Source organism: Dendropsophus ebraccatus, chromosome 3 (genome assembly GCF_027789765.1).
Source record: "Dendropsophus ebraccatus isolate aDenEbr1 chromosome 3, aDenEbr1.pat, whole genome shotgun sequence".
NCBI lineage: Eukaryota > Metazoa > Chordata > Amphibia > Anura > Hylidae > Dendropsophus > Dendropsophus ebraccatus.
Genome location: NC_091456.1, coordinates 139,044,668 through 139,116,756, shown reverse-complemented (window position 1 = coordinate 139,116,756; position 72,089 = coordinate 139,044,668). Strand labels below are relative to the sequence as shown.

The 72,089-nt window shown below is 42.3% G+C and overlaps 1 protein-coding gene and 1 long non-coding RNA gene across 2 annotated transcripts in view; one reads left to right on the top strand and one right to left on the bottom strand.

Moving 5' to 3' along the window:
• LOC138787354 (uncharacterized) overlaps positions 1–8,532 on the top strand; it is a 17,808-nt gene extending 9,276 nt beyond the window's left edge. Inside the window, exon 3 of the long non-coding RNA XR_011362349.1 lies at positions 8,327–8,532. This is a non-coding gene — a long non-coding RNA (uncharacterized lncRNA). The remainder of the gene's footprint in view (positions 1–8,326) is intronic.
• Positions 8,533–20,897: 12,365 nt separating this feature from the next.
• Positions 20,898–54,219, bottom strand: CRHBP (corticotropin releasing hormone binding protein). The gene is made up of 8 exons (XM_069964624.1): positions 54,184–54,219; positions 39,235–39,491; positions 39,015–39,105; positions 38,470–38,627; positions 28,582–28,792; positions 25,649–25,797; positions 23,201–23,321; positions 20,898–22,169 (listed from the first exon to the last, which is right to left on the bottom strand). Exons 2-8 carry the CDS (start codon positions 39,313–39,315, stop codon positions 22,015–22,017), a joined length of 966 nt encoding a protein of 321 aa, XP_069820725.1. The 5' UTR covers positions 39,316–39,491; positions 54,184–54,219; the 3' UTR covers positions 20,898–22,014.
• Between the last annotated feature and the right edge of the window lie 17,870 nt (positions 54,220–72,089).

Sequence of the window (72,089 nt, the reverse complement as noted above, 5' to 3'; positions counted from 1 at the left end):
CCTGACAGGAATAGTAGACTAAATGAGGCTTAAAACATAACTTTTAATAGCTCGCTAAAATCTTATCACTACTTATAACCAAAAATATTAAGAAAAAGTCGTGGCAAAACACTGTGACAACTTACTCCCACGTACAAACAGAGTATGGTGGATAGAGGAACCTGAAAACAAAATAGAACCAAAGTGTGGGTGGGGAAAGTGCACTCTGCACTAAAAGGAATGTACCGACGGGCACCTTTAAATGTGGCAGGTGTAAGGCCTGTAACTATATCAAAGTTACGAAGTCCTTTTCCACTAAAAATGGTGCCAAAGTTTTTCTCAATAGGGAATTTGCTAATTGCAGTAGTACCCATGTGGTCTATCTAGCCACTTGTCCTTGTGGCCTATCTTATGTAGGCAAGACCAAAAGAGAGTTCCGCCGTCGAATTTTAGAACACATTGGAGACATTACTCACTCCAGGGATAAACCTATAGCTCTTCACATGTGTCTCCAACATCCTTTAACCCCTTTTTGTATTGTTTTCCAGGCCATTGAGGTGGTACAAGTTTCCCCACGAGGTGGGAATGTAGATAGGGTATTATTACAAAAGGAGGCCAGATGGATATACCGCCTCAAAACGGTGTCTCCCTCTGGCCTTAATGAGGCATTATCATTTGCCTCTTTCATATAAACAGCATCATCATCGCCCCTTAACATATGCAAGGCACCAACATTTGCCTTGCTCATAGAAATTCCTCCTTCCGCGTGCCATCATCTATAGGTGTTTATAGGACACCTTACACTATTAGGTATAAGCTTAGCTTGTTGGAAATTACCACGAGATGTTTGAGTGGCAAATGTTATATACATCCAAAAATGCACCGCATCAAGGTTGGTACACAATGGCACGTAAATGCCCTTCGCTTAAGAAGTTCATAACGGCTACTTATGTCTTGAACCATCTTTTCCCCTCTACAATGTTTCACCTTTAATATGTTTAATTCTTACGGGGTCATTGCCTCTTTCCAATGCCGTCTGTATTCATAATATCCTGTGAGTTCTGGTGATCCCTCCTAACGGTATCACTAAAAAGTTCTTGTTTAGTTGCTTAATGTTTAAATTGTTTTTATGTAGCCACATAGATCCATAAGCACTGGACATCATAATTCGTGCAATAAGCTGTACGAAGCGAGGGACCGTAGTTATCATAATTCATTACACTAAGTTACGGTCATGTGACGATTGATGTCACACATCAAGTGCGGCTTGCGCTCCAGCTCTAGGCAACAGTCCATTGATCTATCTTACGGTCATGTTACGGTCATGTGACGACTGATGTCACGCCCGGGGGGCGTAACCACATCAAGTGCAGCTTGCGCTCCAGCTTTAGGCAACAGTCCATTGATCTACCTCATGTGCGTTCCAGCGGGCGGAAGCGCATGGCTACGTTACATCAGATCCTGTAAAGGAGGGACAGGATGGAACGCACGCCTGCGTTCCACAAGGCGGAAGTAGGTGTTTGCGCACCGGTGTCGGCTTACATCGTGGATGGGCATTTACCAACTATTTAAGGTAGGGCAAACAGCTAGACCCAGCAGCTTCTCAACACACCCCACATCGGGAACGTTGATTGGGGGTGTCTATCTGTCACCCCACTGAGGCCATCCATCGCTGTATGCATGCGGGGCATGTCTATCCTTGGACCTTGAATTGGCCATCTGTCTAGATGAGTATATCGCTCCTCTATATCCATATCCATATGTATTTGTATTTTTATCTAGGTCCAAATATATACTGCAGTGTTTTCCTTATCTGTTAAACATTTGTGGGTTGAACTCTATTGGTTGAGCAATATACTGCTGTGGTCTCTACATATGTGATTCTGACATTGTAGGTGTGGTTCTACCATTACAACCACATGGGAGAGACAATCACACTACATGTTATTGTGTAGCAGAAGCCATTGTGTGTTTTTTATCTTGTAGTGGTGCAGATTGTAATATCTGTTTATATCTTTTAAGATTAAATGATCATTGTTTGTTGATTCCCTGATGAACCCGTAGTAAATAGACGGGGGAAACGCGTAGGAATATTTATATTCAACTGGATCTGTTGATCATTATTGTACATATTTTATGGAGTGTACACGGTTCATTTCATTTCATTAGTTTTGGGGGAATTATTTTGTAGGGACACATGGTGTTTATTGTTTTCTCCCGCGCACTTATTTGAGAGTAGGGACCGCCATCGTGGTTGGGGCCACCCTGCTAAGGAGGTGACCACCCCAAAAGGCAGGGATAGACTATCTCCTTTTAGTGCAGAGTGCACTTTCCCCACCCACACTTTGGTTCTATTTTGTTTTCAGGTTCCTCTATCCACCATACTCTGTTTGTACGTGGGAGTAAGTTGTCACAGTGTTTTGCCACGACTTTTTCTTAATATTTTTGGTTATAAGTAGTGATAAGATTTTAGCGAGCTATTAAAAGTTATGTTTTAAGCCTCATTTAGTCTACTATTCCTGTCAGGCTTTAAATTTTTCTAGTGACTATAGGGCTATCCTATCTGGTGGTTAGCAGAGACCCGTATATTGTGTCAGCATGTTTTGGAATCGGTCTCCAAATTGTGTACTGTATGTTCACTGAGAAGGAACGTAAGTTAGGTGGGAGATTAAAGGGTAATTACAACTTGTGTTATTGCTTTAGGAAGAAGATGACACATTTTTTAATAGACAGACATTAAATGTCTAACTTCTACCTTTGGCTCTCGTTCTCACTAATAGACTTCTTTATCCTTTATCATGTTTTCAAAAATCCTTCATCTGTAATCCACTGTTTATTAGCTTCAGGGTCTCAGTGCCATTTAACAACCGGATTAAACTATTGCTTATAGGGGAAAAAAAACAGAAAACAATTTTTGATGTGAAATCCAAATAGCATTTTTTTTTGTCATGGCCTGATATAGAGCAGCCAACAAATCCCAGGCCTTTATCTGATCAGATATAATACCAGCCTCTGTGCAATTACATCTTTGAGACTTTATCGTTCTGACTATCATAGAGTGCAGTGTAGCGTGAGATAAATATAATGAAGACTGCTGGGAATAACTTGGATGACGTTAAGCCTATTGTCTGCATTGATCAGGAGCGCATCTGTATAAAAGACTAAAAATAGTTGCCACTATCAGTAGAGACTTAAAGGAAGTTAAGGGCTCTTTGGGAACAAGACTGAGAGAAGGAGTGCTCCAAAATGAGGTAACATTGGTGTAATGTGTTACAGGTTATTAGCAGTCATAACAGCAGATTTATACATAGATCATCTCTTAATACAAGTAGCAGCTGTAACATTAAAGGGAACCAATCAGCCCGTCTGAGCTGATATGGTTCCCTTGAGCATTGTATACAGCACCTGGAGCGGCCCCGGCACGTACCGTCCGCGGCCGCAGCAGGTGCTTTATAACGGAGAAAATGACTTTTATTCCCCGGCTCGTGACTAGATACGAGCGGGGAAGTAGTCATGGTGGGCGGCTCCCCGCTCGTATATAGTCACTGCGCTCTGCCTGTCAGCGCGCTTGGCGGGATGATTGACAGGCAGAGAGGCCAGTAACAGACCTCTCTGCCTGTCAATCATCCCCTCTGAGCGCGCTGACAGGCAGAGCGCAGTGACTATATACGAGCGGGGAGACGCCCACCATGACTACTTCCCCGCTCGTATCTAGTCACGAGCCGGGGAATAAAAGTCATTTTCTCCGTTATAAAGCACCTGCTGCGGACGGTACGTGCCGGGGCCGCTCCAGGTGCTTTATACAATGCTCAAGGGAACCATATCAGCCCAAACAGGTTGCTTGGTTCCCTTTAAAGGGGTATTTTATACAAGTAAAAAACATGTTAAATCATCCCCCCTCCTGGAGACTAACAGTTTATTGCATACATGTCATTACCTTATCAGTCTCCTTCCCCCAATTCTGAGCTGCTGCTTTGTGCTAAATACACAGAAAATGGTGTCTAAGCTATTCCCCCCTCCTCCCCCTCCCTTCCGAGACGGCTCATGTAAACTGGCCGGCTTTCTCTGCACTGTGTAATGCAGGACAGTTACTTGTGACCTCATTGTGATTAATTCTCCCAGATTTAAATAAAAAGTGATCAAAATGTCCCATCTCTACCAAAATGGCATCAATAAAATTGCTCATCATGGTGCAAAAAATGAGCCCCCAAATAGCTATGTCGATGCAAAAGGGTCAGAACATGGCACTTTAAAGTTTGGGGTTTTTTTTAATCACAGAAAATATAAAAAAATATACAAATTGACCTGAAGAATATTGATAACATGTCAATTTTACCATATGCAGAATGAAGCAAAAACAAACAAACAAAAAATACATTTCCTAATTTGCAGAGTTTTTTTCACATTCACCTTACAAATAATTTTTTTTTTGTTTTTTTACAGTATACTTTATAGTAAATTGCAGGGTGTCATTATAAAGTGAAATTGGTACTGGGCAAAACAAACCCTAAAATACCTTTGAAGATGGCTTGAAAATGGTATAGTCCTTAAAGTGTCGTTGTCGTTACAAAAAACTTTTGATTCTAATAGAGAACATGTCAAAAGTTTTATCGGTCAGAGTGTTCAGACCTGCACCATTCTGGAGCACTAGAGGGGAGAAGATGCGCTGCAGCAAATCCACTCTCTGTTCTGAGTTAGAAAAAAGAACCAGACTTATAATGAAGCTCTATGGAACCCGACTCTTTTTTTCTAACTCAGAGCGACTCCTTCTCCCGATCCAGATCCTGCTCGTCCTGAACCCTCAGACCTGGACCGACCAAAACTTTTGTCATGTCTCTATCACATACAGGCAAAAAGACAAATTTGGTCAGCTCTCACCATGGTGGCCTTATGTACCTACACTGTACTTTGTCCTCTCCATGGCATATAATAAGCCTATGCTCAGAGCATGCAGGATTTTTAGTGTTTTTGTATGTCTCTATGACATGTCAAAAGTTTTCTGTAATGTCACTGTAAAGGGTTATGGAATATTCATGGAGCCTTTAAAGAGGATGTACCATCAGGTACATCCTCTTTAATCTGACCCACGGATTGAACGGCCCTGTTACGGGGAAGCCGGTGCCGAGGTCCGTTTTTAGAACCACGGCCCGGTTCCCGCGTACGGCGCCATTCTATCCACGGGTCCCGGGCCGGTGCTGAAGTACGCGGCTTCTTTAGAATCAATGGAGCTGCGTCATAGAGGGGAGGGAATTCCCTACCACTGGGGGCAGGCCGGACCTGTGGATAGAAAGGCCCCGTACACGGGAACCGGGCCGCGGTTCCAAATACGGACCGCGGCACCGGCTTCCCCATGACTCCGCTGTTCGATCCGTGGGTCAGATTAAAGAGGAACATAATAGGGGGAACATAATAAAGAATTTATAGTTACTGTTACCATGCCTTTGCAATGCCGATTCAACAGGCTCTCGAACCCCACAGGATATAATTTTCTCCCTGCTTCCTGGTATGTCACAACTTGGGTGAAAGTACCCGAGTCGGCTGATTGATAGTCAGCTCAGCCAGTCAATGACAGCAGTCACTAAGTGGGCAATCCATCAGCAGGGTCATGATGTTGCAGGAGGATGCTGGTGGGGTCCAGGAGTGGGGGCGCGGTGCTGCTGGGGCATGGGTACTGGTAAGTATACATTCTTTATTATGCCCCCACCCCCTGTTTGCACTGTTTTTTTTCTTTCCCTGCAGGACTTGTAATGTTCAGCTGTTGTTTTATACCATAGGGGTAGAAACACACACACTGGATCCGCAGCAAATATCAGGCTGAATTTACTGCGAAATCTGCTTCGGATCCCTTGACGGTCATTTTCAATGAGATTACTTACTTGCAGCGGGATTGACATCCCGCTGCAATATGTAAGCGATAGCCTTAACCCCCTGCCAGCTGGTACATACATTACCTGCTCTGCGCTCCAGGTTGCTTCAGGGGCTCCTGCCGTCTTGAGGTCCCACTCAGCCAATCAGTGGGCTGCCCTACCAGGAACCCCCCGTAGCAAGCTGGAGCGTGGAGCATGTAATGTATGTACCGGCTGGCAGGGGGTTAAGCGGGCTGTCCCTTATGTCAATCCCGTTGCGAGTATGTAATCTCATTGAAAATGACCGGCAAAGGATCCAAAGCAGATTTTGCTGTGAATTTGCATCGTGAAATCTGCTGCGGATCCGGTGTGTGTTTCTACCCTAAGGCTATGTTCACACTATGTAAAAAACACAGCTGTATTTCATAATAACGGCAGTTATTTGGCAAATAACGGCCGGCCGTTGTTATGAAATACGGCCGTGTTTTTTTACGTAGTGTGAACCCAGTCTAAATCTGAATTGTGTATTTGCTTAAATGGAAAAAAAACTGTGTGGGGGAATCTTTTTTCCATAGTTGTATAAAAGTAGTACAGACAGTCAACAGTAGAAATAAAGGAATGCTTATTATATTTTTAGTTATGTTTTGTAGACATATTGGGAGAAGAACATAATTTGCAAATGCAATGTAACTATAACCTAAGTTTCAATGTAATAGCCGGCTGCAGGCACTATACAACATCTGCAATACTGCCTGGTGTGAACCTACCCTTAGTCAGAGTACAGAATATGACTTTGCTAATAAAGTAATCATGGGCTGCAGGGAAACACGTGCACAGTCAATCCCCGTAAATGAAATATAAATAGGAAGCGGAGTGATTATTATTACACTGTGAAATTACTCACATTTACCGCTATTAAAAGAGAAAAACAGAGTGATTACATAATAACAAGACATAGAGTGCCAAATATCTGTAATGCACGTTATTTATTCTGTTATTACCACAACAAGGCACAGGGACCGTATAATGTAATTTAGTGGCTTTTAATCTACTGCTTTCTGCTTGACAGGTACGGTTAACCATTCTCCCTCTTGTCCGGGGATTTATGGTATTTGTCTTTCTGTCCTTGAGCAGACACGTCAGATCAATACTGTGATATATAAATGCAGCATATTGATAATATCTGTTAGCATGGAGTGGACGTCATGTGCCTATAGAGACAGATTCTGGATCTATATAGAAAATACTGGTTGTATTAAAGGAGCCCTACATTCTTATTAAATATTACACCATCAGCTGGAATCGAGATGAAATCCTACTTTCAAAGTGGCCATCTAAATTCTTCTGCATTGTGCCAAACAGGCAGGGAACTGCCTAACAACACCAGGAATGCTCTACTATATGCAGTGCCTATTATGCCATATATAATAAGGGATCACTTCTGCATCTTCTGCAATTAATCTTCAGAGTCAGAATCACAATGCTTTTTTTACACAGACATGTCAAAAGTTTTCATGAGTTAGGGCCGTTACACGGCCTGATGCACTGTGTAACTGAACGCTGATTGCTTACCGAGCCTATTACACAGCTCAATGACCAAGCAGTCCTTGCAGATAAAAGTGTATAAGTGTAAAATAATAAAAGCATTATACTTACCTCTCTAGGTTCCCTTAGTGTCCTCCTGCTTGTTCCGAGCATTCCCTGCTCATTCCAGTCAACGCTGGCTCTTCTGAAGCCATCTCTGAAGTGACAGGCCACTCAGCCAACACTGACTGAGACAGGACAGTGCTGCTGCCAGTGAATGGCTGAGCAGCCTTTTACTTCACAAATGGCTTTAGAAGCTTCAGCTACAGCTATGGTCAGCTGGGAAAAAACAGGAAGACACTGGGGATCTTGGATAGGTAAGTGTAATTCCCCCCCCCCTTTTAAATCTTTGTATTTAACATTAACATTAACAATCATTTATAAAACCAAAAATATACTAAGCAGAGGACAAGGAAGACGCAAATTCCCCCACCCTCATAGCAACCTTAGAACAAATACTACTAAACTTTAGACAAATCAAACCCCCTAAGCGAACCCCTCAAGCCGAAGCCACTAACTTCAGAAGAGGCACGAATGCAGGCTGCCAGAGGCTCTATATAAAAAATAAAAAGAAGGGAGACAGGGGACATCCCTGATGGGTGCCCCTCGAAAGGGAGAACCAGTTGGTAACATCATCATTAACTACAACTCTAGCAAAGGGGGACGAGTTTAACAATTTAATCCATAAAATAACATTTTCTCCCAGATCGAATTTCTCCAAAACTTTCCATCTTTCTCAACAGCAAAATTAGTGAATAATAATAGTTAATTGTAATGTGAGTTAGTGAGTAATAATAGTTAATAATAATAATAGTTCACTAATTTTGCTGTTGAGAAAGGTGCCAAGAGGGCATTGAAACGCGTCCACATGTGTTTAAACTAATGTAATAGCACCAATATCTACTATTCTAATATAGAATCTAACTCAAAGTCTCACCACTGGCCATACAAGATTTTCAAATATGGCGCCATCAAGTCCACGAGGTCCCGCAGGCAACATCAACAGCACTGCAGCGCTCAACATCCCCTTTGACGTGCAGGGAAACACTAGAGATATCTGCATTGCCACTCCGGAACCTGGGACATCTGACTCCGGCATACCTCGCTATTCATCAAACCCTCAGACTGGTGAGAGGTGTACAATACACCACAACTACAATATATATTATTTGTATCCACTTGGTGCTACTATTGCTAATGTTGCGAATACAGCAAAAATAACTGTCTTTGACAGTACATCGGCAAGTACATTTGTAGATCTCTCCAGCACTAGAGCTCTCACACGATTCTACATTTACACAGAGAACACAACTCTGCCAGGACCCAGCAGAACAAACTAACTCCTCCTCAAATACAAGAGGGCCTTTTTCAAGCTCTTTTTCGAGGTTGAAAAAGGCCCTCTTGTATTTGAGGGCAAATTGTATTGCGACCATTAGCTAGATTTGAAATCATGGCCGACACAACCCTTAAAGTGACTGTACCACCAGGCCCAGGCTGAAGCACTAGAGGCGGGCCGACCCACCCTTAGTGGGAGGAAACCCCCGCCCCTCTATGCTAGGGTTCCATTGGTTCTAATGGAGTCACGTCATGGAGGGGCTGGAGTTTCTGCCTACTAAGGGTGGGTCGGCCCGCCTCCAGTGCTTCAGCCTGGGCCTGGTGGTACAGTCACTTTAAAATGTCAGATGGCTCCTGAAAATGAATCTACTGAGGCCATTAACTTCACTAGATCCCTAATCCATGAGTCACATACCCAACAGTTCTCTATATACAAGTCACTCCATCTCCAGACAGAACAGCAGAGCCCCCCATGCCCATTTATCTGTGGTGTCTGAAACCTAAATAAAATAAAGCTGTAAGTGTCAGACGTCTCAGAACCTTTCTCGATATCGAGATGATTTCCTTGATCCCCATGAGTAGTCCTGGAGTCTAGCTGTAGATCTGGACAATTGTATTGATTCCTTGTAACCTGACATCGGCCAATAAATCCAGCGCTGACCGCACCCACTGATCAGTGTTTGTGACTGGTTACAGTTTATCCTATATCCTTCTGTTTTTTTCTTTGCAGTGCCACATCTATCCAGAGGCCGTATCTGGTATTACAGCTCAGCCACATTCATGTGAATCAGCCAATCAAAATCAGAAATCTGCTATCTGGACATGATTGATGACATAGGAATGCTAAAAGTAGCTTATTTCATATGCTAAATAGGTGTTTTGGTGCACTGAGGGCGGGGCTACAACCCACTGTCACAGCTAGCCCACTTTTCCTAAAGAATATTGGGGAAGTGCTCTGCTAATATTGGTTAGGAGGGGCATGCTGGTGGCCCTGCCCCTAGTGCACCATAAAGCCTCATAAGCATATGAAGGGGATGTAGAGGATTATAAGACATGGTGGCTTTCTTCCAGAAATAATATCGACCTTTCTATGGTTTCTGAGCAGTCAATGAAGCCAAGACAGGTGCAGTGTCATTTTTGGGAGAAAGCTGCCGTTTTTTTTTAATCGTGTTCTGCCCCTTTAATAATTCCCATATCTCTATAGGAAACATGTCAGTGTGTGGAAACTAAAACATAAAAAAAAAAAAAGAGACAACACATAAGATATGATTGTATTATGTTATTATAGTGGGATCCCTAAGCTGTTGATCCAAAAGAAGGCAAAAACCTCTGGACACTGGGGTCAATTTGTGTCTCGGGGAAAATTCCTTCTTGACTCCAAAATAAGGTGATCGGTCCGAGAACCCTGGTTCAAAGCTGCTGATGTGCATAACTAGCTGTGGGGTAATAGTAGTGTAGGGACAGGTTTTGTGTAGTGTAGGGGCAGGTGTAATGTAGTGTAGGGGCTGGTGTCATGAAGTGTAGGGGAAGGTATCATGTAGTGTAGGGGCAGGCTTTGTGAAGTGTAGGGGCAGGTATCATGTATCATGAGTGTAGGGGCAGATGTCACGTATCATGTAGTGTAGGGACAGGTGTCATGTATTGTAGGGGCAGGTGTAATGTGGTGCAGGTCTGTGGCTGATGGTCTTCTATGGTCTACTCTTGTTGCTGGTGGTGGTCTTGATCTGAAACCTTTTCTTGCCGTGAGGTGGATAAGGGAAGATGATTTCTTCATCCAGGCAATCGCAGAGGACTCTGGCTCTTTCGGATCGCCTTGGCAGGATCTTCTCTGCAGTCTTTGGTGTTGTTTGGTATTTCTGCTGGGCGTCCTCGTTGGTCATCATGAAACGCTAAAACAGGAAAAAGTCAGTGACAGAGTCAGAAATTCTCATGGAACTTTCTAGAAGTGTGGAGATGAGATATATTAGTAACAGGGATCATAGAAGCCAATGTGGCGACTTACGTCCGTCTTGAAGATGGCAGAAACTTGGAGACGGCAGAAACTTCACGCAGTAGGCAAGCAGCTGGAGGGTCCTCATATCCGTTGTCCTGGGATGTTGGGTCCGTAGAATAGTGGGAGACGTTGATAGAAGATCTAAAGAGAACACAATCCAGTGAATATAAGCTTTTCTATAGCAGGAATAAGGGCCGACATATCATACATGTAACCTGTGTACATAGGGGTCCTATGGGCGGGGGGGGGGGGGGGCATCACCTTTATAGAAAACCAGTATTATCCTCCACATATGGCAATACATTGTGGTAATGCCGCCATGGTGCTCAGGACCTGGAGGATTGTGACCCTGGTGATGATGAAGATTCCGTAGGACTGGTCCCCCGCTCTCCTCCCATTAGCAGCTGCACTGGGGCCTCTGGTTTCTGGGTCCATCCCATAAATACACTGACCGGCAGTAAAGCTCGGGCGCCGGCCATTCTCCAATACTCTTCAGGTGTCGCCTTCATATCCGGATGATGAATATCCAGAAAATCCATGTCCAAATCGCAATCCAAAAATCATAATCCAATAATCAAAAGCCAAAGGGTCGTAGTCTGGGTAATCCAACCAAAGAAATCACAATCCAAGTAGCAGAAGTAGCGCAATAGATCAGCAAAGCTGTCGCTCGCAGGGAAGTCTGTCCTCACTCACGGATGAGGTCCTACAGACTGAGTTGCCTAGTGACGAGTTGTTGTTGATGTTGTTTGTTTTCAAATCCCTGCAATCCTATTGGCTGATCACTGACCAATGGGCTGTGATGACACTGACATTTATGGACCTGTTCACACTATGCATCTTTGGGATCATATGTTTTTTTTTAAATCTCTATTTATACACAATGTTCTGTACAACACTGACCTGCTGTGTTACCACATTATATCTGTATAAATAAGGCCCAACTCGGGATAGACATGGGTCTCTTAATACTGTTACACATAGCAACCAACAGCTGTCAAATATTATTGAGCTCTGGGGAAAAAGAAACCTGCGCTGTGATTGGTTGCTATGGGAAACAGAGGCCATTGTTACTGTAAGATTGCTGGATATTCTCCCCCCTATGAGATGTTCTTCTCCTATGTAATAGTTACTGGTTTCATGATCTCTCTATCCCAGTGTATACTGTATACTGGGTTCTATCATAGTATGGAGGAACATAAGACTATATATACATGCCAGTGGGAGGCAGTACAAGGGGCGCTGCCAAATTTGCAGCTCCTGTATCACTGTATCACTGTTTAACCTGAAGGAACAGCCAAGCCATTGACCCTCCTCCTATAACCCAAGAATATTCAGAATACTATATATACTGTGGTGGGGAACCTGTCACTTTCCAGCTGTTGCAAAACTACAATTCCCATAATTCCTGGGCAGCCGAAGCCACGTTGCTGGTTTTCCAGGCATGATGGGATTTGTAGTTTTGCAACAGCTGGAGGACCGCAGGTTCCCCATCCCTGATATATACTATGCTAAACATCTGACCCCCTGGCAGCTCCACAGTATTGTCTATGGGAGCCCTCAGCACCATTGGTGCAACATTGAATGTGGTGGGGGAGATTTATGAAAGGGTGTAAATATAAACCTGGTGTAAACTGCCCACAGCAACCAATCACAGCTCAGGTTTCAGCTCTGGTAGGATAAAAGAGGATGCTGTGGGCAGTTTACACCAGATCTATATTTACACCCTTTCATAAATCTCCCCCGAAATGTAGATATTTCCCCCCATAAACCTGCAGTATAAGATATTATCTTATATGGGGTATATGGAGTCCCTATAGCCACACTATGTCCTTTTGAGAGAAAGGCCCATAGTGTCCTGTCATATGGCATCTACTGTATGTAGTATTGGGGGCTCTGCATCTCTCCATATACTGCGCTGTATTAGTATTGTGAGTATTAGTCCCCTAGGAGTAATGTGTCCAGGACAGATGACACAGTCTGTTCCTCTGTATGCCGTCATAGGAAGATGGAGATATATGGAAGGACAGTATGGACCTAGTGACCTCTATGGCTGCTGCTTTACTGCTCAGAGCTTGTATGGAGCTATAATACAGTCCTGTACATGAGATTTAAACCCCGGAGCTTGTGCATATATATATATATATATATATATATATATATATATATATATATAATTAGACTTGGAGTGATAATACGCTTCTATTCTCTTCTATAGACCCGATGGGCTTCTCCTCTTTGTGGATCATTCTCTTATTTGTGAATCCTCCATAGGTTGATGTCTACACCTAGAGAGATAGTGTATATCCCCGGGGTCAGAGGTTTAGCTATAGGGGTCACAGTAGTCATAGTTGTGACCGGGTCCCATAAACCAGAAGGCCTCAGGCTCCACTGCCATAGCACGCCCTTCAGGTTCTTACTAAGGGACATCTCTATACCTGCTGGGTATACTTACTGGGAGACAGCTCTACCTACTAGGGGGCAACTATACCTACTGCGGCAACTCTTATTTACTAGGGGGCAGGTGTACCTACTGGGGACAAGTATACATACTTGAGGACAGCAGTATATATAGGGGACATCTATACATTCTTTGGAAATGCTACTGCTACGCCCTAGCCCCTAGGGGCCACTCCGCAGTATAGATGGTGCTAACAGGCAGGAACCGGGGCAGCTGTAGGATAATGTGGTCACGGTGTAGGCACGAGGGTGATACAGCTGGAAACCGGGCTCCTGACCATGCAGGAATACTGGGCATGCGATTCTTTGTTGTCCTTAGTCAGGGCACCAATTATCACACCAATGCCAAGGTTCAGAAACAACGGTAGTTGTATATTTATTGTAACGGTGGTAACTAGTAGCAACAGTCTCTCCGGATGCAACCGGGAATAAGGCAATCTTGAATAAAGCAGAGTAATGGGTGATGCTGCAAAAGGCTGTGAGAGTAGCGTGCTGAATGATGGGAGTAGTAGTGATACGGAAGTTGAGATGCTGGGTGGAATGAGACTTGAATGAAATACTTGTTGTTGATGATTTGAGAAGATGATGATGAGAGGAACTGAAGAATGACTGAAGAATCGACACCCAGATGAGAATCTTGACACTTGAGACAGGAACACAGCCAGTGGACTGAAGCAGCAGAGCACACGCAGGCAGGGAGAGAGGACAAACACACAACCTATCCCCTATGGGATAGGAGATAGACTGAGGTAGAACAGGAAGTCACATGGTAACCCCAGCCAAAAGCTCGATGACCATTGGAGTTACCATGGAAGCAGGGCACAGTCACGTGACATCCAGCCATTGCATCATCACACCATTAGGCATATACAGAGAAATATACATGAGAAGTACCATACTTGAACACTAGGAGGTGACATAATACCATTAGACACTGATACCTGAATATACATGCAATAAATGAATGAAATAGCAGACCTGAATACTGCAGGGGTGACACAATACACGCAGTTTGCAGTGGACCATAGCTTTCCAGAACAGAACTGGTTGTAAAAAAAGTATGAGCATAAGAAGGGCTGTTCTGGGACACTGCACTACACCTAGTGGGGGACAACTGTGTACTTAATGCAGGGCAATTCTAACTACTGCTAGATCGGTGCTCGTTTACTGGGCCCATTACATGGCCCGATAGTTGTTTATAAAGGGCTGCTCGGACATCATTACTGATGTTCGTGCAGCCTTTGCCTAAACAGTTACATTACCTACCCACATTTCCTGTCTCCTCCTGTGTTCTGCATGCTTCCTCCCTGGTCCCACGCAATACAGCTTCAGAGTGGCCTGTGAGAGCTGACAGGCTGCTTAGTCAATCATTGGCTGGGTCCTCCGCGGCCAGTGATTGGCTGAGCGGTGTGTCAGCTGAGATAGGCTGCTCTAAAGCTTCAGCGCACGGGACCGGGGAGGAAGCATGCAGAACGCAGGAGGGGACTGGGAACATGGAAAGGTAATGTAAAAACTGCTTGTTAAATTGTCAGCCACTGGCGCTACAGCTTCAGAGTGGCCTGTCAGAGGTGACAGGCCGCTCAGCTCATCATTGACCGGGACCGCTGCAGTCAGTGATTGGCTGAGCGGCCTGTCAGCTGACACAGGCCGCCCTGAAGCTGCAGGCATGGGACTGGTGAGAAAGTATGCAGAACGCAGGAGGGGACCGGGAACATAGATAGGTAATGTAAAAACTGTTTATTAAATTGTCAGCCACCTAGTAGCGGATTATAATAGGTCCTTTTCTGGTGGTAGGCTGGGACCCTCAGCTCCTGGGGGGCTCATGGCCATCCAAAAAGACTTATACTTTCAGTGATGTACCTTGACTAGATGACCTTAAAGCGGATGTACCATCAGGTACATCCTCTTTAATCTGATCCACGGATAGAAAAGTGCCGTTACGCTGTTCTATGCATGGGTATCAGGCCGGGGCCGAAGCACAGGAGATGGGCAGGCCCGGCCCACCTCCTGTGCTTTATCCCCACCCCGGTACCCATGCATAGAACGCTGTGACGGCACCCCGTGACGGCACCGTTCTGTCCGTGGGTCAGATTAAAGAGGATGTCCCTGATGGTACATCCGCTTTAAGATCTCCATCTTGCTGCAAAAGACAGGCTTCTTAGACTTACAAAAGACCATTTTCAGCAGAAAGATGAAAAGACAGAAAGCTATGAGATAAAATGCACAGCAGCATGCTTCTCCTGTCTCAATCTAGTGATCATTGGGGGTCTGACCCTGACCAATCTGGCTGAACAATCTGGGTCAGGGGCACTTTAAAGGGTTTTTCAGTTACACACATTCATGTACTCTTCTCAGGATAGTCCAACAATATCTGATTGGTGAGTTGTTCACAACCTGGGATACTCCCGCAGATCAGGGCAGCCATAGGTCTGTGAGCAGGGCCAGAAACATGTCTCCTTTTATTGTTTAGTAAAGTAAACAGGAGCTGAGCTGCACAAGCCACAACACAGTAAATTGATCCGTATGCTTCCAGCCAGGGGCGTAGCTAAAGGCTGATGGGCCCTGGTGCAAAATGTTAGCTTGGGGCCCCCCATCTCACCCGATCAGGCAAAGTCATATCTAACGTTATATCCAATTACTCCAATGTGCCACCATGTATTAATGCACTGCCACTGCCTCCACCTCATGTACTGCACTACTGCCCCCTATAATTAATGGACTGTACTGTGTCATTGTCTAATCATTGTATTCCAATCTTTGACTCTGCAGCTGAAAAACTACAACTCTCATCATAGACTGCCAGTTGGAAACGATGGGGGTTGTAGTGCTGCAACCTGAAGAGCCACATGCTGCAAAACTACAACTCCCATAATAAACTGTCAGCAGGCACGATGAAGTTTGAACTTCTGCAACCTGAAGAAGTCACCTGATATCACCTGCAGTCCTACGTAACACCACAGATAACAGTGATATCCCTCTGAGTACAGATAATGTAGTAGTCACCTGCAGTCCTATGTAACATTACATAACACAGTGGTATCTCTGAGTACAGATAATGTAGTAGATTTCACCTGCAGTCCTATGTAACAGCACAAATAACACAGTGATATCTCTGAGTACAGATCATGTTGTAGATGTCACCTGCAGTCCTATGTAACAGCACAGATAACACAGTGATATCTTTGAGTACAGATAATGTAGATGTCACCTGCAGTCCTATGTAACAGCACAGATAACACAGTGATATCTCTGAGTACAGATAATGTAGTAGCTGTCACCTCGGGGCACACCTACTAAATGATGTTCTACAAAATAAGAAAAGTGTCATACAGGGACTCACAGGTGACGTCTTCTTTGAACTGAGGCGTCACTTTCCCTTTTCCTCTCCATCCGGCCCAGACTTCCATGATGATTTCTTCCAGATATGTTTCATCTTTTCAGAACCTGCGAGACAAACAATTTAGGCTCCGCACATTTCTAGCAACTTCCTTTCCTTTCTCCCCCCTGTAGGCTCCCATAGTAACTGCGCTGTGTGGGATGCCCCTTGTATGTAGGATCCCCTGCTATGCCCCCTGTATGTAGGATTCCCTGCTTTGCCCCCATGAGCTAATAATGCCCCCAGAGGTGCCCCCCATGAGCTAATAATGCCCCCAGAGGTGCCCCCATGGACTAATAATGCCCCCAGAGGTGCCCCCATATATTAATAATGCCCCCAGAGGTGCCCACATGAGCTAATAATGCCCCCAGAGGTGCCCCCATATACTAATAATGCCCCCAGAGGTGCCCCCATGAGCTAATAATGCCCCCAGAGCTGCCCCCATGAACTAATAATGCCCCCAGAGGTGCCCTCATGAGCTAATAATGCCCCCAGAGGTGCCCCCCATGAGCTAATAATGCCCCCAGAGGTGCCCCCATGGACTAATAATGCCCCCAGAGGTGCCCCCATATACTAATAATGCCCCCAGAGGTGCCCCCATGAGCTAATAATGCCCCCAGAGCTGCCCCCATGAACTAATAATGCCCCCAGAGGTGCCCCCATGAACTAATAATGCCCCCAGAGGTGGCCCCCATGAACTAATAATGCCCCCAGAGGTGCCCCCATGAACTAATAATGCCCCCAGAGGTTCCCCCATGAGCTAATAATGCCCCCAGAGGTGGCCCCATATACTAATAATGCCCCCAGAGGTGCCCCCCATGAACTAATAATGCCCCCAGAGGTTCCCCCATGAGCTAATAATGCCACCAGAGGTGGCCCCATATACTAATAATGCCCCCAGAGGTGCCCCCAATGAACTAATAATGCCCCCAGAGGTGCTCCCATGAACTAATAATGCCCCCAGAGGTGCCCCCATATACTAATAATGCCCCCAGAGGTGCCCCCATATACTAATTATGCCCCCAGAGGTGCCCCCATATACTAATAATGCCCCCAGAGGTGCCCCCCATGAACTAATAATGCCCCGAGAGGTGCCCCCATGAACTAATAATGCCCCCAGAGGTGGCCCCCATATACTAATAATGCCCCCAGAGGTGGCCCCCATATACTAATAATGCCCCCAGAGGTGCCCCCATGAACTTATAATGCCCCCAGAGGTGGCTCCTATATACTAATAATGCCCCCATAGGTGCCCCCCATGAACTAATAATGCCCCCAGAGGTGCCCCTAAAAAACAAAGATCATACTCACCTAATTTGCGCTGTGTGGCTGCAGGCAGCAGCTCTTCCTCCTCTTCGGGCTCCATCTTGCGAGCCGCAGGGACGGGACTTCTGGCAGAGGTGATGACGTCACATGATCACGCCTGCCAGAGAGGTCACGTCCCAGCGTCCCATAGGCTGCTGGTATGAAGTGCCGGCAGCCTATGGGAGGGAATATAGGAGCAGGACGCTGACAGGTCCTGCTCCTGTATTCTGATCGCTTTAATGTTCCGCCCGCTCACTGTGCGGGCGGAACATCAAAGCGATCAGTGCATCCTGAGAAGCTGCGCAGCCGCAGCTTCTCGGGATGCTCAGAGACAAGTGGCAAGGGGGGCCGTGCGGGCCCCCCTAGCGTAGGGGCCTGGTCGCCATGGCGACCGCTGCGACCCCTATAGCTACGCCACTGCTTCCAGCCCTATGTATTGTATGGTCCCCAACTAATAAGGTTCTTCAACCTCCGATACTGTGTAGTAGTAACCACGGCACTACTACAATCTCTTGGCATATGTCATGCATATTTCGTATGCGTATATATAATGAACTTCATGACATACAGAGAACAGCTGATCATTGGAGACTCTGACGGTGAGATACCCCAGGATTACCTTATTTCTGGGAAAACCTTCTAATAAAAAGAGATTGTCCCAATGAAAATTTAATTCCTTTACTTTCATTTTGTAATGTTTGAATATCTAGGCAGTAATGACACCACTTGGATGGTATATATACTGTATGTCTATGTATACTCATGTTGGAATAATTTTTATTACAAACATATAATTGCAAATAAATAACCTATAATTATCTTTATTAATATACAGAAACATAGCATATTTTACATTTATAAAGGTTTGTACCTGAATACATATCTTTTCCAATGCTGCCTTTTCTGTAGCACACAAAGCAGTTTGATCATTGATGATTAATAATCTTGCTGCAGATATTCACAAAAGTTTTTGTTTTTTTTTTTACTGAAAGAAGAGTATAATTTAATTTTTTTGACTAGAGATGAACAAATGTTTTCATTTTCTATGTTTTAATAGATATGGTAAATTATGCCAATTTATTACAAAAGATTTGGGAGATGAAATCCCTCATATCCCTATCTACTGTATTAAATACCTGTTAGAATGTGGACATCTAGTTTGGACATGATGGACATAGACATTGTGGTCATGGATATATACATGGCATGCGCATAGATTTCTCATCCTTTGGAAATCTCTTCACCTCTGCAAGTGAACGTTCCTTTAATAATTGGCAAAAAATTCTAGATGACGTTTTCGAGCTACTTCTGGTACTGACCTTGTAAGAGTCACATCTCGGTTGCATTGCAAGTTATTTGCACACAGCAACTATGGTCATAAACTTTTAGATGCCTAGAGTCAACATACTAATTGTCATCATCTCACAAAGAATTTTAGCTTCATTTCATAAAAAAGGCAGATGTCAGAAGTTTTGGTGTCTGGGTGTTCACAGCTCAACCGAATGCTAGAAGGAGTCGGGAGAAATGCAGGCTAAACACATTCTCTCCTAGCTCTGTGCCTCGTGATCAAAGCAGACTCTTCAATTAAGTCTACAGGACCATCTCGGTAAAGAGAGAAGGGACAGAAACACTTAGCGACACACATGGCTCCACACTTTTTCACTGCACATTTAAACCTTTGTTGGGTAAAACTTTTTATATGTCTCTACAACATGTTAAAAGTTTTTAAATGTAACAGGTAAGGGTAAAATGACTGTAAAGCTTTTTTTCACACACTGTTTTGGAACCTATTTTGAGACTTAAAATATAAAACACTCCCCAACTTGTCTACTAATCCAACTAATTACAGTAGTCAGGCTTCTGTAGACTAATAATGGAGCTCCTGTCCTGTAACTTCAAATAAATAATGTATGGATGTGATATTTTGTATATGTCATACAATGTTATGTACATTCATATTTGATATGTATACAAATTAGCACAGCCAATCTCTGAAGCATTTGGGTAAAGGAATTAACCCCTTAACAGAGCCAATTTCGATTTTTGCATTTTCGTTTTTTCCCCCTTGTGCTTAAAAGGCCATAGCACTTACATTTTTCCACGTAGAAACCCACATGAGCCCTTCTTTTTTGCGTCACTAATTGTACTTTGCAATGACAGGCTGAATTTTTTCATAAAGTACAGTGGAAAACCAGAAAAAAATAAATGTGTGGTGAAATTGAAAAAAACCCCAATGCATTTTGTTTATTTGGGGGGTATTTGTTTTTACGCCATTCGCACTTTGGTAAAACTGACTTGTTATATATATTCCTCAAGTCGTTACGATTACAACAATATGTAATATGTATAACTTTTCTTTTATCTGATGGCCTGTAAAAAATTCAAACCATTGTTAACAAATATATGTTCCTTAAAATCGCTCTATTTCCAGGCTTATAGTGCTTTTATCCTTTGGTCTATGGGGCTGTGTGAGGTGTCATTTTTTGTGCCATGATGTTTACTTTCTATCGCTACATTGATTGCGCATATGCGACTTTTTGATTGCCTTTTATTACAATTTTTCTGGATTTGATGCGACCAAAATGCGCAATTTTGCACTTTGGGATTTTTTGGCGCTGACGCCGTTTACCGTGCGAGATCAGGACTGTGATAAATTAATAGTTTGGGCAATAACGCATGCCGCGATAGCAAACATGTTTATTTATTTATTTTTATTTATAACCTGGGAAAAGGGGGGGTGATTCAGACTTTTATTAGGGGAGGGGGCTTTTTATTGACAACAACACTTTAATTTTTTTTACACTTATACTAGAAGCCCCCTGGGGGACTTCTAGTATGTACACTTTGATCTCTCATTGAGATCTTTGCTGTATACAGCAAAGATCAATGAGAGCGGCACTCGTTTGCTTTCGGCTGCTGCAGCCGAGAACAAACGAGTGCCGAGCCTGGATCAGCGCCATCTTGGTGGAGACCCCGGCCGGCTTCAGTCACGGAGATCGTTCCTCCAGGACAACGTCCCGGGGGAGCGATCTCCGCCACTAGACAACAGGGAACGGCTGCATCCGGTAATCGGATGCAGCTGTCAACTTTGACAGCTGCATCTGATTACCTTATTAGCGGGCACGGCGATCGGAACGTGCCCGCTAATAGCCGCGGCCCCGGGCTACACGCGGCACCCGAGATCACCGCGGTTCAGAGCGGGGTTGCCGCGCAGCCCCGTTCTCAACGCTCTTAACGACAACAGGGCGTAAATATACGCCCTTTGTCGTTAAGGGGTTAAATCATGTTTTTGCTTTAGAATGACAAAAAGAAACCCATAATATTGGCTACAATTAACAGAGATGTGCTCAAATGGTTTCCTAGGCTTGGCAGAAAATTGCCAGGGGGCAGGCAAGAAGAAATGCAAATGACTGCTGAGGCCAGCGATTAAAAGTAAACAGTGATATCACTGTGCCCTTCTACTTGGGTTTCTAGAGCAGTATCCACACTTTGCTGGGAACAACTAGAGAGATGAGTATGGGATTTTATTGTGTAAAGCCAAAAAAACCTGAGGATGGGAGCCAGTTGAACCAAGGTAATAGAAATCCAAGCTCTGACTCCAAGAGCAATATCTCCACTTTCGGTAGTTGTCTATCCTAGTCGTTATATTCAGCAACTGTTCTGACTTGATCTTCTACATAGCAATAGAAATATGTGAGCTGAACTTGGGTTGGTTGCTTTGGACAGCAAGACCATTTTTATTACTTAGCGGTTTTAATTTACAAAGCACATACATGTTGTACACTGTCTACTATGCTCAAACATCTTATTTATTTGCCCTCACATTTGAGAGACAGAAAAAACAAAATTGTGGTCCACCCAGTTTACCCGATTGCATGAAGTAATAATGCTACAGCCCCATTCATATAAGGTTTTATGGCATCGGATAAACAGAACAATTCAACAGATTTTTTTATGTTACCAACTTGATAGAGAAGTGGGGACTCTTATAAAAATAACCTATAAAATTATACACTTTATATTTGGAATCCTGGTTTGGAAACAGCAGAAAGTTAAATCATGTTATAAATGGATAGTTCATGAGTAATTTATTTATTGTAAAATAACACTTTTACTTAAAAAAAAAAAAAACAATCAGATCAATCGAGTGGTGAGCAGACTTGTTCCACACTGTTGCCTTGCTGTCTTTCCAGTTGTCTGTCAAGTTGACTATACTCGAATGTTACCCTATTGATAAATTTACCGCTTGATACCATCCGCACAACACTGTTGTCACAGCCAATCTTCATTTGTGCTGCAGAGATAAAAAGCACAAGTCAGCAATGCAACCAACTATGGTGAGTAAAGGTGGTGTAGACATGTCACTGGTAAAGTCTTCGAGGGGATGTACATCTCACCTAGGTTGCTTCATAGCGTGAGATGGTGAGTCCAGGAGGGATCTGTGCTCAGCAGTGTTATGCTGCTGAGCTATTATTTACTGTTTCCGGGCCTGGATTTACTGGAATGGCGGGTAGGTTGGTAGTGGCACCTGCCATTCCCTTCCCCCCGATCCAGTTTGGGTTTTGCCATCAGGTGAGCAATCAGCCTGAGAAGGTAAGAGCTCCACAGAGCTGCAGGTGATGGCTCTCAGCCAGGAGTGAACAGCCTGCATGCTGTGTTTGCTGGGAGCAAAGAATACTGCCGCTGCTGGGGCTATTTCATACCGTGCGATACCGCTGATCGAAGTGTCAGATAGGTGACCTGTTGGTTAGTAAGCGCCCAGACGGGCAAGACCTTTCTGTTTGTTTTATTCTTAAAGCACGGTGCTGCTGTATTTCTGTTTGATGGACTGTTTATGCTGCAAATAAACGCCAAGCTGATATTTTACAAGTCCAAGTCTGCTGTGAACTGTGTCCAAACACACCATCCCCCGGGAAGATCCCTACAGTGGCCATACACTTTCAATAATTGAATAATTGACAGTTCCTTCTCCCTTCTTCCTTATACAGAACCATTGGCATGGCAATGTTCTCAATAGGGCTGGGGGGGGGGGGGGGGGAGCGCAAATGGATTGCTCTGGCAGTAGCATATGTCTCCATGAACAACAGGGTCAGGCAGTGAAATTCTCTCATGACCGATTTCCTTTATCTCTACCATCATCATCTGTGGGCAGAGTAGCAGTAGAGCGTCTGTAGGCCGACATAAGTATAAAGTGGAATTCTACATATTGATTGGTTTTCATCTGACATTCATTCCCTATAACATTAATGTAGAGGAACCCAAAACATTAGATAATTTTATTTAATGTCATATACTGGATGAGATATAGTACAAGCTATCTCTTACCGGAACCATGAAATGAGTGACAGAGATCAGCGAGGGGAAACATATTGGATGGATCCAATCCAGCACCTCCTAAGAGTTCCACAAAGTCTCCGGCTCCACCACATCCTTTTAGTGGTGGCTTCTGTAGATACAGGAGTATTTTATTTGTTATTCCCATAATATAGTGATATAAAAAGAGAAATGAGATTAGTAGATGAAAATAGGATAAACAGTAAAAGGGACAAAATATTACAAACTAACTTTCTCCGCTCTCCCATACAGTACACCGCTTACCAGATGTGTCATGAGAGCTGCCATTGATTGTTATTTTTCTGCCAGCTTTACTGGTTGTATATAATCAGAAAAATAGCTATAAAACGTCAGCTCTACACTGCATTGTACATATTACGTACTGCACAAGCCCTGGTTAATGGAAACTTTAAAAGGCCATTCTGTTTTTCACAAATGTTGCAATCATCAATAATTCAAGCAAATATAAGATACTAATTTCCTGTTTCCCACCCCTTCTACAAGTTTTTATTCACTCCGAAAAGCAGTTAAATTCTGTCTTGTGTTTACAAGACAGACCCACAGCTCACTAAAAGAAGGGAGATGGATGGGGGTTGATTGGAAATAACAATAAGAAAACAGAGACTATAGAGAGACAGTACTCAAGATTAATGTAATAGGCATTACCCCAAGGCTTGGTTTACAGCTTACATTGCTCACTACTACACTATAATGTATTCTACACTGCTTCAGCTGCTTCTATGCTATTTAGAGATAGAATTGAAGTATCCCCTGTTCCTTGAGAGCATTGTATGGGAGATATCATAAATCAGTGACAACCGATAATCAGAGATATGATTATATATGAAGTATGATATGATGTATATGTGGTGAGCCCCCTGCGGCGTTCTGGCGGAGGTACGGCTGGTCACTTGCCAGAAGGTAAGGTGTGATGCCATTTCTATGTTGGTTGGCCGAGATTTAGCCAGGCCCAAAGATGTTGTGTTGTAACGCCAGTGCCGTTTGGGCACACAGGTATGGTGGCACACCTGCTTTTAGTCAGTTTGTGGGCAGATTATACCTTGTTCCCTTGTGGTCAGTGACCTGCCAGGCTGTTGGGGTAGTCACAGTGGTCCAGAGTGGAACAATGACCCACCTGGACTATTGGCACTGCCACCCGCAGACATTGGAGATAACCCAAGGAATGTTCATGTACTGTGTTGATGCGGGGTGAGAAACCACAGAGTCTCTTGATCATAAATAGGGTCTACTTTACTTGGAGAGTGTGTATGCACAGCAGGTCATACAGCTTTACCTTGAAACAACACTTTATACTTAATAATACAGTTGATAAGTTAGGATCCAGATCGGTAGTGAGCGGAGAAGAATTAGTACAGTCACGTGCACTGAGTTGCGTGCTGAGAGTATAGAATCAGAGGAGTAGAGGATGTTGTGACAGTCCCAACCCAACTAGTACTGTTCTCTGCCGGGATGTTGGAGGATGAGGTAGAAATAGAAGAATACTTAAGAGAGAATACTTGTGCCTGTGCATTGACTCTTGTAGGAATGAACCACCTATTGCCCTACCAGTGTCGGGGGACCTGTCCTAGTGGGTGACACAAGCCCCAGACCTTCTTACCTGGGATGAGTGGAATGCTGAGGGTTCCCTGCTTACATCATAGTTCATAGGCTTCTAGCAAGTTTGCTCTATCCGGATCCGGACTTGAGGAGAATACGTTAACTGCATCTTGTCTCTACTGAGTCTAGTGACAAAGACCTCTTCTGGCCTGGTTTTTCTGTCCCTGACATGGGACCTTGCAGAGGGACGGGGCCCAACTAGGCTGCTACAGAGAGTGTACTGGCTTGTGTCCTTCCTCTACAGAGCCCAGTGACAAAAGACCTCTACACCTCCTCTACCCATGTGACTTCCTATTTATAGCACCCTATAAGGTGTGCTGTGAATGGCAGAAGAGTGCATATAGAAGAAATAGAGGGAGAATTGATAGGACAGAAGAAGAGAACACGCTCATTGGTCTACAGATCCATGTGACATACCAATAAACAATAACCCTTACAGTTCTAGAGCTGTGCATCAACTATGTATATACACTTGCAATAGCAACATCTTGTGGCGAAACTTTAACACTACTAACACTACTTAACACTACTTCATCACAACTTACAATACAGGCTTTTGCGAAGGGTGTGACTACGAGCAACACCCATGGTGAGACACCACATATATGTCGTATACACATAATGTAATGGCCAGATCTACAGTAATGCTACTCCTTATGTACACATACAAGACAGCTTATAATGAAGTGTTGCCTTAAATGACATGTACACTTTAAAGGGTTAATGCACATACCAGAGGCTTATGAAACACAATTAGTTTTGGTTTGCCATGATCACAGACATAAAACAAGTTAAATCCCATGTCCCATATACCCATCATACCTTTAGCTGTAGCTCATTGAAGTGGCCCAGTGTTAGGTCTGATATTTTGACCACAATCGGGTATATTATAGAAAAACTGCAGTTTCTATGTTGATGGGGAATGATCATAGTAAATTTTCCACTAGGTGACTGTGAAATCACATTGCAGGCTATAGGATAAGGCACAATAAAACAAGACAAAAGTTAGAATTGTTCTTAAATTACAATAAATCAGGATTGATTGGAAAAGCATTTTATGCATGAACTAATTTTAGACCCCTATATTTAAAACCCTAAATTTCAGACCCCTTGGCTGTGAACTCACAAGGACCTATAGATACAGTAGTGAGTGGAGTGAGTATTAGCTGAATGCTTCCTTCTTTATTGTCTCCTATTTAGAATTCAATTCACTGCGAAATAGGAGGATGTTACATCGATGTATGCTATTTGTTAAGTGTTGGTTGTTGAGATTTTAATAGTGGGAGAGAGTCTAATGTGTTGGAGACACAAATTAGAAAATATGGGGTCCTCGTGGACAGGGCCCCCTATATCTATAGAAGGCTGTCGTTTTGTTCATGTCTAATGTAATTTATATGTTATTGATCATTGTTACCCAATTCCAGTCCTCAAGGACCACCAACAGGTCATGTTTTAAGGATTTTATTAGTATTTCACAGGTGATATAACTATCAGGTATTATCACAGGTGTTCTTTGTATGGGAAATCCTCAAATCCTAACCTGTTGATGGTACTAGATGGGAATGAAATTGGGGAACACTGATATAGAGGACAGCCTTGTGAATATTGTCAATATTTGCTGGTCATTGAGTACCCAGTGGAGGCATTGGCAAAGGAGGAAAGAGGTAGATTACCTGGGCAGTGGATTAAATGGATATGAGGTATACTGTAGAGTACAAGTGTTAGAGGGAAGGCCACAGAAAAGGGTTGCATTTAACATGTATTTATACCTCCCATAAGCCTTGTTGTGGCTCATCCTTTTCATTGTTTTAAAACCAGGACACGCTGGAGGATCCTTCCTTATTGTGATGATAATACCCCATTAACGGGGCTTTGACATAAGAATTTCACTATAGGTGACAGGTATAGGCATCCTGTCAAAGAGACAGGAAAGTGGGATCCCTGATCACAAAGAAGTGCTGAAGGTATGCATGTTCTGCTTGTGTGATGTGGAAACTGGCAGCATGGATATATGCATATTTGTGCTGTCAATTTCCATGGCTGCACGAACGAGGATTGTTAGTACGGGTTGCCCACTCGATTAATTGTGTCGCGTAAAAGGGCCCTTATTCTGATTTGTAAATTACTTTTATTTAAATAAAAGCTTAAGCATTCTAGTACTTATCAGCTGTTGCATGCCTAAGAAGAAGTCATAAAGTCATGGTGCTCCCTACTGTTACATTTGTCCATGTCAGGAACTGTCCAGAGTGTGAAAACACCCACATAGAAAACCTCTCCTGCTCTGGACAGCTCCTGTCATGGATAAAGGTGGCAGCGGGGAGCTGATATTTATCAAGCATATCAAAATTGTAATGTGAACACGGCCTAAGAGTTTTTTTCAAGTACTATGGGAATTAATGCACACCCTGCAGCACTGTCAAACTCTGTTCTGTACAAATCTAAACTAGCACTATATTTACTATATTTCATATAACACATACTATCTAGCTAATAAATCACAATGTACATCAGGGAAAATAAGCATTTGATACACTGATGATTTTGCAAGTTTTCCCACTTACAAACAATAAAGAGGTCTGTAATTTGTATCATATGTACACTTCAACTGTGAGAGACAGAATGTATAAAAAATGTTCCAGAAAATCACATTCTATGATATTTAAAAAAACATTTTTGGCATTTTATTGCAAATATTTGATACAATAGAAAAGCAGAACTTTGATAAGCAGATAGAAAATCTACTATGATACAATAGAAAAGCAGATATTTGATACAGAAACTTTTGTTTGCAATTACAGAGGTCGGACATTTCCTGTAGTTCTTGACCAAGTTTGTCCACACCGAAGCAGGGATTATGTACCACTCCTCCATACAGATATTTCAGGTTTCGGGGCTGTTGCTGGGCAAATTTGGGTTTCAGCTCTCTCCATTTTGCTATTGGGTTCAGGTCTGGAGACTGGCTAGACCACTCCAGAACCTTGAAATGCTTCTTATGGGGCTACTCCTTAGTTTCCCTTGTTGTGTGTTTCGGGTCACTGTCATGCTGAAAGACCCAGCCATGACCCATCTTCAATGCTCTTACTGAGGGAAGTTATCCAAAATCTCACGATACATGGCCCCATCCATCTTCCCTTCAATACAGTGCAGTTGTCCTGTCCTATTTGCAGAAAGCACTCCCAAATTATCAAGTTTCCACCCCCATGCTTCACAGTTGGGACTGTGTTCTTGGGGTTGTAATTATCCTTCTTCTTCCTCCAAACATGGTGAGTGGAGTTGATACCAATTTTTTTTTTATAGATCCTGTCTCTCACAATTGAAGTGTACCTACGAAAAAAATTACAGACCTCTCTATAGGTGGCAAAAACTTGCAAAATCATCAGTGTGTGAAATATTTATTTTCCCCACTGTATGTAAGGTCTCATTACAGTAGCTCCTTGATTCTCCATTTCTCCATGCATTGCTTTTACTCTGCCAGTTGCGAAACACCAAAGAATGACAGTCAACAATAATTGTTTGGTCTGCATTGTATGACTCATCAAGTTTTCCAGTACTACATGATATTTATAAGTCGTACAATATATATTTTATTGGAGGCTATGCAGTGAGCACTGTACCTGAAAAAAATCAATAGCAATTTCTGGCTGGACATTTATCAGATTGTTCTAGCATTCATTTCATTATTTAACGCCCTTGGAGAGATGTATGATTTCCTTAGCTCAGTAAAATTATTGCTGTTAGAAATAGAAACCACTTACGGAACAGATTAGGAGTCTTGCGTATTGTGATTGTGAAGCCGTGGCCTGGTTTGTGAACTCTGAAGAATATCATTGCTACATTTTGAGATGACCGTGTGATACTCTGCATATTCCCATCTTCGCAGATGTCAGTGTACCGTTCACTGGTGGAGAGGGGGTGATCCAATGAACTAGGAAACTTCTCTCCTTTAATTATCCAGCCATCAAAAACCTAAGATTTCAGATGAGAAAAATACATTGTTGAGTGTCAAAGTCATCACATTCACCACAATAGAAATATTGGTCTGAAAAACTGATTTAATAAAAAAGGATCAGAATTCCATTTAATTTACCTGCACAATGTGGTTAAACCATGGGTGTAGCTTGGAGGGTGCTCTTAAAGAAGCACAACGGAATTTTCTTTTATCTGTCTGTGCGCCACCACTCTTCTTACTCCACCTCTGTCTCCATGTCGATTAAAGGCCAGAAGTCAAGCTCTCTAGTGCATTTCTATGGGAGAGTGTGACTTCTGGCCTTTAATCGACATGAAGATAGAAGAGGGGTCAGAAGAGCGGTGATGTGAACGCACGTGGGATTTGAAAGGCAGGACCAAAACGAAGCTGCGCTGTGGGACACCGATCATCGCTGGTAAGTAGATGCGCCAGCGCTCGGGAGGGGGACAAAGAATTTTTCCCCGGAGTGCTTCTTCAAGACTTCAGTCCCGGGTTTTTTGCAAACCTTCAGCAGCGTGTTTAAATAAAGGACTAGGGAAGCAAATAAAATGTTGGTCTAGGGTGAGGAAAGGTTTAGTTTTAAGTCTGGTTTAAACCACAGGTTATAGTGGCTGCAGTGATTTCAATGTGTCAGGACCGGTGCCAGTGGCAGAACTTTGGAGAATTTTTTTTTATAATTTCTTCATCCAAGCCTGTAAGTGCCAAACAACATGTTTAATAAATCCACCCAAAATAAATAAGCCATGGAGTAGAGTGGGTTTGACCTCAACAGGTTCCTACATCTTACCTCCCACTGCTGGTAAACTGTGCCCCTTTCTTTTCCCTCCAAACCAGGTAATATAGCTTCATTAAACTTACCATAGTGACTGTATCATGGTGGCTATAAGCTTTCTGCTTTGGTGGTTCTGCTGTTTTTGGACATGCTATATTAGGCTTAAGGCCTGCATCCCCAACATGTGGGCATGCTGCCATACTATACCAAAACCATCCTGACTTTTTATCATCTAAGCCACTCCCACCCAGCTGGATAAGATTGGGTATGCCTGAAGCTAGGCATTTTCTGCTCATATGTAATAAACTAATAGGAGACATGACCACATGTACAAACAGCATGGACTGTCTTCATGCTTAAATAGTAACCCCAATAACACACGCCTTACAAAACAGCTGTAGCACTGCATGATAGAATGGTAGAATCTACACCTGACTCACAAACCGCATATATGCAACAACAGCAATGTTTCTACTCACTAAGCAATTTATATAAATGTAAATTTTTATTGATATATCATAGAAATTAGATTAAATTTTTTTTTATATATATCAAAGGAGCTAAAGCTATACAAATCCCCAACCCTTGATAAAGCAACACGCGAAACGTGCGTCGGGTGAATGGTGTGGTGGACTCCTATACTAAGGACATGTATGGGTAACATGTATTTTTCTGTTTGATTGTGTTTTTGTCTGTATACTCACTTTGAGACTTATCTATTTTGTGCAATATTTACCCAGTGCCCAGTATATGTGTATATACTATATAGGTTCCTATTTATTGTTATTTATTATGTGATATTATGTGTAACTTCATACATCATGGAACCCTATGTCCACCGTCTTGTTGGGGATTTGTATAGCTCCAGCTCCTTTGATATTTAAAAAAAAATGTTTAATCTAATTTCTATGATATATCAATAAAAATTAACATTTATATATTTTGGTCTTGCATTCTTTAGTTTTTTTGTTTCAGTAATTTGGGTGCGCATAGACCGCACTATTTGAGCCTTAGTTGTGTTCACTAAGCAATTTGTAACCACATGATATCTGGGCTGCCATAAAGAATGTACAGGTGGGGCTACTGTCAGGGGCCCAGGCAATGCAAATTTGTGCAAATGAGTCAACGTTCACTTGTCACTTTGTAATTGTCCGTTGGGAACATGGAATAACCCTATTATTAATGTGACCTCAATTACACGTTAGGGCTACTTCCTTTTGAGGAGTCAGTAGGTTTGTGCTGTCCTGTTTCATGCTGAACAGTACAATATATCACATCATTGTATGTTGATGTTTTTTTTTTATATTTCCTTAAGAATAGTGAGGACGGAGCTCAGGTTTTGCCTTAGGAAGCGGAAAACCTAGAATTGGCCCTGGCAGTAATGGGGTAGTAGAGTGTTAACAGTACTCCTCATGGATTAACTCAATCTTCACTCTGGATAATGTTATCCTCACAATCACCAGCTTGAAATTGACACATGTTAACCTGAATCTGCTTCGTCAGTTTATCATCTTCCCCTTCATGACAGTACTCTCGCCTTGCTTCACATTACCATTATGACACTTCTAGTCCTTTGGGTCTCTGTCTCTATCTTCAGGGAACCCACTGATCTTCTTCCATAGAAACATAGAAGATTGTCGGCAGAAAAAGACCCTTGGGTCCATCTAGTCTGCCCTTTTAGTATTTCCATTCTTATTATCTTAGGATAGATATATGTTTCTCCCAGGCAGGTTTACATTCTGTTATTGTAGATTTACCAACCACATCTGCTGGAAGTTTGTTCCAAGTATGTACTACTCTTTCAGTAAAGTAATATTTTCTCACATTGCTTCTGATCTTTCCCCCAACTAACCTCTCACTGTGTCCTCTTGTTCTTGTTCTTGTTTTTTTTACTAAAAACACTTTCCTCCTGAACCTATTTAGTCCTTAAGGGTAGAAACCCACACACCGTATACGCAGCGTATTTACTGCTGCGATACGCAGCAAGTACGCAGCAGATTAGATCTAAATAACTGTACACAGCATCAAATCTGCACCATCAAATCTGCTGCGTATCTGCTGCGTATCTGCTGCGTATACGTTGTGTGGGTTTGTACCCTTAAAGAGAACCTATCATCTAAATTTCACTGTCCCTAAAATATAAGTATATCTTTCCCTAAGTCTATCTATGAAGATACAGACTGCCTTTGCAGTCTGTATCTTATAATTAACCTACTCTTTTGTTTCTGTGCAAGCAAGGCCGGGTGCCGCCATCTTGATGACGTCACTTGTGTTTCACCACTGGTACGCAAGTTACGTCATCAAGATGGTGGCGCCCGGCCTTGCTTGCACAGAACAGAGTAAGTAAAGTAGAAGATACAGACTGCAAAGGCAGTCTGTACCTTCATAAATAGTCTTCATGCAGTCTGTATCTTCTACTTTACCTAATGCTCTGTTCTGTGCAGCAAGGCCAGCGCTGCCATCTTGATGACGTAACTTGCGTTCCAGCGGTGGAACGCAAGAACGTAATCAAGATGGCGGCGCTAGCCTTGCTGCATCGGCACAGAGCAGTAGGTAAGGCATAAGATACAGACTGCAAAGGCAGTCTGTATCTTCATAAATAGACTTCATGAAGATACAGACTGCATTTACAGTTTTATACTTTACCTAATCCTCTTGTTTGGTGCAGCTAGGCCGGGCGGCCCCCGTCTTGAAGACGTAACTTGCGTTCCAGCGGTGGAATGCAAGTGACGTCATCGAGATGGCGGCCCCCCCGGCCTTGCTGCCGCTCTGCATGACCGGAGTTTCCTGTCTCGCGCCGGCTCTTTTGAAAAGAGCCGTCGTGAGGCAGGAAAGTAAAACGTGAATAATTAAAAAACGCAGCTGTAAAATTGATTAATTATATTTACAAATGTTGTTAAAATCATATTTACATCTAATTAAGAAATAAAAAAAATTCATTTTCGTCCATGATTGGTTCTCTTTAACATACTTAAAGGTTTCAATCATGTCCCCCCTTTCCCTTCTTTCCTCCAGACTATACAGATTCAAATCCTTAAGTCTTTCCTGATATGGGTTGTGCCTCATATATGTGGTCTCACCAGAGCTCTATACAGCGGGATCACAATCTCCCTCTTCCTACTGGTTATACCTCTAGCTATACACCCCAGCATATGATTTGCTTTCCCCACCGCCTGGTTGCACTAGTGATTCATTTTAAAGCGTAACTGTCATTTCAGGGTAATTTTTTTTAAAACATTAAATTTTTAGATTTTAAGAAACTCTGTAATAGGTTTTATCTACCAAAAGAGTTTCCTTCTGTACTGAAAAAGCAATCTCCCAGCCTCCCCCCTCACATCAAATGAAGCAGGATTTCTGTCTCCATTATGTGGCTATGGAGAGGGGAGGGGCTGTTAGGAGTGACTGAGCACGGAGGATTTCTGCAAAGCACAACACCCTGCAATCTTCTCTCAGTAAGTTCATAGATAAGCACTGACCTTTCTGACCCCTGAATCCAGCGTTTTAGGTGCCCAGACAGTCTACAAACAGCTGACCTTCATGTCACCTCTTCCTGCTCCCTCATCTTCCTCGGCCCCTCCCCCCTCCATAAGGATAGAATGGAGAGAGCAGAACCCGTCTTCACTGGCTTCTCTGTAATGAAGACGTGTTTGCCTGATAATGCACAGATAAGAAGTCAGTGGGGGAGGCTGGGAAATTGCTTCTTGAGTACAGAAGGAGGCTTTTTTGGCTGATAAAACCTATTACAGAGTTTCTTAAAATCGCTTATACTACTGATTTCTGCAATAAAAAAAAATATGACAGTTACGCTTTAAGGTGGTCAGAAATCACTACCCCTAAATCCTTCTCTTCTGAAGTCTTTTCCAACTGCCGATGTGATACTCGAATGGAGGATTCCTCCTCCCCAAGTGCATTATTTTACATTTGGAAACATTGAACTTCAACTTTCGCAAATCCTAATACACTTATTTTTCTTTACAGGTTGGGGACAGAAATCCCCTTTCCCTTTCATCTAGTTTAAATGTGATATATGGGAGAACACATGGGAGGACACTCATGAAGACCAGCGTACTGGTTCGCTCGTACGCGTACTCATACACCGATCTTGAATTAGGCCCCGCCCCCAATTGCCCTGCTGGATTCACTAAGGCGCCTGCCTGACCTGCGCATATTATACTGCGGGTGCAGAACTCTACAACTGCTCCTCAGCAGGTGTATATTACTGCCATAATTTATGGTAAATCAGGCACTGAAGGAGGCCACTCTTCCTCCCCATTTTGCCGTGCCTCCCATTGGGGCCCATTGGATGAGCGGGGGATATGGCATCTGTAGGGAGAAGGGGTGAATTTTTGCCTTCCATCTGGTATACGCCAGGGCTGCAACAATATTAAATGTCCTACATGGTTACCTATTTCCAAGGACCTCTTCTTCCAGCCTGTGCACACTCTTTACTGGACATGCTGAAACCTACTTGACTTTCATGCCAACACACCCTCTCTTATAGCCATTTGTCCCCTTTGCAACATGTCATACATGCTACATTAGGGCTCCTTCTAGGCACACACTGACACTGGCACAGGGGGAACAATCAGTCTGCCAGAGTCTGGGTTGCCCGCTGTACACAGTGGTCCATTAGCCCACTATACCATGGCATACAAGATGAAAAACCAATATGAGGCGCAGATATATAACAATTACAGTGCAACACCAATAAAGAAAAAAACATTTGCATAAGGGGCGAATCTGCAGTTTACACACACTTCTCTTTCCCTATTTTACAGGGACCCACCAAATATGTGTTATGAATCCTACAACTCCATAGGAAGTTGGTAACAATCTTCTAATCTTCAGATTGGAAATGGATTATAACATAAATAAATAAATAAATAAATGACACCCCTCTCCCCACAAAAAAGTAAATACAGATCCCTGACCATTAGTTTTTATGGGGCTTGCGTAGAAATCTAATTCTCACACCTATATTCTATAACTGAAATAACAATGCCAGTAAAGTACTACCAGCCTATTTACCACAGTTATATACATACATTAGCACCATAAAGGAAATAAAAGTGATATATAATAGTTATGCAGTCTATAACAGAGTATAGTCCCTCATGTGTTCTCTCCTGTTTCAGATACAGAATTTCTTTTTATTCCATGAAATATTAAAGCTTCCTCTTTGATGACTATTTATATGATTTCTCTCTAGGCACAGAGCGCTAACTTACCTTCAGCTTGTTGCAATGTGTGCATCTCCAACTGCTGCAGAACTACATGTTCCAGTAAGCCAATATACCTCCCTCCTCTGGAAGACAAGTCCCTTATTGCTCACACAGACTCTGTAAATAACACATGCCTAGGAGGGACGCTACAGCAGGATAAAAGTGCTCATCATGCTGGCACAGTGGGTAGCATTTCTGCCTCTCAGTGTTATGCCTGCAGCTTGTTTTCTACCAGGGCACCACCCGCATAGACTTTACACGCTGTTCATAGTCTGTACATACTAGCAAAGTTATTCTCCAGAAACCAGCAATGATCAACAACCAAACAGTGTTATCATTCCCTGTCATTCTGCTTTATTTCTGAAGAGGAACCTCCTTAAGGAACGACAATAGGATCAATTTCTTTTATTTTACTACATTAATTGGATCAATTTCCAAACATTATGGCTTTGCAAATTAAAACAAAGTCATCCTTTTACAGAGAGGGAAAATTTTACTCAGCCTTGATCCCCAACTTCTAGAAGGTCAATCATTACTTCCAAATATGACACACAGAAGCAGATTTACTAACATGTTCCTCCTGGCAGCAAATTGTTGAGTTTTTGCCATCAGTTTAGTGTTCCAAAACATTTGCTAAAGGTGGGAGATACAGCCCCAAAAAAACCTGACAAACCTGTCATTTTGTGCAAAACCTGCCAAGTGGGCGTGCTGTGGCTGTGTCATGGGTGTTTCCTATAAAATCCGCCACAACTGACAGATTAATTAAGCAAACCATCATTGTTTGACAAATTTCTGATTCTAAAAAGTAGCCACTTCTAGTGCGGCAGGATGGTTGGGTTTTAGTTTTGTCCTGTGAGAAAACCTTCCAGATTTACTAAGGGCATGCGCCACATTAATGAATTTGATGCCAAAAAAAATAGACATAGCCGACAGCATAACGGCTTAAAATTGATAGATTGTTAGTAAATGAGGCCCTCAGTGTTAAACAAGTCTAAATATTAAAAGGGTCTCTTCAGTTCCTACTGGACATAGACCTGTACACTAGGGAACAGCTGTATGTTCTATAGTAGCTCGCCCCATTCATTTTGCTGGAATTGCTGCAATACCATGTACAGCCACTACTATATATATGGAGCTGTGCCTGGTAGAGAGTGAAGAGACTCACATTAAAGGAGAAGTCGGCGAAAATATTATTAAAGTATTGTATTGCCCCCAATTACCAATATACACTTATTACAGGAAATGCACATAAAGTGCTTTTTTGCCCTGCACTTACTACTACATCAAGGCTTCACTTCCTGGATAAAATGGTGATGTCACGACCCAACTCCCAGAGCTGTGCGGGCTGTGGCTGCTGGAGAGGATGATGGCAGAGGGATGCTCAGTGTCCCTCCAGTGCCCTGTGTCCCTCAGTGTCCCTCTGCCATCGTCCTCTCCAGCAGCCACAGCCCACACAGCTCTGGGAGTTGGGTTGTGACTAGAGATGAGCGAACCGGGTTCGGGTTCGAGTCCATCTGGACCCTAACGATCTGCATTTGATTAGCTGGGGCTGCTGAACTTGGATAAAGCTCTAAGGTTGTCTGGAAAACATGGATACAGCCAATGACTATATCCTTGTTTTCCACATAGCCTTAGGGCTTTATCCAAGTTCAGCAGCCACCGCTAATCAAATGCCGAACGTTCGGGTTCGGATGGACTCGAGCATGCTCCAGGTTAGCTCATCTCTAGTCATGACATCACCATTTTATCCAGGAAGTGACATCACCATTTTATCCAGGAAGTGAAGCCTTGATGCAGTAGTAAGTGCAGGAAAAAAAAGCACTTTATGTGCATTTCCTGTAGTAAGTGTATATTGGAGATTTGTATAACTTTTGGGGGTCAATACAATACTTTAATAAAAAATTTTGCCAGACTTCTCCTTTAACAGATGGGAGTATCAAGAGTCAGATCCCACTATCAGATATTGGTGGCCTATCCTAATGACATAAAATTCTTGGAAAACTTCTGTAAAGGTTTAGCAACCTCAATGCATACTGCCAGCAATGTAATTTCGACCTATAGTAAGTACTGAGTTCTAGTAATGCAATGTCATCAATGGTACTACTAAAGCACAAAACTATATACAACTACAAGTAGCTTGTGAGCCACATGCAAGGTGCCCCAGAGTCCGATATGTTGCTTCAGAGCCCCTCTTGTTGGGGGACACTGCATTAGGATGATTCAAAGATTATATGTTAGTAAATAGGTGAAGAACAGGCAGCAGTGAGCAGAGGACACTAAATCAGACACTGGCTTCAGAAATAGATTGAAGGTAAATAAAAGGATGTATTAAAGTAGTACAGTAGGTGGGAACTTATGTCCACGTGACTCCATAGTGTGGCATACATAGCTACTCCATGTGCCAATATATGATGGTTTTTATATGGTTTTTATAAGGTTACAGGGTTATGCCTCAGTCTGAAGTGGTCCAATGCAGTTTGCCACAAATTATTTTCTAGGTTTCACACACAGTAAACATTTCCATAAGCCTCTGTATAAAATCGAGGTTGTACTTAATTTACTGAAACATCAGTAAAACATTTGCTATTAGGGAGGGCACAATCACAGAAAGTTAGATATATAATTGGATTCTTGGGGATAATCATAACCTTAAGCATATCAACCAATAAACAAATGCCCATATCTATACCGGCACGTACATGGACATGAGATGGAGAAGACCAATCTCCTACACCGAGAATTATCCTTTTTTCTAAAAGTTTTATTTTGTTCTGAGATCCTAGTAAAAGTTTACATAGCATCCATTAGTTGCTGTTTAGTTTTAAATCTTTAGGGGCTGAACATATGCCTATCTTCAGCCATAAACATATGAAACATTGCATGCCCACATCATTTTGAACGCTATGATTTCAGGTAGTTGCCTGTCATAGCTGGGAAACAAGTGTTCATAGACACTTACTGATAGTATGTGATATATAAATATATATTTATATGTTATTTCACTTTCAAAAACGTAAACGATGTATGCTAATATTATAGAAATAATCAACACATTTCCTGTTACTTTAGCAGAACAATTTTCAGTAAATCATTGAGCTATTCCAGGAGATTGCTGTTCCAGGTACATACACAATGGTATTTTTATTGTGTTTCATACATTTTTCGAAAAATTATTATATATCAAATATATTTTATATAGTTTAAAGTCACACAATACTATCCCTTTTATAATTCAATGTCTTCATAAAGGCACTGTTCATTTAAAGCTTCCTAATTCGCGAATATAATACCAGAACTGCAGTTAATACTGACACATGTAACTGCAGAGCAGTAGCCGATTTCTAGTACATGGCATTCGAGATCTATTAAAATACCTATTTATGGACAATGCAGCAGTGTCACCCCTTCTCTCATACTTCTAGAATGGAACAGTAAAGTACTTCACGCAAGGTCGCTTTTAAGGAATTCTATTAATGTGACATGACTTATGCTAATATACAATGTTATCGATATAGAAACACTTGCAAATTCATTCTATTTAATACAGCAAATTCATCCTATCATTGTAGTAATACATGTCCACAACTCGATAGTAAGAGAGCCAGGCACAGACATTATCTGTGACATTAATGTTCTATTTTAAAAAAGCCAAACATATGAGATTTAAGCAATGGCACCTTACCTTTAGGATGTCACCTCCTAGGCAGTCTATATTTACAAAGTTATATTCTATGGTAATAAACTCCTCTGGGTCTCCAATAAGGAATAGGGCACAGTGGAGCTGAGGTTGTTCGGCTTTGAAAGTGAATTGTCCCTCTATACTAAGCATATCAATGCATCCTGGTGAGAGATGAGAGAAATGTTTTACTTCTTAATTATATAGCACCACTATATTCTGCATTGCTGTGCAGTGATGACCCACCACTAATTATCTATGTAATATGCACAACGTAACAAAAAAAAAATAATAATAATAATTTAAAATAAAATATATATATATATATATATATATAAAATTTAACTGTACAAAGTATTGCAGTTACGTTATACCATTCATAATGTACTGAACATATACAATAAGTAATTTAAAGCAATAATTCTATTACCATTAATTCTATTAAAAAAAGTAATTCTATTATAATAATAGTCAAGTAATTCTATTATAGCTACTAAATAGTGAAATGAATATGGATTTACTGTTCTGTGAATGTCTCTGCATGTACTTACTGAGTGACCTTCTGTACATCTGTTCTTGAGATAACTCTCTCTTGATATCCCTGTTCAGTAGCGCTAGGGCATCTTCTGTTGCATCTCTCACCTGTAAAAATAAAAAATTAAATAAAATAAATATTTTACCCACTTTGGGCACTTTGAAGCTGCTTAGTAATATTCTAGTTCCTGTGAAAGAAAGACCTAAAGTTCAGGTTGTTGTTTAGGGTTAGCTCACCTGTATGTACCTGCAGTGTCCCCTAAGAGCTGCCAGGAAGATGAGCAGCACATGCCAGTGAAGCCAGAAAAGTGGACTCATTCTGCAGATTCACACTTGCTAGTTGGCTGTGTGTGTATTTGCTTCAATTCTTTCCTGTCTGTGTTGATACTAGGAGGAGCTTGAGGGGTTTTCTTGACAGACCCCTTTATATAGAAAATTGAAGGGGAAGGAACATAGTCCTCTGACTGATTGAAACTCAGTAACCATGGGATACCCTGCCTGAAAAAAAAAATAGCCTCACAAGATGCAAGAGCACCAAATCCAACAAAATCTTCAGTTCCTGATGTGGGGAAAATGTCATGTTAGGAAAGAGCCATGTAATTCACTTGGCTGGATCCTTATCTTACTGACAACATGAGAAAAGTACATTACACATTTTACGTATAATAGTCAGCTCTATAAAATATTACACTGCACACTAAAGATAAGAAAAAACTCCGGCTAAGAATGATCGATCAACGAAGCGAAACCTCCATAGACATGGTTATTATGTTATGCTTTGTAACTTTATATTTTATTATCATATTTGTGGTACAAAATAGAGGAAAATTAGGACATATACAGACATAAAAATGGAAAAAAAAGGTAAAATACAAAGCAGCCTCATTCCAAAAATTTATGAAAACCTAATACAATGGTGCAAATACATTGTATTGTACTATATTTTCTTATTTTGTATTAATATTGCGTACAGCTGTAGAGTGCTGATGGTAGTTTCTTGTGTCTAATTTATGATCCCAGTGACTGGTGTCACTGATATATGTACATCTGGTGTTACCAGCCAGCTACTGTATATGGTTCCCAACTTACTTAGTGCCAGATATCAGTAATAACAAAGATTTATGCACACCATATCATGACTTTATATTAGTCATGAATAGTATTTGAGCAAGGGCCCAGCTCGCTAGAGCTTACAGACTATGGCCTTATTCACACATTCTATAATTGTGTCCGCAATTGTTGATCCACAGTTACATACTTGAATTATCAACCATTTCAATAGGGCTATTGACACGATCAGTAGATTACAGGTACGAAATCTGATCTGCCAAAAAAAGGCCATATTCTAGTGTGGACCTTTTTAACCATGGAAGTTAATTTCCATACACTCATGAGAAAACATACAGTATGCTGCACAAACTACAGTATGTGTTTTGGAATGCGAGGACTAATTTGAGAGGGCTAATTTGCATATCCTTTCTTGCCATATTAAAACCTGCTTAAAAGAAGGCTAAAAATATTGTCTGGGGGTTTGTTAGATGCCTCATAGCCTTAGGGCCTAATCAATATAACAGCAGACTGTGTGCAGCTCTGCATTTGATGGCAGCAGGGATGGCAGCAGGCAACTGGCGCTTGATGCCTTGTTTGACAGGTGACAGTCTACATGTCCTGCATGCAGCTGCTCTGCAACGGACAGTGAAGGTAGGGGATAGCGGCAGGGGGGCTAATAGGAATCACAACTGCACAGCTGGTGTTCTGTTCGGCGGGCATGCTTCCAAACAAAAATTTTACTAGGTCTTACTTTAGGGGAGGCCTTATATGTAGCAGTTTAGCAAAACCTCTACTAGATCTTATTTTCAGGTGATGACTTATTTTAAGGGGAAACAGGGTAGTAAACAAGTGGTAGTCTGCTAGATTGGCACTTGTTCACTGAGCCTATTACACAGCTCGATTATTGTGCAGCAAGGGCTGCACGGAGATCGTTAGCGATGTCCGTGCACCCTTTGCTTTAAAAGTGTAATAATAAAGTGTATACGTTACCTCTTCACACTCCCCCGAGTCTTCCTGACCAGGGCTAGTATAGTAGCCAGTAAGACAAGCAGGAAACATCCCTGTCTGTGACTACATCATGAGACAGACATGCAGACCCGATCCTTCTGCCACTAAGCTCCAGCATGACATTTTGTACCAGGGAATCAAGAATGCTGTCACCCAAACAGATCTGTTTCTGTAACAGTACACTAAAAGGTCAGCATTATTAAGAGAAAGGGCTCCATGCAGGTGCAGTTCACACCTATTATCCAGCTCTCTAAAGATTTGTGCCTCCACCTTGGAGTGTTACCAGCATCTGGCAATAATGTAGTTATTTATTTACGGACTATTCTTTGTGTCTTTGGTTTTATTGCACATTTTCATCAATTATACTCCAAGAGGGAGATTTATCAGACTAGTTTAACCCCTTAAGGTCAATGCCAATTTTTGTTCTTGCGCTTTTGCTTTTTCCACTTTATGTATAAAAGGCCATAGCACTTGCATTTTTCCACCTAGAGACCCACATCAGCCCTTATTTTTTGCGCCACTAATTGTACTTGTGCAATGAAAGGCTGAATTTTTGCATAAAGTACACTGTGAAACCAGAAAGAATTTTAATGTGTGGTGAAATTGAAAGAGAAAACCACATTTCTTTTATTTGGAGGGTATTTGTTTCTACGCCGTAAACCCTGGGGTAAAACTGATATGTTATGCATGTTCCTCAAGTCGTTACGATTACAACGATATGTAATATGTATAACTTTTCTTTTATCTGATGACCTGTAAAAAATTCAAACCATTGTTTACAAATATTCTTTGGTCTATGGGGCTGTGTTAGGTGTCATTTTTTGCGCCATGATGTGTTCTTTCTATCGGTACCTTGTTTGCGCATGCGCAACTTTTTGATCGCTTTTTATTACATTTTTTCAGGATTTGATGTGAACAAAAATGCGCAATTTTGCACTTTGGAATTTTTTTGCACTTACGCCGTAATAGTTTGGGCAATTACGCACGCGGCGATAGCAAACATGTTTATTTATTTGTTATTTATTTATTTATATTTATAAAATGGGAAAAGGGGGGTGATTTGGACTTTTATTAGGGGAGGGGATTTTTTATTAATAAAAACACTTTTTTACTTTTATTTTTACTGTAACTTGAAGTCGCCCTGGGGGACTTGTATATACACAGCATTGATCTCTCATAGAGATCAATGCTGTGTGTATACACAGCAAAGATCATTGTACTCGGTGATAGATTGCTGTGGCCTGCTGCAGGCAGGGTGCCGCTGAGTGCCGGCTTGGCCAGAAGACCGAATCTCCCCTCTGCGATCGCATCGCGGGGGGGGAGACCTGACCCACTAGACACCAGGGACATGCAGTACAAAGCACTTCAATGCAGCTGTCAGGTTTGAGGCACTGCCAGGCTGCAGATTGCAGCCGGGAGCAGTACCCGGTGGGACCCCTCTCTGAACTCCCCCTGCGCCACCATGACGTACCAGGTACGTCACGGGACGCTAAGGGGTTAAAGTAGAATTGACTTAGTTGCCCCTAGAAACCAATCAGATTCCACCTTTCATTTTTCAAAGAATTCAAGGAATGAAAGATGGAATTTGATTGGTTACTAGGGGCAACTAAGACAATTCTACTTTACACCAGTTTGATAAATCTCCCCCCAAGTGTCCTAGGTGGCTACTACCACCATCATCTGCCCCTCCCCCTTTACTGGGACACCCTGTAGAAGTTCTAGTAGAAGTACTCCAGCCATTGAAATCTGGACAATGAGAACCTATATGATTCCCACTTACCAAAAAAGAAAAAGCTTGACACTATGTAGTAAAGCGCACACCACTAAGTACGAACAATATACAAATTTTATTGGAACAAACAATAAGACACCAAAACAGACAGCAATAAAATCAATTAAACACATAGGTATGTAAAGAACTGAGTATGGGGACAATATCCTCCCTTACTTCACTAGGGAATCAAAACATATTAGTAGTGCTCCACATGATTGATTATGATAAAAGATAAACAGCAAGCATGGCTCCAAGAAATTATTCACCAAAAAAGTATATAAATAAATGATAATTCTTCAGTACAAAAAGAAAGTGCTACAGTGCAAATGTGCAAAAGAAATTCATTATATCAATGTAAACACCCAGTATGAACCTTTAGTACAAAAAAGAATCCAAACCATATGTATAACACTGATTTAAAATCATGGGAGCAGATGCCCTGGTGCAGACCCAACGCGTGTCATCACATAAAGTAACATGTTACTTCTTTGAGCGGAGAGGAGAGGGAGCGGACGAGCGCGCGCCCTCTCATTCACTCACAGCAGCACACAGAGCGCGGCGGAGAGGTCCGCCATGGAATAATGCCGTGTTTACTCAGGGGGAACTGGCCCTTAAAGGGAATGTGTCATCGGAAAATGACTTATTGTTTAAATAATGTTTATATGTTAACATTTTATAAAAAATTTTGGTAACATTTTTACTAATTTTTGATTTTTGATCTATATTATAAAATAATCATGAAAATTCATTCTCACCACTGGGGCTAAAACTAAGCTGAGACTTCTTGTTGTGCCTGTGGTGATAAGCGGAGGCTGCTGTACATTTGACACCAGTGGGTCGATAGCATAAATACAAGACAATAGCAGCTCCCTTAGAAATATTACTTTACTGAAAGAGTGGTTGATGCTTAAAGGGGTTATCCAGCGCTACAAAAACATGGCCACTTTCCCCCTACTGTTGTCTCCAGTTTGGGTGGGGTTTTGAAACTCAGTTCCATTGAAGTAAATGGAGCTTAATTGCAAACCGCTCCTGAACTGGAGACAACAGTAGGGGGAAAAGTGGCCATGTTTTTGTAGCGCTGGATAACTCCTTTAAACCAAACTTTCAGAAGATGTGGTTGGTAAATCTACAGTCAGGTGAAACAGGTGGAATTCCGCGGCAGAGCTTCCCGCCGTGGAATCCCATCTGCCACACAGTGTCTCTTTGGGATGGCTTGCGCACCTCTGCTTCTGTCGCTCTCCGCTCAAAGAATTGACATGTCATTCTTTGAGCGGAGAGTGGCGGGAGCGGAGGCACACGAGCCATCCCATATAAAAAAAACACTGAGGCAAGCGGGATTCTGCAGTGGGGGGTTCCGCTGTTTTTGTTAAGTGTGAACATAACCTTATAACATAACATATATCTATAAGATAATAAGAAAGGAAATAATACCTATAAGGACAGGCTAAATAGACTAGGACTTTTTCTGAAGACAATATTTTATGTACTGAACGGCTGTATATTTCTAACTTCAGATGGGACCAGGGCATTAAGTCATTGGAGTGGTCCGTCAGTCCTGATTGCTAAATCTGTCCCTGTAGATAAATGGGGAGAGATCTGTCAATCATGGTTGAGGACAGCCCCAATTATTTGGTGCCCTGTTTCCAGATGAAGTTATATATTTGATTTCTCTGAAATGGCACAGCTATTCAGAATGAATCATAGATGGATGGGATAAGGGAGCCTTCCAGTATTTCATGCTGCCTGTGGTTTGGGCACAATGAAACTAGTGTCAGATTTCAGATATCCTTAAAATGACATCCATAGATGGAGGAATAGTACAGTGCAAATGACACAGATAATAAACATGATAATACACTATTGGTGAGGTTTTATCCTTATAGAAGCTTTGTCTTAGCATGTGAGGCAATATATGTTTTCTGCTTGTCAGAAAAAAACAAAAACTATTCATTATCATTACATTAATATTTATTGGATGCAGACAAATGCTAACCAGTTCTGGATCACTGACTTGTACTTATCATTAAGTACCCATTACACTAATGTACATTGTACTCATGACATCATCAATAACATAATAAATATCCATTCCTATAATCATGAGCTCTTGCTGCTGCTGGATTAGAAAGGTGCAAGCGACTATCCACGGCAAAAGCCCACAGGATTTCAGGTATTGTGTGTGATCCTGTGTTCTCGAACATTGCGTCTGGATGTTTTCCATGTATCAGTTTTATTTCGTCATCTTTCATTGACATTTCATTTTGGTCTTCTTCAGACGCAATTGCTTATGGTTGTATAAGGTGTTTTTTTTCTGTTTTAGTTCTTATATTTCTAGGTGGCATTTTTATTTCTACTACTTAAAAATCTCAAGTCTTCCAGTACTTGTAGCTGATAAGTACTGAAGATTAAAGAGTTTTAAATGGCAGTAAATTACAAATTTATATAACTTTCTGGCACCAGTTGATTTGAAAGAATTTTTTTTGCTGCAATACCCCTTTTAACGCAACAGGTATTTACAGTTCATATGCATAAAGTAGAAAAAATGGCTAAAAAAATTAAGAGCAATGACAGTTTTCGCCAAATAACAGGCACAAATGTTATTACACAGATTTAAATAAATTAGACTAAAAGAATTGAGATTTGCACCAAGCTTGACAAGGGGGCATGGTTTGTTGAAAACAGGTGTGGTTTGAAAAGAGGGAGCAAAACTTTTTGACTCTTGTTTGACACTGTTGGTATAAAACTCCAGATTATGCCTGATTCACTATTAAATTCAGGGGTACCCATAGGGCTCTTTCAGGGTCCATTTACACAGAAAGATTATCTGACAGATTATCTGCCAAAGATTTGAAGCCAAAGTCAGGAATGGATTTGAAAAGAGGAGAACTCTCAGGCTTTCCTTTATGACCTGATCTCTGTTTATAGTATGTTCCTGGCTTAGGCTTCAAATCTTTGGCAGATAATCTGTCAGATAATCTTTCTGTGTAAATGGACCCTTTACACGGAGCGATAATTTGCCCGATCGTACGATTAACGATTTTGAAGTAACAATTTTTTTTTTATAACGATCAGCGTTTAGACGGTACGATATATCATACAGAAAATTTGTTTTGCGATCGTTTTGCGATCGCTTAAGCCTATCTCACACATAGGGAAAATCAGTGAACGACTGTTTACACGGAATGATCGGCAAATTTTTTGCGAACGACGATTTAAGAACCTGTTAAAAGATCAAAATGAACGATTTTTCGATCGTTCGCCGCGTTTACACGTACGATTATCGTTCGAATTCGATCGTTATCGCGAAAATTCACCCGATAATCGCTCCGTGTAAACCCAGCATCACTCAGATCAGCTGAACAGACCAACATTATGATCAGTTGACAAATGAGCAAGTGCAGCTGATCAGGTCATTTTATCCTGCCAAAAAAATCGTCACTTGGTGGCTGTACAATGTGTGGTTGATGAGTGACGATAGCAAAGGGCTGCGCAAATGATTCTTTTTTTACAGCTCCCCCACCTGATGCTTGAGCCTTGTTATACTATATTTTCCGGCGTATAAGACGACTTTTTAACCCCGAAAAATCTTCTTAGAGGTCAGAGGTCATCTTATACGCCAGGTATAATCGCCACATACTGTGGGGGAACTCAAAAATGGCTTCATCCCCACCATATAGGGCGACCACTATAAAAAATCCAAACAATTAACTCACCTGGGGCCTGTTCCCGGCCTCCGCACGTCTCCTGGCACGTTCCCGGCACAGGCAGTGTGACGTACACTAACTGCGACAGGCATCTCTGAAGATTCTCCGAGCAATTGAACGTCTCATCAGAGGAGCTCGGAGACCAGGGGCGGATTAAGGATACCATGGGCCCCGGGCGGTTCTGAAATTGTGGGCCCCTTGCTAACCACACCTTCTCTATCCCTGCCCCACCCCACTAACCACGCCTCAACTGACCACCATAAATTACCACAGAAAAGCCCTATACAGCCCCCTTAGGCTATGTGAATAGGGCTGGGCTTTGCTGTGGCCATGTTTTCTCTGTTTGCATGTTTTTCTGTTTGGGTGCGGGGAAGATAAAAGTGGCAGAACCTTTTTGTTAGGGTATAAACCCACACACTGTATACGCAGCGTATTTACTGCTGCGATACGCAGCAAATACGCAGCAAACACGCAGCAAATACGCAGCAGATTAGATCTAAATAACTGAACACAGCATCAAATCTGCACCATCAAATCTGCTGCGTATTTGTTGCGTATCTGCTGTGTATACGGTGTGTGGGTTTGTACCCTAAAGGTTTAATATAATTTTGTTACCAGCTGAGGTGTCACAGAGGTGGAGGCAAGACACAGCAGCACTGCCTTCCCTGCTGTGACTGATTGACATACAGGATGGTGCTGCTGTTGTCTATGTGACACTTCAGCTGATTATGAAAAGGACAAAGTGGTGGCTAAAGGTCCAGTCACCATATCTCCTTAACACCAATCTGCTGGGATCTGTAGTTCTGTACCAGATATGGACCTCTCAGACTCACTTTCAGTTTTTTCTTTTTTTTTTTAAGGCAGCTTTTTTCAAAAAATAGCGCCACCTTCCTTTTTAGTTTGTGTGTGGTATTGCAGCTCAGTTCTATTGAAATGAAAGAAGCCAAGTTGTAATACCACACACAGCCTGAGGACAGGTATGGTACTGTTTTTGGAAGAAAGTAACCCTTTTTTAAATCCTGGATAAGCCCCTCTAACTTGACTATCTCTGCCCACCATATAAAGGCTATATAAGTAATAAGCTTTTAATCAATGATAGATAGATAGATAGATAGATAGATAGATAGATAGATAGATAGATAGATAGGAGATAGACTAAGTCCAAAGTAGATTGAAAAAAGTTGTGATTTATTAACCCATGCAAAAAGTGCGAAGTTTAAAGAGGATGTACCACCATGTAATCTGAACCGACAGATCGATTTCCCATGCACGGCGCCGTTCTATGCACCGGAACCGACCGGTGCTCAAGCACTGGAGGCCGGCGGAGCCGCCCCCAGTGGGAGGGAATTCCCTCCCCTCTATGACGCGGCTCCATTTATTCTAATGGAGCAGCGTCATACAGGGGAGGGAATTCCCTCCCACTGACGGCGGCCCGGCCTACCTCCAGTGCTTGAGCCGATGCATAGAACCATGCATCCAACCTTGAGCCGATGCATTGGTTCCGATGCATAGAACGGTGCCGTGCCGGCACCAGCTTCCCCATGACGGCGCCGTTCGATCCGTCGGTTCATCCTCTTTAAGCTCAATCTATATGATCTTGTTTCGGTCAGTGACTGCTTGAAAAAAGCTCATATGGAATGAGCTGAAACGTCGCACCTTTTGCATGGGTTAATAAGTCACAACTTTTTTTAATCTACTTTGGAGTGCTACAGTTTATCTGGACTTATATTGTACACACCTTGGCGTCACGTGTTACCACTTACACCCTATTCACCTCTGTTCCTGAGTGCTGCTGTTTTCATTTGTCTGTCTGTCTATCTATCTATCTATCTAGAAAAATGCAAAATGACGTGGCACTCGATGCAAAGGTTGAAGATGGGTGCCTGCAGTATCACCAGATCCCCTGGTATTTATACAGCAAAAATATAGCACTGCAGCACTCCGGTAAAGGTGAACAAACGATGAGTGGTTTATTAAAGCATCACACGGTACAGCAGCGACGTTTCGGTCGTTCAATGAGCTTGAAAATGGTCGGAATTGTACGACCGAAACGTCGCTGCTGTACCGTGTGATGCTTTAATAAACCACTCATCGTTTGTTCACCTTTACCGGAGTGCTGCAGTGCTATATTTTTGCTATCTATCTATCTATCTATCTATCTATCTATCTATCTATCTATCTATATTCAGCAATGTAAATGGCACACTTGAAAATGGCGTAAGGTGCGCCAAAACGTTGTGCTTTTTTCACTTGTTTGCTGTGATCATTTATTGGATGAAATAAATTTACCACACAGTTTTTGACTTATCTGGAGTGCTGCAGAGTATCTATCTATCTATCTATCTATCTATCTATCTATCTATCTATCTATCTCTTATCTCTGTATCTATCTCTTATCTATCTATTTTTCTATCTATCTCCTAGAGCCCCTATGCTGTGCAGCCCCACTGAATATGCCCCTCAGCTGTGCAGCCCCCCCCCCCCCGAATATGCCCCTCAGCTGTGCAGCCTCCCTTAATATGCCCCTCAGCTGTGCAGCCCCCCTGAATATGCCCCTCAGCTGTGCAGCCCCCCTGAATATGCCCCTCAGCTGTGCAGCCCCCACAATAATAAAATCCTACTCACCTCTCACAGAGCTCCCAAGCAGCATCTTTTTCCTCCCTGAGCTCCGGTCCCCAGCAGCTGTTGACAGAGCTGGTGACGGTCTTCTCTGCTCTTCAGGACTCTGCTTCTCGCTCCTCCCTCCTCTGCGCCTGTGCGTCCAGGAAGTGACGTCACCGGTCAGACGACGCTCTTGCACGTCTGCTGCCAGTGGAGCGTGGTTTAAAGGGGCAGTGTGGCCGTAAGTGGATCAGGTGGCTCGGGCCCCTCACTGCACATGAGGGACTGGTCCGAGGGGCAGAGGTCTGCGGCGGCGTTATTATAATGGGGGCAATCTTGCTGGGCCCCCCTGGAGCCTTTGGCCCCGGGTGGTTGCCCAGATTGCCCTCATTATAATCCGCCTATGTCGGAGACGCTCGGCTGCTGGGAGAGCTTCGGGAGAATGACAGAGGCTCCGGATGTACCTGAAGGTCTGTCATTCTTCCAAAGCTCTCCCGGCAGCCGAGCGTCTCCGAGCTCTTTGGATGAGGCACTTGGCTGCTTGGGAGAGCTTCGGGGATCCCGGGCGCAGTCAGTGTATGTCACACTGCCTGCGCCGGGAATAGGCCAGGAGACACGCAGACGCCGGGAATGGGCCCCAGGTGAGTTAACTGTTTGTTTTTTATTTAGCTGCAGTTAACCCCTGCCTGACTGCAGCAGGGCTGGGTCAGGCAGGGGTTAACATTTTCCGGCGTATAAGGCGAACCCCTGACAATCTTCTTAAAAGTCAGGGGTCGTCTTATACGCCGGAAAATACGGTAGGTGCTATAAATACGTTGATCCAGGGATTGTTCTGGTTGCCATTGCAGTCGGGGGAGGGGGGGGGGAGTTTCTCCCTGTGGTGGGGCGTTTGTCTTCTGCCCCATAGGGGTTTTTCACCTTCCTGGATCAACACAGTAGGATTTTCCTAGGTTGAACCTGATGGACTCTTGTCTTCTTTCAACCTTATTTACTATGTTACTATGTTACTATGTAAATGAGCACCCATGTACAGGATATGCCCTCGTTTACAGCAAGGATCAGACCATGTAATGGGGTCCTTAAGCCCCTATTACACGGGGCAACATAGGGGAGCAAATGAGCGATGTCAGCGTTTGTTTGCTCCTCGTTCTCCACTCACTGCCGCCGCTAGCAGGGGGGGCACGGAGCGACAGCAGCATATCACTGCTATCACAGTTGTTTTGTCTTTTAACATGTTGAAAGACAAATGACAGCAATGATCAGCCAACATCGTTCATGTCGGCTGATCGTTGCCTTCTATTACACGGGACGATTATGGCCGATAATCGTTCCTTGTAATAGGGCCTTTAGATTGTCTAGTCTTAAATAAAACTTTCTAAGTGAAAGCAAATCTCTAGGCACCAACCACCCCCCTAAAAAGGAGGAAAGGTAGAAAGATTGCCACCAGAATAAACAATGATTTTTAAGCAGCTGAACATACCACAGGGACGGGACATGGCTTGAAGATGGCTTAGTAACGGTACCAGCAGTTTGGGGGTTGGCGGGCGGTTACAGATTCGCTTTATGGACTAGGCAGTTTTTCTCCCTCCTTCTAGTGTGTTTGAAAGTTCCCTATTAACCTTCAGCTAATTTCTGAATGAAGTGATTTTGGGGAGGGAAAAAACACCACAAAAATGCCACAAATGGAGGGGTTTTTTTTGTAAAAAATGTACGTGTGACAGCAGCCTTAGGCCTCAGTATCACAATAGACTATAAGGGTACTATTACACGGAACGATAATCGCTGAATTGGCCCGATTCGGCCGATTATCGCTCCATGTAATAAATGCAACGATCAGCCGAAGACAACGATCATCGGCTGATCGTTGATATAGGTTAGACCCTATTTTTGTCGGGCGCCGACCGCGTGTAATACGTGTAATAGCGGTGCGTGGTCAGCGACTAACGATATACATTACCCATCCACGTTCCAGGGCTTCTCCTGGGGTCCCGTGCACGCTCTAGCTTCACAGCGGCCTGTCAGCGGTCCCGGCCTGTGATTGGCTGAGCGGCCTACCAGCTGACAGGACGCTGTGAAGCTAGAGCGCGCAGGGGACCCCGGGAGAAGCGGACGGCAGGAGCAGCCCTGGAACGTGGATGGGTAATGTATGCCAGTTTAGCAAGGGCTGCAAGGACATCGGTAACGATGTCCTTGCAGCTCTTGTCAAACGATTATCGGACCGTGTAATAAAGCCAGTAAACGAGCAACCATCTAGCAGATCGGCGCTCGTTTACAGGTATTATCAGGCCCTGCTCGGCCCGTGTAATACCACCCTAAGACTAATGGTTGGCACCATGCTTGCTAACATTCCTTCCCTTATATTTCCAGCCTGTACTGAAATCTTATTTTACAACCTTCAGTTGACATCTTAAAGAGGTTGTCCAACATTTTTTATTATTAGAAAAAAGAGTAATCTGTCCCTTTCCCTGAGTGGTTTTCTCTAACCATTTTTCTCCTTTGTGTCCCTGGGCCGCCTCTTCTGTTGCTGCTTTTTGGATTTGTGTTTGTTTACATAAAGAACTTCCAGGTCACAGGGGTCAGCAGTGACATCCCAGCTCTGCAAGCCTATAGCTCCACCCCCTCCTCTCTGAATCTAGCTCCGCCTACTCTACCCATAGGCAGGGAAATGTCTGTATTACTACAAGTGTCTATTGAGCAGCATGGTGGCTCAGTGTCTGATAATTACTTAGGGTATTAAATCAACTAGTTATTGAGAATTATCTGTTGTAGCACTACAAACCCCAGCACACCTGTACATGATAGCAGTTGTAGTCCTGGAAAACATATACACTACAGTAGCCATCCTATGAGGGGTGGAGATTCAATGAGCCTGTATTCTGTTACCTCAGCAATAGATTGATAGAATGGTGACTGCGATGAGGTGAAGTCTCCTCTCTCATCTCCATATTACACACAGCAGCAGCTCTGCCCTAACACTGTACATCCTTACACTACAATAGTAACAATATAGGGGAAGATTTAGCAAAGCCTGTGCAGAGGAACAGTGGAGCAGTTGCCCATAGCAACCAATCAGATTGCTTTTTTTAATTTTTAACCCTTTAAGGACATGGCCCATTTTCGTTTTTACGTTTTCGGTTTTTCCTCCTTGTGTTTAAAAGGTCATAGCACTTGCATTTTTCCACCTAGAAACCCACATGACCCCTTATTTTTTGCGTCATTAATTGTACTTTGCAATTACAGGCTGAATTTTTGCATAAAGTACACTGCGAAACCAGAAAAAAATTCGAAGTGTGGTGAAATTGAAAAAAAAAACGCATTTCTTTTATTTGGGGGAAATGTGTTTTTACGCCATTCACCCTGGGGTAAAACTGACTTGTTATGCATATTCCTCAAGTCGTTACGATTAAAACGATATATAACATGTATAACTTATATTGTATCTGATGGCCTGTAAAAAATTCAAACCGTTGTTAACCAATATACGTTCCTTAAAATCGCTCCATTCCCAGGCTTATAGCGCTTTTATCCTTTGGTCTATGGGGCTGTGCGAGGTGTCATTTTTTGCGCCATGATTTGATCTTTCTATCGGTACCTTGATTGCCCATATACGTCTTTTTGATCGCTTTTTATTACATTTTTTCTGGATTTGATGCGACCAAAAATGCGCAATTTTGCACTTTGGGATTTTTTTGCGCTGACGCCGTTTACCGTACGAGATCAGGAATGTGATTAATTAATAGTTCGGGCGATTACGCACGCGGCGATAGCAAACATGTTTATTTATTTATTTATTTGTTTACTTTTATTTAAAACCTGGGAAAAGGGGGGTGATTCAGACTTTTATTAGGGGAGGGGGCTTTTTACTATTAACAACACTTTTTTTTTTTTTTTTACACATATACTAGAAGCCCCCCTGGGGGACTTCTAGTATATACACTGTGATCTCTCATTGAGATCTCTGCAGCATAGATATGCTGCAGAGATCCATGAGATCGGCACTCGTTTGCTTTCGGCTGCTGCAGCCGAAAACGAACGAGTGCCGAGCCGAGGACGGCGCCATCTTGGACGCGTCCCCGGCCGGCATCAGTAACGGAGATCGCTCCTCCGGGACAAGGTCCCGGAGGAGCGATCTCCCCCACTAGACACCAGGGAAACGTTGCCTCCGGTAATCGTAGGCAGCTGTCAACTTTGACAGCTGCCTCCGATTAGCTAATTAGCGGGCACGGCGATCAGACCGTGCCCGCTAATAGCGGCGGTCCCGGGCTACACGCGGCACCCGGGATCGCGGCACTTCAAAGCGGGGCCGCCGCGCGGCCCCGCTTTGAAGTGCAAGTGAGGACATAGGACGTACCGGTACGTCCTATGTCCTTAAGAGGTTAAAAAGGCCTCTAAAAATGAAACCTAGAACTTGACTTCTTGCTATGGGCGACTGTTTCACCCCTATAGTTTATTTATATAGGTCCAACCTATTCTGCAGTGCTGTACAGAGATTGTAGTCTCTCATCTTGGTCATTGTCCCCTATGGAGCTCACAATGTTTTATTGGGGGACATACATGTAGCTGTTATCCCAGGACTACACTACAAAGCAAAATGGCTAATCTCTGTGCCCCCCACAACATGGCTAACCTCTGTGTCCCCTAGCAAAATAGCTAAACTCTGTTCCCCCCACAACATGACTAAACTCTATATACTGTTTTCCTACTAAATTTATGGCAGCAATGATTTACTATTACGGTTCACTCCCATATTTATTATAAACCTGAAACATCATCTACTATCTGGAGATATTTTACATATTTTCTGCAATTTTCATTGTTGTTCATTGTTGTAAGAAATTGTATGCATGATATTATTTTATTGTATTTAGACAATATCACTAAGGTTCTACTATTGTGAGCAATGTCTGTAATCCTAATTATTATATCACATGCTCCTTTTAAAAAGTTTTCTTGCTTTTGCCTACTTAATAAAATATTGTAAAAAAAACATGACTAAACTCTGTGTCTCCTCCATGCAATGCAGCCCTTACTGCTGCAGTTTTTACTTACCGTGCTCAGATGTTAGCTTCTCCTACAGAGGTGGGGCTATGTCAATGTGGATGTATGCCCCACCCACCTGATGACTTACTGTTCCCTCACTGACAGGAACAGGAAACAGAAAGGGAATCCGCGGAGGGTGTTCCATCGGGATTCCATAGTGTGCACATACCCTAAAACAGCATGTAGACTCTGTAACACAATCCCTCATGATTGATATAGTGTTATTATATTTCTCAGCACTGAACACATCAAAGCTCACATCAGTTCCTGCCTCAGAAGCTTCCAATCTAATCTGCAGATTCCATGTAGATATTGTTGAGACAAAGATCATCGTGCTGCACTGCAATAGTATGCACCATTGTGCTTCTATTGTACTGTTATAATAACCTGGACAGATGACTAGAATTACATATGTCTTTTTAATTAGGTGTGAATACTGCCTAAAAACTACCAATAGTAGCTACTACTAATACAGTATAAAGAACTTTCTTTATGCTTCCAACAGTTGTGCTCTTTTTGAACCTTATGGCTCCATTACTACAAGTTACCATTATATTGCATAGTCTGTAGGTCTCTGATTATTGTAAATCCCATCACATCTGTATTCGTTCTTCTCTCACTTTTCTTTAACTTCTGCTACCATGGAGATTATACTGATGACATCAACCATGTTTTTTTATCTTAACAATTGACGTACTTTTATTTTGCGGTGAGTAATAATAACTGTGAGGGAAAGAATAGCAATAGTGGGAGTTATTGCTCAGTTGGAGACAAACTAATGGACCTTCTGCACTGTATAATTACAGATAAGAGATTGTTTACAGGCTAGATGTAGGATAGATGTGTCTTATGCATTTATACTTGACATTCTGGGACCCCTGCCCTGCATGTCGATACGTTGGGAGAACTACTTGCTAATATTATGCCGGGGGAGCTTTATGAACTTAGTATCTCAGCTTTCTGGCATAAGAAAGTATAAAACTTTTGTACAAGCCCGCAAACCTAGAGAAAAAGAAATGGCTGCACCTCACACCTATGGCTGACACTTATGCCTCTCAGCTACATTTAAACACCAACTCCAGAATGTTGGTATACAGTATAATTTGATCAAACCGTATTGCCTCATGTACCACGAGCATGTCAACAGGTTGTACAAGCCCTGTTTTGAAAGTTTTTACTACTTTACACCACCCTTAGTATGAAGGAGCAGAAAATGATGGCGACGGGAAACAGCACTCAGCCTAGTGCTTCTTCCCATTCATTCTGTCTACCATGGAGGTATCACCACCTGGTCCCCCACCAATCGAAACTCATTACACTTTAAAAAGGTTTTCCAGCTCCGAAACAACATTTAAACCCAAGTCTGTAATAGAAAAATGCTTGTTCCAGCCCTCATGTCCTTTTTTTCTATCCTTGACTCTGGGTTAAATTATCTTTTGGAGTTGGACAACCCCATTTACTGTCAGCATCCCAAATTTAACAGATATAGCACCATAGGTGTAAGGGACATAGGGAAATAGGGATGCTGCAGCAGCTACTCTCATGGACTCTCATGTTTCTCTTAAAGGGGTTTTCTGAAGGAAAAACGTTTTTAAATCAATCGGTGTCAAAATATTATACAGATTTGTAAATTACTTCTATTTAACTTTTAGTACTTATAAGCTGCTGTATGTCCTGCAGGAAGTCTTGTCAGGAACTGTCCAAATCCGTACCAAATGCCCATAGAAAACCTTTTTCTGCCTTGGACAGTTCCTGTCACAGACAGAAGAGGGATCAGAAAGCACTGTGTCAGACTGGAAAGATTATACCACTTCCCGCAGGACATAAAGCAGCTGATAAGTACTGGAAAACTATAGTTTTTTTTAAATAGAAATAAATGCCAAATCTATATACTGTAACTTTTTATGGGGCTGGACAACCCCTTTAAACAAGAAAAGACAAGGAATACACTGTATAAAGATACAAACAATGTTTTACTAAATGATTGCATTCTTTCGGATTTCCAATGAAATTACCATAAATATTTGTAGAAGCAAACAAGCAATCACAGTAATTTCTGATGACTTCAGAAACCAAAAGAGCTGTACTCTCTGATGACGACGGAGCAGGGGCTCCACTTATCCTACACAATATAATTATCACAAGGATCAATTGAATGTGAAATTTAGTTGCGTCAGATGAAACTCCCATCAATGAACTGATTAAATAGAACATATTCAGGAATAGACGCTATAAGCATTCTACTGAAACATGTAAACAGAGAAGGTTTTTTACGTATTTCCGATGTTTTTTTCAAATACAAAAAAAGCATCACACGCAATAGGAATCAGCATTTACAATTAGGCTGATTGTTAGCCTGCACCACTATGCATCCATTTACATTTCATTTACACTATATGGAATGAGCGCTCCATGGTTACGCAGGATTTTTGTATTGGAAAATATAGTAATTGAGTGCAATTATTGAAGCCCTAATCTGCCAAAAACAATGAGCAGATTGCTGCTGATTCATATTCCAGTTAGATCGATCATTTCAGTTCAGTTAAATTGCTTACAGCATCATTCACAGCATGGAGACTGGTCCCTGCATATTATTATCCAGCAATTAGATTTATGGCAAGGGGCATAGGACATAGTGAATCACATAAATTCTATCAATTCCTTCTAAAAGTAAGGTTAGAACTAACTGTGCTCAAAGCAGGCGTGAAGGTGTGACATATACCCATAATTATATACATGTATACTAAAATGAATACTTACTAATCATTAAAGGGGTACTCTGGCCATTGATGTATTTTGATATATTGCTGTTCTTGCACCTAACCACGTTCCCTGGGGTCCTTCAGTGATGTCTTTGAGTCCCCAGTTTAATGTTCCTGCTGCTACTTCTGAGACAGACTTGTCATGCTAGTGACAACCTGATCAGCCAATCACTGACTACTGAGGTGGGACACAGCCATGGACAGAGACCCCCTTAGAAATAAATTGGAGCTTTATAACAGGACCCTGAGTGCAGCACTCCACATGGGTGCAATTCTCACCCATGTGCACATACCCTTTGGGGAGTTTGGGGCACTTTTGAGGCAATTATTTACTTGGTTCTTTTAAGGAAAAGACAGAAGTGGATCCAGCAGAAAGGACAAGTATATGTCCGTCCTTCCTTGATATTCCACCGTCCTTTTCTGACTTTAAATAAAAAAATAAATAAATGAAAAACTTTCACAAAACAATGGGCAGATTATTAACCCACATTTTCCTCATTGGTGGGGAAAATTTACGAAAAATTAGTAAATTGTACACAATTTACAATACGAGTCTTTCTAATAGTAAAATTCTGTTTGTTGCGTAAACCAACCAATCACAGCTCATCTTTTATTTCTCAAATTGCTCAGGCAAAATAAAAGCTGAGCTGGGATTGGTTACCATGAGCAAAGCAAACATTTTGCAGATTGATAAATCTGTGACTTAGCGCCTCACTTGACAAGTAAGCATGGCATAGTGTGGAGAGGGCATGGCTTGAAATGATATTGTCACCCCTTTAGTCTATGTGCGGTTTGCCACACCATCCACAAGCTTAGATGCTGCACATTCAATACATACCTGTATAAAACTTGTCTGTGTCATGTTTATGCCATAAAATCGCTTTAATTTATCAGTGGTCAATGTCTCCTAGGTGGGACTTCACAGCAGTTGGGTCCCCTCACCCCTGGGAAGAGGGGGCCCAACTGCTGTGAAGTCCCGCCTAGGTGACACTTTCCACCACACAAAACCGAACATAGAGTAAGGGGGGGGGGGATAGTATCACTTTAAAATGTGACATTTTTAAGACAACCTAAAAATGAAACTAGGCAGTCTAAGTGCAGTTTCCCAGAATGGGTGTCTACTGCGTTTATATAGCATGTGTAGGTCTGTACTGGCTGTCTATATGCTTTGGGACTGAATTATGTAATTTGCACTCCCACCACCAGGTATGTATGTATTTTCCACTATCTAGCGCAGCTGAAGAGAAGTAACTAAGGGGTAAACTGTCTTACTTTATTTTCTCGTTTTTTTAGGCCACTATTTGATGAGGTGATTTTTCTTAACCACTTAACCAATCTTTGAGCTGGGTACTTCACACTACACCAACCTATCATAGACCAGAGTTGAGACCTTGTGGATTATTCTTTCCCTATATATATATATATATATATACTGAGGTAAACTACTTCGGGATAGTTCTAGTCAGTATTTCTCAGAGAGAAGGTGCACAAGTGTTGCTCCTGCTGTGAAGTACTCCAGGGCCTGGCCTGGAGGCCTGGTCCCCGGTGCAGAACTATATGCTAAACTAAGGGCAACAGGACACCTCTATCCACACTGGTAACTGAGACATGAGAAAACGACAGTAGCTACGTACGCACACTTAAAGAGGATGTACCATCAGGTACACTCTCTTTAAAATCACACATGAATCGAACGGTGCCAGCAAAAGGAAGCCGGTGCCGCAGTCCATTTTTTGAACCGCGGCCTTGTTCCCGCATACGGCGCCATTCAATTCATGGGGTGAAGCACTGTAGGCGGGCCGGCCCCAGTGTGAGGAAACCCCTGCCCCCCCATGATGCGGCTCTGTTGATTCTACTCTACTGCCAACTGGTAGGTTTCCTTAGGCATCGTCCCGACGGCTAGCTCCACCCTCTAGTTGTGATTGCAGAGCCCCGATGGTAGCCATGGCTACGTATCTCGGCGGGGAGGGTGTGCTGACTCTCTAGGCTTCTAACAGCAGCAGAGGACAGGAGGGAGGGGGCAGAGGTATGGACTTCAGCTTATGGGATCATTATGATCCCATAAGCCGAAGTCTAAAAACGACCTGGTCATCAATGCCCATTGATCGTGAAAGGGTTAGTGATCATAATAATGTTTGTGTTCGTGATTATAAAAAAAAACTGCTGTTTTTTTTTTTACTTTAAAAAAACGCTGTGTGAACACAGGGAGACATCTATTAAGTTCAGTGTTTTCTTGCACCAGGTTTAAAAATGTCCCTGCAGCGTCAATACTCTCTGGATTTTTGTAGAGGTGAAATGCCTCTACATAAATCCTGTGCGCACCAGTGTGCACACATAATGAATTCCATGTCAGCTCAGAGATGGCATAAGTTTTTTTTAAACATTTTTCTGCAAATTTGTCAGCCAGTCTTAGTTGAGTTGTGCAATTTGCAGCAAGATAGCGCTAATTAATCACTAATTAAACAATATGTGTGAATCATGTGTGAAAAGTCTGAATCATGTGACCATTTAAATTCAACATTATCAGTTGATATTGATAATTTAAATGTTTACTCGTTCAGCTTATTACCTTCCCTTTTATAGGGAGCAAGTTTTCTTAGTAACACTCATTTGCTTGATATTTGGCCCCTGTATGAAGGCCTTTAGTCTGTCTAGATCCAGTTTATGCTATCTAGCTTTAAATGAGAAGTCTGGCCATTTTTTATTTGGAAGCCGGCAGGGGGAAACTTAATACAGAATCCTAACTCACTTCTCCACGTGCCAATGCCGCACCACTACACCAGCTCTGGGACTCATGATGTCAAGACTAGGGGAAAATAGATTGCACGCTTAGCCAATCAGCGACTGCAATGGCATCCTGCCTCAGTTACTGATTGGCTGAGCAGGCAGTCAATCAACCAGGTTGAGATGTCAGCTGAGAGAAGTTCCTGGAGCCCGTCAGGGGTCCCGGTACGGTGATCCAGCGCTGGAGAGGCACTGGGAGAGGTGAGTTAAAATAGTTTTTATGTTCCCCCTCCTTTAAACTGTGTTGCATTTTTTTCACTATACCATAAAAATTAATAATCAATCGCATCACAAAATGAAGATAAAAAAGGTATGACATAGAAGAAAGGTATAACTTCTGTGGCCAAGAAAGACTGTTGTGGGAAGAGGTTAAACTGATGCCAATCCAGCTTCAGAAACCCCTGGTGATCATTTAGGAATCCATGCTTCAAATCTAGATACAGAAAAATGCAGTCAGAAATGAAGACCGTGATATCACTCACTGAAGGACTCCTTAATATGGAATGACATTGGGGAAACCTTTCTTTCTCAATGGAGTTTCCCTTTCATGCTCACCAAGGACCTCTTCTCCACTTCCTTCAATAACAGTAATAACATAATTGTTCACAGCACATTTTCATTCTTTCCCTGATTTCATTCAGGACTATTTAGCCCTGAGGCTTAGCACAAACCTGGTAATTTTCCATTGGCTCAGGTTTCAATGAGTCCTTGGAACAGACATTTGAGGTGAAGCAAACATGGAAAGAGAATTTGAATGTACTGGCAAAAGATTCACACATAGTATAACATATAGTCAAGTATGTTTTTAGATATTAGATATTGCTGAATAAAATGGTTGGAAAAATGTAAAGGCCATAAGAAATAATTATAGATGCTTTTTGTTCTTTTTGTAAATGACGATCTATCTACATGGAGTGCAGCTACATTTAAAAAAAAAAAACTATTCATCTATCTATTTTTTAATCTATCTATCTTTCTATTGCTTATAGGTCAGTCATAAACAACATAAAAAAACATGTAGAAATGCCCACCCTCTTTCTCTCTCAACTTCTAGAATGTTTTAGAATTTTTCTTATCTATTTTATAATTCTTCCTCATGTTTTTTTTTTTAACTAACAATAGGAATAATAATGACCAGTGTCATGCTGACACTTCATTGGATCCCACAACATCATTGTAAACAGGTTAACTAGGCCAATGAAGCATTGACACAGGTGCAGCATGGAAATGATGAGGCCAGTATACTACTGACTGTACTACTTTTTTTTTCTATTATTATCTTTTTTTAAACAATAATTTTTAATAATTTTAGATACATGTACATATTGTTATTTATACAGTAACGTCATTTAAACTAAACTGCAGGTTCTAATAAATTCCTTCTCATGGGCCATTTAGATTTGCTTAAGGGTAATTTGCTAATCGCAAAATACCAAGGCAATCATATCATGCTCGGAATAACCTATTTGCATTAAGCATATATTGAGTGAAAGGAAAGTAATTGAGCTTAGATTGGTGCCGCTGGCGATTAATGACAATGAATTAAAAAAATTGGCAAGGTTATATATATGTATATGCTCCTCAGCATTGAAATTGTAACACCAAGAAGAAGAAGGTGTGGAGTTATTAAAATCACTGGATTGATGAACATGTTCATCATATGCAAATCCTAAAAATACTAAATTAAAGCAAATGTACCAACAAAACTACTAAAAACATTTTTTGCAGTACCTGCTCGGCATCTGCACAGGGATCCTGATGGTGCGGTCATTTTTTCAAAATACTGCCCACTTCCTGCACTAGGCTTTCCGACCTGAGTACCAGCCCAGCTCTGAGCACTGGGGGCAGGTCCGCCCCCCCCCTTCCCAATAAGACAATAACTCCTCCTCTCAGTGATGCGTTGTGTCCCCATTAGAATCAAGCAGGGACATGTCACCAAGGGGAGGGGTTAACATCACACTCGTGGGCACTGGGCCTGTTCCCAAGCAAAAAACATTTTTAAAACAGAAATGCGCCACTGGGATCCCCGCACCAGTGCTGAACAGGTACTGCAAAAAAAAAAAAAAAAAAAAAATCAGTAGTTTCACTTTAAGAAATACCTACAATACTCAAAACATGTCAATTTATTCAGTGTCCAGTATGAGCACCACACAGAAATACATACACTTACATGCCTTGGCATGCTATCAGAGAGGTTATAAATGGTTGACTAAGGAATGTTTTGCCATGCTCAATGCACTTGCGCACACAAATCATCAAGATCTACTGCTGAAGGCTTTATTGCTGACTTATGACATCTCAGATGTACTCGCTGGGAGACACTGTAGGGCATGGTAATAGGTTAAGGCCATGCTGCTCGTAGTATCCATATCACTGGTTCCAGGGCCAAATCAACGCAATGCCGAGCTGTTTGTGTACATGTAATGAAGATTAGAGGGGTTTGGTTACCATATGTTATGCCGCCCCACACCTTAATCCTGGAAGTAGCATTGTTGTGATGTTCTCTTGTGAAGGCCTTTTCATGGCACTGCGTCATAATAGAAAAATACAATAGCATAAGAAATAGTGGCATAAATACAAAACCTTAGTAGGCATAGGATTAAAAGGTGGAAAGAGCTTACTGCAATATAGTAGGTTTTGTATTTTTCTTTCTTATAAATTGTTTACTGTTTCTTTTTTTGTCTTTTGTTGACTTGGTTTCACATACCTTTTTTGTGTAATTGGTATCTGCCAATTCATTTTTTTTTTTAATCTGTTTAAAGTGATACTGTCACTCTCTTTTTCTATGAGGCCTTCTCTACACAGCTGTAAAGCCTAAATTCTGTAGTTTGCATACTTTACTTTATATTAGATTTCTTGGTGCTTGGTCAAGTGAAAAATGTTTTTTATCGTTGGTGGATTTTCCCACCTGGGCGGGGGCTTCACAACCGCTGTGCCACTTCACCCCACCCACATCTGCGCCTTGGGCCCCGCCCTTCCATGATGTCATGGGAATGGGCCGACCTAGAGAGGGTGACAGTATCACTTTAAGTAATAAAGCTTGAATTGTTTTTGCCCATCACATGCATTTTTTCTTTTTGACTGGTTTTCTATATAGTATGGTCTAAAATTGGTGGTTTTATCAAAGACATGTGACTCATTCCAGTGACTGGTATACAGTTGGTATGGATACATAGCTGGCAGCTTGTTCATGTGGATTCTTTAAAATGAATAGAAATGGGTAAACTGTCAGCTAAATAATCATGGGTTAGACTTTTGAGTTAGATTTTTTTTGTGTTTCATTAAGAAATGTTTCAATGTTTGTCTATTCTCTACATAAGAAATGTATTCCCTTTGGCCTCTTTTGGAATAGCTTTTACTGCTGAAGGAGTGATCTTCACAACCGAGCAGGGTTGTCTAGGGAATTCCAAAGTCCCTGAGCTTTTCCTGCCAGTCTGTTAGTATGCTACATGCTGGTTTCCTGCTGTCTCCAATATACCGTATGTGTAATAAATAGCATGGTGATGATGGGGACTAGTAACTAAAGGCCCTATTACACGGAATGATTGTCATCCGTATTCTGCCGATAATAATTCCGTGGAATGGAAGACAACGATCAGCCGACATGAACAATATCGGCTGATCGTTGCAGTCGTTTGTCTTTCAACATTGCTTTGCTGCCGTCGCTCTGTGGAATAGGAGCGGCGGCAACAGACCGCTGCTATATGCTATGGGCTGCCCAAACGATCAAGCGATCACCCGGGCAGCCCCCACGCAGCTCCCTGCGGCAACCCCTGGGCTCAGTCGCTTGCCGCAGCCGCGTGCAATAGCGGCGGCAGCGAGGAGCAAATGAGCGCTGACTGCTGACCTTCTTTTGAAATATTCATGCAGCACAGATGAATAGGGACATTGTGACGCTAAACACAACAGTGCAAAACAGGAGTCTGTGGAGCCTCAGTTGCGAGTCTCAAAACACGGGATAGCCAGATATCACTAGGCTATCCCGTGTTTTGAGACTCGCAACTGAGGCTCCACGGACTCCTGTTTTGCATATTTAAATTTTTGGGGGCATCAGTGGAGACTCTTGATTGAGTACTTCATTGGAATTTTTTTCACTGTTCTCCTTCAGTTCAGTGATAACTGTGTTTTGTTGGTCGATAAACACAACAGTGCCCTACACTGCAAAATACTGTGGCCACATACAGCAAAAAGTGTCATGCAGTGAGTAGTCGGACCAAATAATCTAGAAAAAAGGGTGAATTCACAGTTTTCAGTAATTTTGTGATATATATCAAATGACTATGTTCTGTACATTTGTAAGCTTAGGCTACATCCACCTCGCGTTAGACTATGTTGTGAAAACTTGTAAAGCCTGACATGTTCGGTGTTTACAACAGGGCCCAGTAACCTTTATTTATGCCCCAGCAAGTCGCCTGGCAGTGAACTTTCTAAGTCTTTGTGGAACTCCATGTGGGTTTTGAGAGATTCAACATGTGACGTCACAGCCTATGCTTGGACTTTGGAACAGGAGGAAATAACAGGGAAAACAAGTGGGGAATTATTACTTGTGAAGACAGCAAAGGGCATTAAATGTACAGGCAGGGGGCTGCAGAAAACAAATAAACTGTAAATGTAAACTTACGCCTTGTGCCTCCATTGCACCGCTCCTGGCTTTTCAGCTGGAATCTGTCTACGTCACATACCCGCCTACTCCAGCTGTGACATCACAGCCCGCAGAATTTTTTTTTATTTCCTGGGACTTCTCCAGGGGCGGACACAGACTGCATAGGGCCCCTGTGCAAAAAAATGTGCCACCATATTCCTGGCTGCCCTTCATCCCCACACACTACCCAGCCTGGCTGGCCCCCATCCCCACACACACTACCCATCCTGGCTGACCCCCCATCCCCACACACACTACCCAGCCTGGCTGACCCCCCATCCCCACACACACTACCCATCCTTGCTGACCCCTATCCCCACACACACTACCCATCCTGGCTGACCCCCCCATCCCCACACACACTACCCATCCTGGCTGACCCGTATCCCCACACACAATACCTCACCTGACCCCCCAGTGGCCCTCCAGGTCATCAGGATGCAGTGAAGGCAGTAAAGGGGCTTGCTAGGCTGAGGCTCAGAGTCAGAATCTGGAAGGCCCCCTGCTGGCCTGGGCCCCTGTGCAGCTGAACAGGCTGCACAAGTAAAATGTCCATCACTGGACTTCTCCTTAACCCCTTCCCGCACGAAGAAGTAACTGTACGTCCTCGCACGGATGGGGGAGTTCAGTGCAGGGGTGCGATCTCCGCGTCTGGTGCTGGCCGGGGTCTGCGCCGTAATGGCGCTGATCCCGGCTCAGCATTCTATTGCTTTTGGCTGCAGCTGCAGCCAAAAAGCCCCCTCCCCTAATAAAAGTGTGAATCACCCCCCTTTTCCAATGTTATAAATAAAAATAAATAAATAAACATGTTTGGTATCGCCGCGTGCGTAATCTCCCGAACTATTTATTTATCACATTCCTGATCTCGTACGGTAAACGACATAAGTGCAAAAATATCCCAAAGTGCAAAATTGTGCATTTTTGGTCGCATCAAATCCAAAAAAATTGTAATAAAAAGCGATCAAAAAGTCGCATATGCGCAATCAAGGTACAAATAGTAAGAACACATCATGGCGCAAAAAATGACACCTAAAACAGCCCCATAGACCAAAGGATAAAAGCGATATAAGCCTGGAAATAGAGCAATTTTAAGGAACATTTATTTGTTAACAATGGTTTGAATTTTTTACAGGCCATCAGATACAATAAAAGTTATACATGTTACATATCGTTTTAATCATACCGACTTGAGGAACATACTGTATATAACATGTCCATTTTTCCATAGGACACACAGTGAAAAAACGAATCCCCCCCCCCTCCAAAGAAAAAGAATTGCATTTTTTTTTTCAATTTGACCTTGCATATTTTTTTCTAGTTTTGCAGCATATTTTATGCAAAAATTCAGCCTGTCATTGCAAAGTACAATTAGTAACGCTAAAAATAAGGGCTTATGTGGGTCTGTAGGTGTAAAAATGCAACTGCTATGGCCTTTTAAGCACAAGAAGGAAAAAAACGAAAACGCAAAAACCAAAATTAGCCTGGTCCAGAAAGGTTTAAACGTAAATGTGTTAGACCTTCAATACAAAATGGTTACACTTACTAAACACATAAATATATTGTTTAAGTTGCCCGATTCACTAGATAATGCTTATGCCTCCACTTCTTTTTTACTTCTTCTTCTTGTCTAGAGTTACGGTAGTTACTGCGATCTGACAGTGATGGACTCACTTGTGCAGTGTCCTGTCTTTAGTTTTGACTATTGACTTTTATGGGACAGCCACTGGGCATGCACTGGGCATGTTATCTGTACATGGAAGTATACAGATAATAGTGCAGGCCTAAAGGGCATATTGTATACCCCGAGCCGTGCTGTAGACTGAACCTATTATGCAGCATGATGATCATGTGGCAATAGCCGCATAAACAATCGCAAGATTGTTCACACGGTTCTTTGCTATATTCAGCCATCGGTCGGTTATAGCAGTTTTCTTCTACCAACAATTGTCCTGCTGAGCCCTTGTTATGTCTGTGAAAGTGTACTGGGTAGGATAACTGGGGTTATGGAGATGCCATGACAAGGGGTAGCTGTGAGGTGGTGTTGCAGCTAGGTGGACTTGGGGTACTCTTGGACACTTGTCAAGGTGGCCATGAATGTTGTTGGGACCCACATGGGAACTGCGCTTGAAAAAAGGATAAGCCCAAGTGTAAGGTGTAGGTGCAGTGTAGGTGCGGCAACACAAAATAGGACAGAGTCCAGTACTTAACCAGAATGATAATTTACTTATAATCTTCAGTGCAAGACAGGTTGAAAACAGTAAACACATCACAGGTGCAGTTGAGACAGAGGGTAAAGAGTAAGTAGGTAGAAGTTGAGATAGCTTACAGATAGCAGTGGGTTTGAGGCTGGCTTGGGGTTGTGGGGCCCTGTCTAAACTCCTTCCACTGGGGCTCTAAGTAGACTCTGGGTTCTGACTTACCTTGAGTAGAGTACCTCCTGCAGACCTTGAGCAGTGTCTGAGAAATTGTCCCCAGCATAGGCAGGGTGTTCCCTTGGTCCCCCTTAGCGTAGCCCATTGACTCTGGCACTAGCCTTACATGGCAAGGATGAAATCCCCATCCCATAAGCCAGGCCTGGGTGGAAACTGCAGCAGCGACTCTTTTGTGACTGTGTCTTAGTCCCTCCACACCACTAACTGACAAAACTGAACTTGGCTGTGATTGGTGGGGATGCTGGAGACAGGAGAGAAAAGAAGTGTAATACATTAAGAAGAGAGGGAAAAACACTTGCACCTGTGATAGGACAAGGCAGAACATGTGACATAGGACAGTTAACCCATAAACTCCTTCAGCTGTGTTTATACAAAGTACCTATATAAAGACAAAGAGTAACACCTAGTGGGAAACCACATAACACCTTCATCCCTTTCTAGTGTGATACCTGACAGAGGCATTTTACCCAGCTGGAATAAAGACTTGGTGGACCACCAGTACTGGGACACTACAAAGATACTCTTTTACATAAAGTAGCAGAAGATATGTATGTAGTAGGTGGTGAAAGCTCAATAATAGGTAGAAGTGGGGGAAAGACAATTGCAAGAACAACACCAAGATTCTAAGGAACGATCTTCATCTGCTAAGGAAAGTCACAATTTTTTCCAAATATAATGCTTCAGGCTTGTTAAGCTCGCATAAATTATTCCCTTTTATCCCGATAGCTGTACTTACTTGAACTTCTTGTATGTAAGGAATGTAAGACTTATATTTGCCATATTTGTCAGTTATCATACTACATTACCAATTATATTAATAAAATCAGTCCAACATTTGTGAGCCCTTTAGAATTTCCTAAATTTGTTAATATATTTGAACTAAAACTACATCTGATTCTTACCTAAAGAAGGCAGAGAGAACCAAATTAGTCACCAGGTCCTGCTCTTTTCTCAGAAATAGTAAGATACAGAATATCAGGGGACCACGAAGGTGAACAATGGGGTCTAGGGCTAGGCATTTCTGCATGTATAATTTATCTTAGCCTATTTTAGATTTTAGTCAGGCAATAGAACCACCCATGTGTAAAACTATGTGAGTAATCATAGTGAATCAACATTTTCCAGCATTTGTTCTGAAGTAATATCAGGATATTGACAGAAAACTTTATTGACTAGATCTTTAGCAAAGTCATTATAAGAATAATGAATGGGGGGGATATGTTTAATTTGACCATGAAATGACTATATGAATGGATTATATGGAGAAAAAATAATCCTCCACTGACATACTGTGAGATCACCCAAGCGTACATTTTTATTGCCATAAGGAGAGAGGGTAAGCAATAAACATAGAAATAAGATAACAAGCAACATGCTGCACCTGATTCTTCATATTGCCCCAATGCACAGTATGGCTGGTTTCAGGTATAATATGGACTCATTTTTGCATCCATATTACAGGATGAACATTGGTCTGATGACCTAACCTGACAACTATCTATAGTCACCAGAGCCACAAAAGAGTCACAGGTTATGGCTAGAGATGAGCGGACCTGTGGAAATTCGGGTTTGATGACTAATTAGATGAGTTAAGCCAAGCCAAAAAAATTGGTTTGAGGACCCAAAACCAAACTCCATTGAGTCAATAGACGTATTTTGGGCCCAAAATGGCTGTAAAATGGGTGTATGAAGGGGTAGAGGGGTGAAAGAAAATGAAAATGGAGGTAAATAGAGGACAATTGCACTGGCACTAAGTGGGTCAGGGAAAGTACCTAAAATAATAACATAAAATAAAAATAAAAGATATAAATGAAGAAACAAAGGACAAGCTGTCTTCGGTGGGAGATGAATTCTCTTGGTCCTCTGCATCCCCCCAGCTACACTTCAGTGGCAGCGATGAGCTGCTTAGGGTGAAACCCTGCTGTGAGGACAAATCCTTCTCCTCCTCCAAAACTGTCCCCTGGCTGTACGGTGGTGTATCTGGCTGCTGGTGGAATAGCAAGCCACCCTCTGAGCCAAGTGTGGGTGACTGGACCAACAAGTGGGAGAACGGGCCTTCTTCCTCCCCCTTCCTTCTTCCTCTTGACCTGAATGGTTTTCTCGAGCAGGCATAGGATGGTCATGGTAGCGCTGACAATGGTGTCTTCAGAGCTGACCATATCAGTGGGGTATTCAAAGCAATGTAAAACAGCTCACACGTCCTCCATAGTGGCTCACTGGTTGGCTGTTAAGTCATGTAGGTCCATGCTACGACTCACTCATGCGTTCTGCAGCTTAAACAGAGCAGTTAGTGCCTACCTCTGGCAACACTTGGATTTATTGGCCACATCACTTAGTGCCCAACAACAGCAAGACATGGATTTATTGGCCACATCACTTAGTGCCTAATTCTAGCAAAACTGGATTTCTTAGCCACAGCATAACTCCAGCAACACTTGGATTTATTGGCTACAGCACTTAACACCAGACTCAAACAAGGATTTCAACTTCTTTCGGTTTCCCAAGATTGGATGTAGCTTTCCCCAACACACCGGGTGGAGCGTCAGGGAGCCTAATAGAGTTGAAAGGCAGACAGCTGATGGGCGTTTCGCATGTCTCTAATTTCAACACTTAAATCTGTGATCAGGTCTGGGGACCCGAATACATGGATTTGGGCACGAACCCAGACTATATAGGCTCTATATACCCATCACTAGCTATGGCCCTTATACACGAGATGTCTGGTTACCTGAAACGATGAAACGATCACCGGCTGATCATTTCTTTAGGTTCCGACCTAAAATCATTGGGGGCCTACAGCACATCGCTACATGCAATAGCGATACATGGCCGACGGCTGATTATTTTAGTGTAAAATAATAATATTAACTCACCTTACCACGTTCTTGGGCATCCTCGGAGCCCTTCCGCGCTGTGTGCAGCTTTGCCACTGCTCCAGTCTTTGCAGTGTCAGGCTGCGGATGCTCAGCCAATCACCGGCCGAGACAATCAGTGGCCGTGGCCTGTCTCAGTCAGTGATTGGCTGAGTGGCCAGTGGCCTGTCACTGCAAAGACCAGAGCAGAGGAAGAGCTGCACACGGCGTGAAAGGCCTCCAAGGATGCCCAGGAACACGGTAAGGTAAGTTAATATTTATTATTGTACATTAAATGCAAGGGCTGCACAGACATTGCTAACAATTTCTGTGCAGCCCTTGCTGTCCGATAGTCGGGCTGTGTAATAGCTTAGTAAAGGAGTGCCAATCTGTTTATTATCGGGCCGTCTAGTAGGACCCTTAGAATGGGCCAGAGCTCTCCTTCTATTCTTATTCCAGTTGACCTCCCTCCTCAGCTAGGCCAGGTGCCTTTGTATATACTTTGTGCAGTACAAGTTGTTTTTTTTACAGAGTGACTTTGTATAAAATAGCATAGTTGGCTTTTCTTTTAGAGCGGAATTTTTTTTTATTCATATATATTTATACAAATGAGGCCAAAAGGACAGCATGAGGTAAATGGAGGCCTGGGCAGTCGCAGTGTATGCTCCCTTAGGTAACCAGAAGAAATCTGTGTCATCATTGTTAATTCAGGTAACTCAGGTACTTATTGCACACTAAGTGAAATACAATGGCACTTAAGAAAATAGATTCATTTAGATTTACTAATAAGAGAAATTATAAGCCTCTTGCCTGAGAGGCAGCTGTGTCAGAAGCTTGTATGTTCAGAGCTACTGTATATGTAGAATAAATTCCTTAGGGGGAAATCATAGCAGATGGAGCAAGTGAGGTTAAAATATGGTTTAAAAATGATTGTTGACACTGAGGAGCGATAGCTAAAGTTCACACAATGTAAGATAGTACCATAATAATACTAATAATTTTGTGGTAAATATACTGCCCTGTTTTCTATGTAGTAATGAGCTCCAGTGAGGTCAAAGGGAAATTGGTAGGCAATACAAACACCATAAGGCTATGTTTACACAGCGTAAAAGTACAGCCGTTGTTGCAATCGGAAAGACACCCTGCATGTTCTGCTATGGGATCCCGGCCGGAGCATATACACATAGTATACGCTCCAGCCGGAATGCCATGGGGCACCGCAAAGAACTGACATGTCAGTTTTCTGCGGCCACAATTTAGTGAATAGCGGCCATGGGAAACCCTGTCAGTTCACACAATGAAGCGAGCGGCTCGGGCCGCTTGCTTCATTGTGTGCTATGAGGAGTTCTGATGCGGGCGTGCGCTGATGCACCCGCATCAGAACACTGCAGCCCGAAAGATCATCCAACCAGTACTGCAGTATCGGCCGGGATGATCTTTGCAGAGACCAGCCGCTCCGTGATCATGGATGTCCAAATAATAAACATGCTCATTACTTACCACCTGCTTTTTCGAAAAACTTCTGTTTTTTTTAAAATTATTATTAGTTTTATTTTTAACTCACAATTATGGTCATATTTAGTTGTTGTTTTTTTGTGTGTGTGTGAACATAACCTAATAGTATAACAATTGAAGACAGTATTATCAATGGCTTGTGGATGTGTGTTCCTGCTGTTAGTCAATCACACTTATTGGATGGCATTTCTGTGGGCGATTTTTTAAATTTTTTATTATTATTATTATAAATGGTATATCTGTAAGAAAAAAACAACAGCATTAGGTAATATAATATATATATAATATGTATATAGAATAGAATAGATAAAAATGTACTTCAGAATTAGGAGAATGGTATGGTATAAAAACACAAGAAGACATGGGCTCGGGTCTATAAATCAATCTACACATGTGCTGGTTGGTGCTGATATAGAAAAGGTTTACGGTGTTCTTTTTTTAATTATTTATTTTTATTTGTTATACTGTAGAAGCAGAATAATCAAGCAAATGCCATTAGATCACTGCATGTTGACATTGATGACAGCCTATTGATTAAATAGGGTGCTTAGGGTAGCATACTGTGCTAGTTCCCAAGCAGATGTGAAGGAGGCCTAAGATGTGCAGAATACGCAACCTAAAGTAACTTCTTATACCTGGTTATTTGTTGCTTATTTGCGACCTGCATTTTGGCTATTTTTCTTTTCTCTTCTGTTTCCAGCAGAGTGGCAAATTTTATGTTCAGTGAAAATGATGCCATACAAAGCAGAACTTCTTACTGCACCCAATGTTCCTCTTGTACTTTGCCTGACATTTCCTTTGCAGTTTCAAATGAATTTTTCTACCTTTCTAGAAGTATGTAGCAAATAATATACATCTTTATTATTTAGAAGCTTACTTATTGTGGCGGGAGGAAAAGCTCCAGGTGTTCTATCACTAGATGAACCTC

Coding starts and splice junctions, on each gene's coding strand:
- CRHBP (XM_069964624.1), bottom strand. CDS start 39,315: ATGAGTCCACTTTTCTGGCTTCACTGGCATGTGCTGCTCATCTTCCTG. Junction 28,793..38,469: donor TAGGAGGTGACATCCTAAAG/GTAAGGTGCCAT, acceptor CTGAAATCTTAG/GTTTTTGATGGCTGGATAAT. Junction 22,170..23,200: donor TCACTCATTTCATGGTTCCG/GTAAGAGATAGC, acceptor TTATCTCTGCAG/CACAAATGAAGATTGGCTGT.